This window comes from Piliocolobus tephrosceles, chromosome 17 (assembly GCF_002776525.5).
Source record: "Piliocolobus tephrosceles isolate RC106 chromosome 17, ASM277652v3, whole genome shotgun sequence".
Lineage (NCBI taxonomy): Eukaryota > Metazoa > Chordata > Mammalia > Primates > Cercopithecidae > Piliocolobus > Piliocolobus tephrosceles.
Genome location: NC_045450.1, coordinates 41244524 through 41316365, shown reverse-complemented (window position 1 = coordinate 41316365; position 71842 = coordinate 41244524). Strand labels below are relative to the sequence as shown.

Below are 71842 nucleotides of genomic sequence, written 5' to 3'. Positions count from 1 at the left end.
TGGAGTTTCCTTTAGTCTTCCATGTCCCCTGAGGACATGATGTTCAGATTCACAAAGCTGCATATTGCTTTCAGCTATAGGAGTTTGTACCAAAGTAGAAAAACTCAAACCTTCCAGAGCAGTTGCTCCAGAGGTTGGCTTCCCGCTCAAATAGGTAGTTACTAAAGCTGAGTCAAGGCTGAGCCAGCGTCTGATGCTAGTCACACCCAGGAATGCAGGGGGCTATAAAGAGCACACTTCTTGGAAAATGGAACAGACTCCAGCTATCAGCTTTGATCTGAACCCGGGACAGGATGGTCCAGAAGCCGGTTCCTCTGCCCCTTGAGACCTGGGCTTACTGCATCCAGGTGTGGCCTCCTCTAATTTCAGAATCATTTGAAGACTTCTTAGCTCTTTGTTGCTCTGGCAAAGCAGGCTTGTCATTGTTAGCACATCTTGGGTCACACCTTCCCATCAATTTCATTTACTACTGTGGGTTTGGCAGGTGGAGATGAAAGTGGGAGGAGTTTTTCACAGATCCTAACAATGAAAAGATTAAGAAGAGTAGGTTGGTAGATTGAAAACAATCACAACTCATGTAAGTTATACAGTCATTTCAAAATCAGAAGCTTATGCCTGGCCAGGCATGGTGGTTCACGTCTGCAATCCTAGCACTTTGGGAGGCCGAGACAGGTGGATCACTTGAGGTCGGGAGTTCAAGACCAGCCTGGCCAACAGGGCGAAACCTGGTCTCTACTAAAAATACAAAAATTAGCCCAGTGTGGTGGTGCACACCTGTAATCCCAACTACTCGGGAGGCTGAGGCAGGAGAATTGCTTGAACCTGGGAGGTAGAGGTGTGGAGGTTGCAGTGAGCTGAGATTGTGCCACTGCACTCCAGTGTGGGTGACAGAGCGAGACTCTGTCTAAAAAGGAAAAAAAAGAAGCTTATGCAAAAGCCAGAGAATGTTAGAAAAGTAACAACCATATCAACAAAAATTAATCAAAATGCCTTGAGTGAATTGTCTGGTAAAGCTATTATGGTATTTGGATTCCGGTGGGTCAAATCTTTCTGATTTTCCAAAAGTAATTGACTGAATAAATCTTTGAATGACTGAGGATGCGATGCTTTATTGTTATTTATAAAAACATGAAGTCCTGATCCTCATATGTGTGCAAATGGTGATCACTCTCCCATAGCTTCCCTTCTTTGCTTCTGCAGTCTCCGGCTCACTCATGTTGCCTAGAATCTTAAGGATGCCTAGAATCTAAGGATACTTATAGTAATAATATGCTATAATATTATTAGCCAAACTACACTCTCCAGATTTCACCAATTTTCTCACTAATATCCTTTTTCTGTTCCAGGATCCAGTCCAGGATTGTACCCAGGATTGCATTTAGTGAATGTCAGATTATCTACATGATATAGAGGTGGCAAATGGTGCAAAACAAGAAAAAGAAACATCACTTCTCAATGCTTATTAGTGCAAAACCATATAATCTATTCTGTACTTTTCAATGGGGAGAAGTTATATAGGTGAATCCTACAGGCTGGGATAGATAGAGCAGGGTGATGTGAGAGACTAGGGGTGCAGGGCAGTCCTCTCTGAGGAAGGGAGTGTTGAACTGAGATCTCATTGTAAGAGCCAGGTTTGAAACAATCTAGGGGCAGAGCATTCCAGGAGGAGAGAATTGTAAGGTCGTCTAGTAGGTCCCGCCAAATGAGTTATTCAAGATGTGAATACTGATTTATTGGAATAGGCAATCATTCATTCACCAAATATTTAAAGAGCACCCGCTAGTGCCAGGAATTGTTGAGGATGCTTGGATGATGTTAGGCTAGAATGTTTCTTGTCGGGGAAGCCAGGCCAGGGAAGTGTGAGAGGAGGGATAGGCTGATGTTAAGCTAGGATGTAGAGCTGGGAGGGATGCTTAGTGAGACTTCTGAGTTCAGTCAAAGTTAGGAGGGCCTGCAGAGCCATCTGAGTTCCACTGGGGATGGGCAGGAGTCAGGGGTGGATGCCTGAGTCTTGATTCTCAGATGAGCCGAGAAGCCTAGGCTGGAGCTTGAGGACATCTGGAACCTGGAGTAGGAGGTGCTTAGTTTCAGGTTGAGATTGGTGCAGAAGGCTCAGACCCCAACCCTTCACAGCTAGACTTGAAAAGATTTGGGGTAAAACATTTCAGGCGGATTCCAGGTGGAGGGAACTGCAAGTGCCAAGGCCAGGAGGTAAGACCAAATTTGATGTGTTGGAATGATTTCCAGACACCAGAACTCTGTAGGCCAGGTTAGGAGTTTGGATTTTATTCCATGTGTAATGGGAAGCCACTGGAGAATTTCATATATGGGACTGACATGATTTTATTTTTAAAAATTAACTTATTTTCTTGAGATAGTCTCACTCTGTTGCCCAGAATGGAGTGCAATGGTGTGATCATGGCTTACTGCAGCCTTGACCCCCTGGGCCCAAGCCATCCTCCCACTTTAGCCTCACAAGTAGTTGGGGCTACAGGTGAGCACCACCCCACCCAGCTAATTGTTTTGTATTTTTTGTAGAGATAGGGTTTTACCCTGTTTTCCAGGCTGGTCTCGAACTCCTGGGTTCAAGCAATCCGCCCACCTTGGCCTCTTAAAGTGCTGGGATTACAGGTGTAAGCCATCACGCTTGGCCATTTTTTTATTTAAAAATATTTTAAATCACTTTTCTTGAGGCATAATTTACAAATAACAAAATACAGTCACTTTAAATGTACACTTTAAATGTACAGATGTAATATTTGACAAATATATCCAGCTACGTAACCACCACCACAATCAAAATACAGATAGAGCCTTCTTATCACCCTAAAAAGTTCTCCTTACAATTGATTCTCCTATTACTACCCCAATCTCCAGCCTTAGGCAAGAGATCCTGCAGTTCCTTTGCCCAGCTTCCTGGAGTTACCATCTTGCATAACCATGTATGTTTGTCAAAACCGAGAAATTAACATTGCTACAGTATCACGAACCAAACTATCAGCTCTAATCAGATTTCACCAATTTTCTCATTAATGTCCTTTTTTCTGCTCCAGGATCCATTCCAGGAGTGCACCCAGGATTGTATTTAGTAATCATGTCTCATTAATCTCTTCCGATCAGTGACAGTTTCTCAGACTTTCTTCATTTTTCACGAATGTGGCAGTTTTGGGGCAAACTGGTCAGGTGTTTTGTAGAATGTCCTTTGATTTGGGTTTAGCTGATGTTTTCTTATGATTAGAGTTTATAGATTTGGGGAAGAAAACCACAGAGATGACGTGCCCTTCTCATCCCAACATATCAGGGAGTATTTGATACCAAATTCTGTCGCTGGTGATGTTAACCTTGGTCACTTGGCTAAAATGGTGTCTGCCAGGGTCCCTCCTATGAAGTCACTATTTTTCCCTTTCCATAATCTACTTTTTGGAATCAAGTTGTGAAGTCCAGCCCATCTATAAATGGGAGGAGAGTTAAGCTTCACCTCCGGAGTGGGGGAAGTACACATATACTATTTGGAGTTATTTATTCATAGAGAAAGCTTCTTTTTTTTTTGAGAGGGGGTCTTATTCTGTCACTCAGGCTGGAGTGCAGTGGTGCGATCTCAGCTCACTGTAACCTATGCCTCCCAAGCTTGAGCAATCCTCCTGCCTCAGCCTCCTGAGTAGCTGAGACCACAGGCATGTGCCACCACACCCAGCTAATTTTTGTATTTTTGGTAGAGACAGAATCTTGCCATGTTACCAGGCTGGTCATGAACTCCTGAGCTCAAGCATCCGCCTGCCTCAGCCTCCCAAAGTGCTAGGATTACAGGCTTGGGCCACCGTGCTTGGCAGAGGAAGCTTTTCTTTTTTTTTTTTTTTTTAAATAGGGGAAATAACAGCATATTTGTATTTTGCTGGAAGTGATCCAAAAGGGAACAAAACACTTGTGAGAGTTTCTTTGGTTTATTCAGTAAGTGTTGAAAATATTTTCACACCAGGACTTTTCTCATCTATAAAAACCTTAATAATATACTTTATTTAGCACAATATATGCAAAATATTATGATTTCAAAATATGATCAATATAAAAATATCAGTCAGATATTTGAAATTCTTATTTTATGTGAATTCTTGCAGATCTGTCTTGTATTTTATGCTTACAGCTTATTTCAGTGAACTAGCCACATTTCAAGTTCTCAATGGCCATATGACTCAGGCTACCATATTGGAGAGCACAGCTCTAGACCTTTTTGAAACCAGTGCAGGGCAGGCCGGGATCTTGGTGAGTGTGCACTTCATTCTCCAGTCTCCAGTCTCTCAACTCTACCATCTTTGTTGTATTTCTGTGACCACAATTCCTGAAAGTTCATGTTGAAGAAGCATCTTGATAGTGACATTTTGTTTTTTTTGTTTTGTAGTTAAAACAATATTTTTACTTTATTTTTCTCTATTTTATTTTCTAATTTTTAAAAATTTTGTGAGTGCCTAGATGTATATATTTACGGCGTATGTGAGATGCTGAGATACTGGCATGCAATGTGAAATAAGCACATCCTGGAGAAAGGGGTATCCATCCCCTCAAGCATTTCTCCTTTGAATTACAAACAATCCACTTGCACTCTAAGTTATTTCAAAATGTGCAATTAAGTTATTATTGACTACAGTCACCTGCTGTGCTATCAAATACTAGGTCTTATTCATTCTTTCTATTTTTTTGGTACCCATTCACCATCCCCACCTCCCCCCCGATATCTAAATTCTGAAGTGCCATTTTTGGATACTGATAAAGCTGAGAGCTAGCTACCTAAGTACCTTAAATTGTGACAACAATTCGTCTCCCTTTCCCAGCACAGTGATTTCATAGTCATGTTTCCTTCCTGTGTTTTCTTCATAGTGCCTTTCACATTGCTCCCTGATCTTCTTCTATTCTTACCTTTGAACTTTTAAAAATTGAACTTCTCATTATGAGATAATTATAGATTCACAAGCAATTGTAAGAAATAATATAGAGAGACCTCAAGTCTCTTTACCCATTTTCCTCTAATGGTTACATCTTGCAAAATGTTATTTTCTCTCTTTTTAAAATAAAGATATTTGGCTGCTTTGTGAAGGCAAAGTGGGAGCAGAGAGACTGCTGGGAGGTGACTGTGACTGGGTAGAGATTTGGACCAGGAGAGAGCGAGAGAAGATGCTGGACCATGCTGCCTTTCTGGGGGAGAGGCGGAGGTGAGCTGTAGCCACATGACCCTCACAGGAAACACTGATGCTTAACTCCAAAAAGAACCTTCTTCACCAAGGCCAAGTCAAAAGCACAGTCTGTGTAACAGTCAGTTTCCAGCAGGAAAGAGGGGGTACAACGTGCTTACAGTTTAGGGGAGGAAAAACAATTTGCCCTTCACCTTTCTGAGTTCTTAGCTGGGACCCCTGCTAGTATTTGCAACAAAAGACAGATTAACAAGAGAAAAACAAGATTGTATTAACATGTATATATCACATGTGCATGGGAGACAGCCAGGGAATGAGTAATTCTCAAAGAGGTTATTTAGAATTCCAGCTTATATAGTATCTCTGACAAAAGACAATACATTTTTAGAGAAGTGATAAGACAAAAAGGACCTTGAGTCTCTAAGGGATCGCAAATTGTAGAAAGGCAAATATACAAGAAACTAATTGTAGATAAAGACTGGTTAGAAAAATTTGTTAGAAAGATTCCTCTGGTCTAATAAGGCCCTGCAGACATCTTCATTAATCGACCTTTGGGCCGGGCACGGTGGCTCAAGCCTGTAATCCCAGCACTTTGGGAGGCCGAGACGGGCGATCACAAGGTCAGGAGATCGAGACCATCCTGGCTAACACTGTGAAACCCCGTCTCTACTAAAAAATACAAAAAAAACTAGCCGGGCGAGGTGGCGGGCGCCTGTAATCCCAGCTACTCGGGAGGCTGAGGCAGGAGAATGGCGTAAACCCGGGAGGCGGAGCTTGTAGTGAGCTGAGATCCGGCCACTGCACTCCAGCCCGGGGACAGAGCGAGACTCCGTCTCAAAAAAAAAAAAAAAAAAAAATCGACCTTTGTCCTTCCCAGTATGAAGGGGAGGAGGGACACCTATGTCCTGCTTTAGGCAAATAGAGGCAAACAGAAAGCTTTTCTTATATCTACTTCTTCTCAGCTGCTTTCAGCTCAAAATAATCCTCATGCCAAATGGTATATTTGGTGTGGAAGAGCCTGCTACCTTTCAACAGAACCAAAGTTTAATGAAGGGACAATTTACAGAGGTGTGGGCAGGATTAGGGACATCCAGGAGAGATGATGAGGCACCTAGAGACTAGCACAGTGGGAACTGTCACTGTCCCTAACCCTGAAGGATGGAGAGAGAGAGGTGGCATTACAGGGCCGAGGGAAAGTTGGAGTAGAGGTTGAGGAACTACCCAGTAGAAGCAGTGGTGGTAGGTAGAGGAATATAACCACTGCCAAAATTACACCCAGCAGCGGGAGAGGAATCAATTTTCTGACCTTTCTCTTCTCCCATCATCTGATTACCTGATGGTGCAAGGAAACGGGCCATGAAATCTGCCACGGTTGGCCTTCTTAGCATAGACCAGGACAGAGGAGAGAGAGGATGGATCTGGAGAGGTGAATGGAGAATAACAGAATACAATTTCAAAAACTCTACAGTGGGGGAGCTTTAGAAACAGTTCCTTTATCTGTACAGGGCACATTCTTTTTTTTTGTTTTTTGAGATGGAGTCTCGCTCTATCTCCCAGGCTGGAGTGCAGTGGCACCTCCAACTGCAACCTCCAACTCCTAGGATCCAGTGATTCTCCTACTTCAGCCTCCCGAGTAGCTGGGATTACAGGTACGTGCCACAACACCCAGCTAATTTTTGTATTTTTAGTAGAGACTGGCTTTCACCATGTCGGCCAGGCTGGTCTTGAACTCCTGACCTTGTGATCCACCCGCCTTGGCCTCCCTGTACAGGACACATCTAGATGTGCAGTGATTCCATTTTAATGTAAGTGCTTCTCTCTTAGTCTCATTTTCAGCAACTTTTTCCAAGATTATTTACAGGCTTGATCTATAAGCATCTAGGAAACACTGTGGACCCTGACCTCACTTGGGGGTGGAGCAAGGGCCTGAGAGGAGGGCTGCACGATGCTTTGAGGGATAGGGGATCCTGGACACTGGGATGTGTGGCCTCTCCAGGGATTTTCGAGCCCATGAAAATGTCAGAGAATCCACCATAACAAGAGACCATTGGGAGCTTGGCCAAGGGTATCGTGTGATTGGATATCTCAAGGTTGCTTGTGACAAACATGAAACTAGAGGTCCAAGACCCTCTGCCCCTTTTCTGGCACCACTAGGTATCCAGGTTCTGATGGGTCTCTGAGGGTGGGGGTGGGAGGTAACTAACACTGATTTCGGTGGCTTTTCCTACCACTTCCGTAGGATATGTGTGTGTGTGCGGGGGTGGAATTTGGGCTTGAATTTGTTTCCGATCCATAAATTGGGGATAATAATATTACCTTCTTCACATGATTTTTGGGAAGATTGAGATGATCATACAAGTAAATAATTTAGCAGTCTGGCATGTAGGAAGTGCTCAACATATGTTAGCTATTAGTAGCAGTTGTAGCTTTTCCTCCTGTCTACTGACCGGAAGGTATTGTTTCTGTTTTTCATATGACACATTGCAAAGTGATTTTGAACATATGATTCTTAATTTCATTTCTTGCAAGTGTGAAATGAGCTGACAGAAGAGACCAACGTGGAGAGCTTCACCCCCACGGCCCACAGCAGACACATCACAGAGTTACCAGGAATTCCAGAAAGGAAGTCAAGTGATGAAAGACTAAAGGACGGGAAGCCTGGGAGGACTGCTCCCTAAGGGAAGCTGGGTGGAAAGTTCTCACGGAGTCCAGCCCTGTTCCGCCTGCTCTGTCCCGGGGGTCCCTCGGCCCCTGTCCCTCCGCGAATTGAGGAGCGGTCCTAATTGCCAGTTGCCTTAAAGAGTTTGGGGAAACTGAAGACTGGGGTCCTTTATAAGCAGGTTCTGGATCAAGAGGGGTGGGGAGAGGCCCTGGATTTGGATTCCTGAAATCCACAGACAACCCTACCCTTACACTACTTTATTTTAAAGGTTTTGTTTTGTTTTAAATTACAAAAGTAAAACAAGCATGCTGAAAAATAGCATAAACATATACAGTGCATAGGCCGGGCTCAGTGGCTCATGCCTGTAATCTCAGCACTTTGGGAGGCCGAGGCAGGTGGATCATGAGGTCAGGAATTCAAGACTAACCTGGCCAAGATGGTCAAACCCTGTCTCTACCAAAAATACAAAAATTAGCCAGACATGGTGGCAGGCACCTGTAATCCCAGCTACTCGGGAGGCTGAGGCAGGAGAATTGCTTGAACCCAGGGGGCGGAGGTTGCAGTGAGCAAAGATCGTGCCACTGCACTGCACTCCAGCCTGGGCGACAGAGTGATACTCCATCTCAGAAACAAAACGAAACAAACAAACAAACAAAAACATATACAGTGCATAAAGAAAAAGGCAGAAGTCCTTCTCCAGGTGGCCTCCCTGCCCAAGTCTGCTCTTCAAGGTGGGCCCTGCGGCTGCTGGAATCTCCTGTGCTAGGGAGCCCTCCATGCTGCCTCCCTCCAGGCCTTTAATCCAGTCTTGAGGTGCCTGAATCTCTGTTTTTAACACCTGCACACCCTCTAGTGGGGGTGCTTTGCAAACTCAATGTGAGGACAAGAAGACGGAGTGGCAGGTGGCAGGTGTTGCCTAAGGCACCCTCCCATCGGGCTCCCCCGCCCTTGGAAATTAGGATCTTCAATTTTGGTCCTGACCAAGTCCCACTAAAACTTGGCTACTAGTTTGGTTTTCCAATCCCAGGGCCAAAAGGAAACTGGGAGCAATGCTACCTACTGGCAAAAGAAAAAAGATCAAATTTGTTAGAACAGTGACCCTAACTAGTCAAAGGCAGTGCTTTCACCTAGAGGTAATGATAATAACCACTTCTGGGAGCCCTTACTGAAGGCTTTGCTTTAAGAATGAGGACTGCTAATATTTCTCTTTTCTAGATGAGGATGCTGGTGCTCAGGGAGGTTTACTGCAGGAGGCAGGAAAGTGCAGTGGTGAGGAGGTCAGGCTCTGTGGTCTGATCACCTGGTCAGCCATCCTGGTTCTGCCGCTTATCAGCTGTGTGACCTCAGGCTTACATCATGGAGTCTCCCATGACTTGGTTTCCCCTCTAGTAAAACAGGGATGATGACTTTAAGGGATGACATCTTTAAGGATGGGTTTAAAGAATTGAGATACTTGTTTTCTTATGTTAATATGTCAAGAAAGAAGTGTCTCCCTCCAAGGGTGGTGGTGATTAAATGAGTTAGTATGTGGCTGGGCATTGTGGTTCATACCTGTAATTGCAGCACTTTGGGAGGCTGCAGGAGGAGGATCACTTGAGCCAGGAGTTTGAGGTTACAGTGAGCTATGATCACACCACTGTGCTCCAGCCCGGATGACAGAGTGAGATGTTGTCTCAAAAAAAAAAAAAAAAAAAAAAAAAAAAAAAAAAAAAAAAAGTAGTCCTGGCACAGAGAAGATGTTCAATAAATATGAGAACTGGGATTAAATAATGGGCCTAAATCTCAGCTAGTGGCTGATGGAGGAGGCATCTGAACCCGGGTGTGATATGGTTAAGGGTCAAAGGCTTACCTGCTATGTAGTGCTGTCTCCCTAGAGTCCACCAGCTCTCAACTCCTCTCCCACCTTCAAGGCCTAGATCCTTGGAAGTCTCAGCTCTCACTGATGTGAGGATGACACGGGTCTCCACAGAAGAACCAATGATTCCTGGTGAGTCGTGGGAGGCAGAGAAAATTATTTGGCAGAAGAGGGTCAGCCCTGGGCCTTTCTCCTCGGAGGAAAGCCTGTAAGTCCCCTGCCCTGATCAGTGCTTGGCAGGGAGGATGGGGGATTCCCTATCTCTCTAGGGATATCCTAAACTCAATTACCCTCATTATGATACATGATCTGATGGAAGCACAGGGGAAGTGTGGCTGCCTCCTAAGGGTGGAAATAGCAGTGAGGGAGGCTGTCAAACATGATTTGCTGGAGTGGTGATGTCCAACCTGAGTCTTCAAGAATGGGGGGAAGTTATGAAGGCAGGGGAAGGACATTCTGGGCAGAGGGCACAATTTGAGCAGAGAGGCTAGACATGGCATCTGAGAAGGATCAAGTCTGAAGAAAGAAGAAGCATAAGATGAGGCTGCAGGAGTTAACAGCGGTCAGAATTTGGAAATCTTTGTGTAATCTGCTGAAGTGCTTGGACTCTTTTTGATTGAAAATAGGGAGGCAAGGAAGAGTTATAGAGGAAGTAACAATGGTAAAGTTTTGTCAGGCATACATAGGATTGTAGGATTATTGTATGGTTATCCCATTTTACAATCCTACGTAGGATTATAGGATTATTGTATAACATATATTATTATACATTATATATATAATCATACAATAACCCTATGTAGGGTTGTAGAATTGTTGTATGATTAAGTGAGATGATACATACAAAGTTCTTAGAATGGCACCTAAAAAATGCTCAGTAAGGCCAGGCACGGTGGCTCATGCCTGTAATCCCAGCTCTTTGGGAGGCTGAGGCGGGCGGATCATGAGGTTAGGAGATGGAGACCATCCTGGCTAATGCGGTGAAACTCCGTCTCTACTAAAAATACAAAAAAGTAGCCAGGCGAGGTGGCGGGCGCCTGTAGTCCCAGCTGCTCGGGAGGCTGAGACAGGAGAACGGCCTGAACCCGGGAGGCACAATCATGCCACTTCACTCCAGCCTGGGCGACAGAGCTAGACTCCGTCTCAACAACAATAACAAAAATGCTCAGTAAATGTTAATGATGTTGATGCTGATGACTGTAATGTCCTATTAGGAAGAGACACCACAAAGTTAGAGGCCACCAAGGCAGTCCATACAGTAAGTAAGGCGTGGCTGGGTAAACAGAGGCCGAGACCAGCCTTACATAGAAGTCCAGGACTTGTCTGCCTGCTGGAGTAAAACCCAAGCTTCTTGGTCTGGCTCAAAAGCACTAGGTGACCTGGCCCCTTCTCATACATTAGGCTCCAGCCACATTATTTTCTTTCTGGTCTTCAAACATGTCCAAACTGGTCCTGTGCCCTTGCTGTTCCCTCTGTCTAGACTGCCCGTCCCTCACATTTTTGAATGGCTGCCACTTACTTGTCACAAAGTTCTTGGTTCAAATGTTACTTCCTCTAAGAGACCTTCTTGAGCCCTAGAACATCAGCCTTCTCGCCAGATGAAATGATCTTACTTATTTTCATGTTTAGTGTCTGTTGCTTCCTATCCCCTAGAGCATGTAAACTCCATAAGGGTATGAATTATATCTTTCTTGTTCACTGCTGTATCCCTAGGTCCTTGAACACCATCTAGAACATGGATACCCTCCATAAATGTTTATCAGGAAAAAATAAAGGATCTGAAATGATGTCTATTAGAGAGTCATTCCTTTCAAGCTATTCCTGGGAGAGGTAGCTGATCAAGTTGTGATCAGCTAGTAACACAGCTGAGTGGATTCAGTGAAATGATGATTTTGTGTAGGTAGAATCTGGGGACTAAAGAGAAGGGACATCACAAAACAAAGTAAGTTCCAATGACCCAGGGTAATTTCCATGGCATGGCTGGTCAGGGAGCTGCTATAGGACTTGGGGTTTAGACAGGTGACAGAAGGGTGGGGGTGGAGATGGGGTAGAAAGAGGCTGGGTCTCAGAAGCATTGTCCATCAGAGGGGGACTGGAGGGCCACTGGCTCAGGTCTTACATTCCATCAAGATCTTTAAATTTAGGCTGGGAGTAGTGGCTTACACCTATAATTCTAGCACTTTGGGAGGCTGAAACTGGAGGATCACTTGAGGCCAGGAGTTCGAGGTTACAGTGAGCTGTGATAGCACCACTGCACTCCAGCCTGAGTGACGGTGTGAGACCTTGTCTCTAAATAAAATAAAATAAAAATCAATTTTAAAAAGTAAAGATTACCAATCTTAGTCTTTTAACATTAGTATTTTGATATTATTTGCAAAAGAGGTTACAAATAGTCACAGACACACCAATAGGCTTGAAAACAAAATGCTCATTCATATAACTGTAATTACAAAATGCAAGTATCAAGACTATTCCAGAACTCATCTTTCTTTTTTTTCTTTGAGATGGAGTCTCGCTCTGTCACCCAGGCTGGAGTGCAGTGGCATGATCTCGGCTCACTGCAACTTCCGCCTCCCGGGTTCAAGCGATTCTCCTGCCTCAGCCTCCGAAGTAGCTGGGACTACAGGTGCCCACGACCACAACCAGCAAATTTTTGTACCTTTAGTAGAGTCGGGGTTGCACCATGTTGGCCAGGCTGGTCTTGAACTCCTGACCTCAAGTGATCCACTCACCTTGGTCTCCCAAAGTGCTAGGATTACAGGCGTGAACCACCGCCCTCGGCCCAGAACTCATCTTTCAAGACCTGCCTGCAGCATCTGACACAGTTGTTTTCCTCCTCCTGGCCACCCTCTCTTTGAGCTTCCAGGACACTATACTCTCCTGATTGTACTTCCTTGCTAGCTAGCTACTCCAAGTCTCCTCTAGCGGTCCTTGCTCATCTCATCATCCACCCCAGATTGTCCATTTCCAGAAGGCAGCAGAGTGAGCCCCGGTCCTCACCTGAAGTTCCTCTGCAGGAACACCCTCCCTCGAGGCTGGCTTCCTCACTTCCTAATAGTCCTTGCCTGAATGTCACTTTCTCAGAGAGGTCTCTTTCCTACCACCCTACTTAACATTGCATTCCCTCCAACCCTCTCTCCCCTTTTCCTTCCCTTAATTTCCTCTCTAGTGCTCACTACCAAATTACATGCATTTCTTGTTTAGTGTTTGTCTCCCCTGACTAGTACGTCAGTTCCAGGAAAGCGGAGGTTTGTCTTTTGTTTGCTATTTATTACCTAGAGCAGTGTTTGACACACAATAGGCCCTCAAGGAAATTTTGTTGGTCACTTCTCAATTTTGCAGGTTTGCACTTAAAAATACATAGGGAGCCTTACCAGGAGCCCTAAACCTAACGTGAGTCTAAGGATTGCTATGGTTTTCCTCCACACAACGGCTAAAGCAAGGGACAGAGCCGACACTCAAGAAATAATTCTTGAATTAATGACTCTCTGGAGTTGGGTAGCACTGTGTGAAGTTTGCAGGGTGCAGTTTGGCTGTGGTGCTAGAAGGGGAAGCCTTGGGGCTGATCCTGTAGGCTCATCAGTGGAGTTCAACTCAGAGGGGTAAACCACCGCAGTGGGAATCAACTGCTTCCGCAGCCCAGCAGGGGTTCCACCGCGCAGCCGCAGAAGGCGCCGCAGTTCTACCGCGCAGCCGCAGAAGGAGCGGACTGGTCTGCGCAGCCGCAGGAGTAGCAGGCGTTACGTGGACGGATTCGTCCCGGGCTGTCTCGCGTCAGGCGTGAGGCGGCTGGGGCCGGGCAGGTAGTGTCCCTGCACTCCTCACCTGGCCGCGTGAAGCCGGCTGCGCTGCGCTGGCCTTGAGCCTCCAGCCCTCCTCCCCTAAGCCGCCGCCATCATGCTGCTGCCTGTGTTCACCCTGAAACTGCGCCACAAAATCAGCCCCCGCATGGTGGCCATAGGGCGCTACGACGGGACTCACCCGTGCCTGGCGGCCGCCACCCAAGCGGGCAAGGTAACCGCTCCCACCCGCAGGGAGCCCGGGCCCCGGTGAACCCCGGGACCTCCGCCGGCCGCGCCCCTGGGATCCCGCCCCTCTCTGGCTCCGCCCCCAGCCCGTGTTGCCCGGCAACTGGTCGGCTAGCGCCTTGTAGCTCCATCCTGCAGAGGACAGTGGGGTCTTAGAGGAAGAACTTTTCTGAGAAGTTGACGTTTTCTTGTCGTCAGGCGAGGTCGGGGTCCCTGGACATAGGGAGCTTAGAAAATAGACGTCTCCGGAGGGAAGGGGCTTGGTTCGGGTTCCAGTAATAACCGACACCAGATTCAAGCCAAGGGCCTCTGCTTGTCACTTGGAACTCAGAATTCCTCCCACTCTGTCACACTGCTTCTTCTTTTTCTTCTTCACTGCTTCTTTTTCTTCTTTTTTTTTTTTTTTTTGAGACGGAGTCTTGCCCTGTCGCCCAGGCTGGAGTGCAGTGGCGCGATCTCGGATCACTGCAGCCTCCGTCTCCCGGGTTTATGCAATTCTCCTGCCTCGGCCTCCTGACTATCTGAGATTACAGGCGCCCACCACCACGCCCGGCTATTTTTTGTATTTTCAGTAGAGACAGGATTTCACCATGTTGGCCAGGCTGGTCTCGAACTCTTGACCTCAAGTGATCTACCTGCCTCGGCCTCCCAAAGTGGTAGGATTGCAGGCGTGAACCACTGCACCCAACCTCTCACACTACTCCTTTACCGAACAACGACAAAAGAATGCAATACAAAACTTGACTTATTCAAATTGCACTTTGATCCTTGCCCATGTACATTCAGTTCTTTCCCTATAATTTATTCACTAAGTATTAGGTGCTTACTATGTGCGATTACTGGGCAAGGTGTGAGAGTCAAAGAGATAAAAGAGACATGATCATTTAACATTCAGCAGACTTCTACTGAACACCTGTATAGATTTTGGAGACTGATGTAAAAGGAGTCCCTACTTCCAGAAAGCTTATAGTCCAGAAGTTAACAGACAAGGCAAATCAGAGCCCTGTATATTTGACGGAGGCATGCCCAAAATACATGGAATGTAGTGACAAGGCTAATAACATAACAGGCACAGAACTTTATTACATGAGTCGTCTCAGCATCATTGCTACAAGGCCAAGGGCAGCAGCATGGCATAGGTATGGTGTTTCTTGGCTCCAGTATCTACTAATTTCATGACCTTGGGCAAGGCACTTAATAATAGTACCTAATACGTGGAATCATGAGCTTTAAAGTTAATACATGTAAAGCGCTTGGCATACAGGAAGTGGTCACTAATTGTTACCTGTTATTTTCTTTTTATGATTCTCACTTTATTGACTAGAAATTGCAGTTGAGAGAGGTTCAACACAGTGCTTGGGGCCACTCAACTAGAAAGTGTGGAATGTAGTCAGAGTGCATGTTGTCTGACCCAGTGTGGATGTAATAAGTTAGCATTTGTGTAACAATTTATAGTTTTTAGGACCCTTCCACGTATGTTGTATGTTATATGTCTTGGGATATGGAAGTAAAAAGGAAGGCTTCATTTTCATGAAGTAGTATAACAGAGTTACGCTATTAATATGGGATCTGGGACATCATGATGTTAGTTATTGTTACAGTTAGAAGCCACTGACAGGCTGGGTGCAGTGGCTCATGCCTGTAATACCAGCACTTTGGGAGGCTGAGGCGGGCAGATCACCTGAGGTCAGGAGTTCGAGACCAGCCTGGCCAGCATGGTGAAACCCTGTCTCTACTAAAAATACAAAAATTAGCCAGGTGTTGTGGGTGCCTATAATTCCAGCTACTTGAGGGTTGAGGCAGGAGAATCACTTGAACCTGGGAGGTGGAGGTTGCAGTGAGCCGAGATCGCACCATTGCACTTCAGCCTGGGCAACAGAATGAGACTCGGTCTCAAAAAAAAAAAAAAGCACTGACAAATGCCAAAAAGAACTTCATGTTGGTTGTGCTGTAGGTGCATAGCAGATACATAAATGGGCTGAAAATATGCCATTGATACTAACTCAGCCCCTAATTTAAGGGCTTACTATGTGCTGAGCAGTGTTCTTAGCCCTACAGGTGCATTGGAGAATGTGACAGACAAGTTTTGCCCCCTTGAAGCTTACATTTGAGAGGGGGAACCAGGCAGTTAACTGAATATGCAAGTGTTTTCGTAGAAGAATAAGGGATTCAGTGTGATGGGAGCTTGCTGTTTTAGACAGGTGGTCAGTTGGCCTCTAATAACATTTGATGAGAGGTTTGAAGGAACTAAGGAAACAAGCTCTGCAGATTTGTGGGATAAGTGCCTTGCAGGCAAAGGAATCTGCAGGTGCAAGGGCCTTGAGCTGGAGATACGCGTGGTGTGTTTCAGGAGCACAAGGAAGCCACAGGCTGGAAGGCAATGAGGGTTGCCATGAGGTAACCACAAGCCAGATCATATAGGAACCTGAATGCCATGGCAAAGACCTTGGTTTTTATGCTGAGTAAGTTGGGAAGTCCCTGAGGGTTTTGATAAAGTGGGTGTTGGAATTTGCTTTATGTTTTAGATAAAGGCTAACTGGCTGGTATGTGGAGAACAGATGTTCTGTGATGGGATGCAGGAAAGTAAGTATCGGAGTAGAAGCAGGGAGATGAGGCAGAGGTCCTTAGGGCAGCCGTTAGATAGGGTGTGACCTGGAGTGGAATGCAGGAATGCTTGATTCTAGGGCTGTTGTCGAAAATGGCCAATAACTAACTAAATAAATAAAATAAAATAAATGAGGTCCTGTGTCCTGTGTAATTGGGTAGATACTTTGTGTTCAGCCCTATAAACAAATCTAAAAAGTTCTGACCTGATCTTTTATCTTGAGACCTTAAAAATAATTAGTATTTTATGACTCAATACCATGAATATATTCTCTTAAAAGCAATTAAAACATTTCAGCTAGGGTTAAAGCCTGCATCTCTAGAAACAGGACTTTATCATTACATCTGGGACCCTGTTGTGAACATGGAGCTGACTCTGGGTCTTAGCAAGGATATATATATACACATATATATATATCCTTTTTTGAGACAGAGTCTTGCTCTGTCACCCAGGCTGGAGTGCAGTGGCGCGATCTCAGCTCACTGCAAGCTCTGCCTCCCAAATTCACACCATTCTCCTGCCTCAACCTCCCGAGTAGCTGGGACTACAGGTGCCCACCACCACGCCTGGCTGATTTTTTATATTTTTAGTAGTGATGGGGTTTCACCGTAGTAGCCAGGATGGTCTCGATCTCCTGACCTCGTGATCCGCCCGCCTCAGCTTCCCATAGTGCTGACGTTACAGGCGTGAGCCACCGCGCCCGGCAGCAAGGATATTTTTAAAAGGAGTCTCTGTACGTGCATGGTGGCTTAACGTCTGCAATCCCAGTACTTCGGGAGGCCGAGATGGGCAGATCATCTGAGGTCAGGAGGTCGAGACCAACCTGGCCAACTGAAACCCGTCTCTACTAAAAATACAAAAATTAGTTGGGCGTAGTGGTGCACCCCTGTAATCCCGGCTACTTGGGAGGCTGAGGCAGGAGAATTGCTGAGACCCGGGAGGCAGAGGTTGCAGTGAGCTAAGATTGTGCCACTGTACTCCAGCCTGGGCAACAGAGCAAGACTCCGTCTCAAAAAACATATAAATAAATAAAACGAATCTCTTGCAGAGTGAACATTAGAGTTTTCCTCTGGGGACATTTTTTCTCTCACGGTAATGCTTAGGCGTCAGTTGAATTTACATTGTTTGCAGCACCTCCTCAGCTAGAACAGATGTGTGAACTTCAGCCAGTCCTTTGGAAACCCTGGGAGTGGTCCTTTTGTTATGTGACTGAGGTTGGCTTTCTTTCCTTGCCTGAAGAGACAGACTTGTTTCCCTGTGGACTCTCTGGGTGCAGAGAACAGCAGGAGTGAACTGGGGGAAAGTCTGATTCCTGAGACCTTTGTTGCTCTTGATAAAAATTGCAAACTCTTTCCATTCCAGTAAGAATGAATGTGGAGCCTGTAAGCTATTTCCCCTCCTGTTCTTTCTCAGCATATTAGATTTCTGGAAAACTCTGTAAGAATTGGTTTGTTCAGAACTGTTATAAAAGGAAGTGTGGTGTGGTGGTGGCTGGAGCTCAGGGTCTGGAGCACACCAGGCTCTTGTCTTAGCCCTGTCACCAGTCTCAAGACTTTGGCAAAGGGCCTTAACTCTTCCGACCTCATCTGGAAATCAAGGGTTGGTGTCAGGTTCAAATGCAATTAACATTGACCAAAGCATGTTGTCAAGTATTACACAGACGGAACATGAAGGCAGTGTTCAGTGGCTGCACATCTTTTCCATGTTTTTAGTCAATTCTTTTGAAAATTATTTTTTGTTGAGTAGGCTGCCTTGGGTAGGTATTAATTTAAAATTCTGTTTGGATTTATGTGAAAGAGATAAAATGCTCATGTAAAATTTACACATTTTAGAAATAGAAGGGGCTAGAGGGACCCCCTACTCCAGTGTTTTTCATCCCCCCAACCCTTTTTTTTCATGTTTGCCCACCTTGGAACTTTTTTAGACCATGAAGATTTCCCCAGTGAAATTCTGATACCTCAGATATACTGTATATCTCTTTTTGTACTGTGGTCCTGCGAAGGGCTACACGATTCCTGTGTCGCAAACCCATTTACCTGTCCTGGGAGTGATTGCGCCCCTCTTGAGAATGCATTTTCTAGTCCAAACCTCCTTTTTACAGATGAAGTTTAGGAAGGTTGAACAATTTATGCAGACACTCAGATTATATTTATGATAGTTGAAACTGTTGAATTTATTATCTTTGGGCTAATTACGTAGTTCTGCGTCACTGGTATGAATTATGAAAGTCTTCAAGATACTTGATTTGCATGACTTGGTTTAAGTTTGTGAAACAGGTTTACTAACTAGCAGAGCATTTTAAGGTCTGGGAAGTGAATTCATTAGGTGCTTGGATGAAAGATAATAAAGGTAGTGTTTATTCTGTTTTCCATGATCTTCTTGGTGTGTGGCAATCGCATTGAAGGTGGTAGCAGCTTATTCTAGGTTGATCAGGAAAAGGCTAGCTTCTAAGAGTGCTTTGACATCCTGCTGGTGGGTAGCATGTAAGCTGGCCTGGTAAGCAGTGACTAGATCTTGTTCATTACCCTGTTCCTTACAAGGCTAAGAACCACTGGATTTCCATGATTCATAATGACTGAAAGTTGTCCATGCATTGACCTATGTACTAGTGTTTTAAGTTTCATAGGAGATTAAAGTGACTTCTTCTTAATGTGGATGTGTTAGTAACCGGTTCTTTTTTTGAAAAAATGTATAACAATAATTTTTTATATTTTAAGGGAATGTAATTAATTATTTTTGTTTCAGGTTTTTATTCATAATCCTCATACACGGAGCCAGCATGTCAGTGCATCCAGGGTCTTCCAGAGCCCCCTGGAATCTGATGTTTCTCTTCTCAACATTAACCAGGCAGTCAGCTGCCTGACTGCAGGTGTATTGAACCCTGAGCTTGGCTATGATGCCCTTTTAGTGGGGACACAGACTAATCTTCTGGCTTATGATGTCTACAATAATTCGGATTTGTTCTACAGAGAGGCAAGTATGACCTTTATAACCATAAAATTGTCATTACTCATTAATGTCCATTTTTTATGCTTAGAAGAGATCAGATCATTTATTTTGGTATGTTGATTATGTGACTGTTACAGTGTACATAAACAACATGGAGATTTTGCTATTAACATCTGCTTTATGTATTTGGAACTTATTTATTTGGTTATGGTTGCTAATCACTTGGTGACACTTGAGCTTATCTCTATGAGGTGTATCTGTGATACTACCATCTGTCAAGATCTCCTGTTGAGAATTCAATGAAGAGCTGGGAAACCAGTAGACAGGTCTCCTGGTGGACTCACATTCAAGTTTAGTGCAATAGTTTGTAGGAGAAGCCCTTACTGTAGCCTACCACCTACAGGCTGCTGCAACTTTAATACCCAAGCAATTCATGTTTATTACAGAAAAGATAAGGAAGTAAAAAGTAAAAGAAATTACACCTCTTTTTTCATCTAAAAATAACACTTCACACTTGAATTTTTGAACTGAGATTTTTTTACCAAGCGTATATGAATACATTTTGTAGTAAAATTGGATCATATATACATGTAGCCTTTTACTTGTTTTTACCCTATAGCAGTTTTATTAAGATATAATTCACATGTACAACTAACCTACTTAAAGTATACAATTTGGTGGTTTTTAGTATATCCAGAGAGCTGTACAACCATCACCATCATCAATTTTCAACATTCTTATTACCCCCAAAAGAAAACCCATACGCTTTAGTATCACCCCCCATTTTTCTTTAACCTCCTAACCTTAGGCAACCAGTTGTCTACTTTCTGTCTCTAGAAGTTTGCATATTCTAGACATTTCATAAATAATGGAATTATATAATATGTAATCATTTGCGAGTGGCTTTTTTCTTAGCATAATATTTTCAAGGTTGATCCACGTTGTAGCATGTGTCAGTAATTCATTTTTATGGCTGAATAATATTCCATTGTATGTATATACCACATTTTATTTATCCATTTATCAGTTAATGTACATTCCACTCCCTGGCTATTATGTGTGGCTCTTTCATTCAATAATATGTTGTGAACATCTTTATATGAAGTTACTATATACCCGTTATGTCATTCTTATTGGTTCTATAGTATTTCATTGTGTTAATATAATTTGTTTAACCATTCCATGTTGTTGAACATTTATGTTATTTCCATTGTTTCTCTATTATAGTTCATAGTGTAATAACTGTATATCTTTGACCACTTCCCTAATTATTTCCTGAGGATAAGTTCCTGAAAATGCAGATGGTTTTCTTTCTTTTTGTTTTTGTTTTTTGAGACGGAGTCTTGCTCTGTCACCCAGGCTGGAGTGCAGTGTCATGATCATGGCTTACTGCAGCCTTGACCTCATGGGCTCAAGCAATTCTCCCACCTCAGCCTTCTGAGTAGCTGGGACTACCACGCCCAGCTAATTATTTATTTTTTAGAGAAATGGGGTCTCACTGTGTTGGCCAGGCTGGTCTCAAACTCCTGGGCTAAAGCAGTCTTCCTGCCTCAGTTTCCCAAAGTGTTATAATTATAGATGTGAGCCACTGCATTTGACTGGTTTTCTTCTTTTTTTTGTTGATGTAAAATGTACATACATGAAAATTGCACAGACCTTATGTGTACAGTTCAATGAGTTTGGATCCCTGTAACCAATACCCCAATAAAAATATAGAACATTTTCATCACCTTAGAAAATGTTGTTGTGCCCCATTCCAGTCAGTTTCTATCTCCGATAGACATTCACCATTCTGACTTCTATCGGCTTAGATTAGCTTTTCCTGTTGTTGAACTCCATACAAATGGAATCATATAGAACGTATTCCATGGTGTCTGGCTTCTTTCACTTAACATAATGCTTGTAAGAATTATCCATGTTGTTACATATAAAAGTAGTCTTTTGTTGTTGTTGCTAAGTAACAAAAATAGTATATTCCATTGTGTGAACATACTATGGTTTGTTTATCCACTCTCTCGGTGATAGACAAGTGGATGGACATTTGGGTTGTTTCAGTTTTTAACAACCATTTTCATATAAGACTTTTGTTTTTAATAAGACTTTTTGTATAATATATGTATACTTTTTGTGGATATATGTTTTAATTTATCTTGGGTAAATACCCAGGAGTGGAATTGCTGGACTGTATGGTTTATAAGAACTTTATGACACTGCCCAACTGTTTTTGCAAAGTGATTGTATCACTTTACACTCCTATCTGCAGTGTAGGAGAGTTCCAGTTGCTCCACATCCTTTGTCAACATTTGTTGTTGCCAGTCTTTAATTTTAGCCATTTTGGAAGGTGTGAAGTGATATCTTACTGTGATTTCATTTTGCATTTCCCTGATAATCATTGATGTGGAGTGCCTTTTCTTGTGCTTATTGCCCATTTATGTGTCTTCTGTGAAGTGTCTTAAGTCTTTTGCCTATTTTTTATTGGTAGTTTGTCTCTGTATTATTGATTTGTAGACATTTCTTGGATATATTGGATACAAGCTCTTTATCAGATTTATATATACTAAATATTTTCTCCCAGTCTGTGGCTTGTTCCAGTAGGCATGTGTCTTTTGATGAGCAAAAGTTTTTTATTTTTATGAAGTCCAGCTGATCACATTTTTTCTTTAGTGGTTAGGACTTTTTCTGCCCTTTGCCTATTTCAAGGTCACATTGTTTTTGTTCAGAAGTGAAATTGACTTTAGGACTGTGTTAGTCAGGGTTCTCCAGAGAAACAGAACCAATAGGATATGTACATATTAGAGGGGGAGATATTTATTTTCAGGAATTGGCTTATATAGTTGTGGAGACTGGCAAGTCAAAAATCTGCGTAGTGGGCCAGCAGGCTGGAGACCTAGGAGAGAATTGATGTTGAAGCTCAAGTACAAAGGTGTCTGCTGGTAGAATCCCTTCTTCCTTGGGGGAGGTCAGTCTCTTTTCTATTAAGTCCTTCAATACTTGATAGAAAGCACTTACTGGAGAGTATTGAAGGATTTACTAGTAAAGTAGATTATTATCCATAATGTGTGTGGGCCAGTTAATGTGTGAGGCCCACCCACATTATGGATAATAATCTGCTTTACTCAAAATCTACTCAATTTACTCAAAATTTGGCCCAATTAATGTGTGCAGCTCTAGAATAATGTTTGACCAGATAGCTGAGTACCATGGCCTAGCCAAGTTGACACATAAATTAACATTACAAGGACTCAGCTTTACAATTGCCTAGTCAAAGACTTTTTTAAAAATGAGATTTTTGATAGATATTGGTAAATTCCTCCCTAGAAAGATTACCATTTTCCACACCCCCCTCAATGATGATCATGCCTGTTTCATTACACCCTAACTGGTAGGGAATATTATTGTTCTTTTTCATTGCTGATCCAAAAAGTGAAAAATGATATACTGTGAGAAAGAACATTTTTCATGTTTGTTGAGTGTATTTCATCTCTAATATTTCCTATTTATTTTGTTGGTTGAGGTGTTTACCATTTTTGTATTTATTTGCCTTTTATTAACCTTTTTCTTATATTAACTTTTTGTCTTATATATTGCAAAGGTTTTTTCCCACCTCATTGTTTACCTTTTAACTTTATTATTTGGCCATTTAACCATTTTAATTTCTTATGAAATCTTTTCTTTCTTATATAGCCAATCTTTATAGTTTTCCTACTTAAAGATTATATAAGTAACAGTTATTTTCCTGTACCATAAACAGTGTTTACAAAGATGTCCTTGAGTCTTTCAAAAATAAATTAACTTACGTAATTTATTCAAGAAGTCTAAAATATTTATTTTGGATGGTGGGACCATGGGTGTTTTATTATTCTTTGTACTTTTTAGTAGAAAGAATAGTAAAGTTAAAAAGAGTAGTAAAGAACTGGATTACAAGTATTAAAAAGGTTTCCATCCAAAACGGTTAAAATAAATTACCAAGTTTGGGTGCTTAAAGGCGTAAGTCTTGATTCTCTGGAGAATTTGCCCTCTGAAACCTGTGGTCCCAGAGGGCCCACAGAGTACTGTAGCTGTGTTTTGTAGCGGCTTAGTGTGAAAGCCAAGGCTCTGATTTACCCTATATCTGTGCTCATCCTTGCAAAAGCCACAGGGTTAGGTCTCAGTGGACAGCCCTGGCTGCCCTCTCAGGAGACCATCTGGCTTCTCACAAATGATGACAGAGGAATTTGGGTGTCCAAATAAAAATACGGATATACATTACCTTCAGTGTGCCTGCAGATTATTGTGTCTAAGATAATGTGTCCTTTTACTTTTCTTAGGTAGCAGATGGGGCAAATGCAATTGTGCTGGGAACGTTGGGAGACATTTCTTCCCCTCTTGCGATTATTGGTGGCAATTGTGCTCTGCAGGGTTTTAATCATGAAGGAAGAGATCTCTTTTGGACGGTATGAAGAAGAAAACATTCTTTTTGGTACCCTTAAGCATTTTTACTTTTAAGGTTCTTCTTTTTTTAACCACCAACTCCACTGAGTAATTAAAATATAGAACAATATTTATAATTCTGTGCATTAAAAAAGGATATGAATAATTTGAATAGCATTCATTCGTGTTTTGTGTAATCCTCTCCTTCATGTAGCTAATATATTTGGAGTAAATGGAAAAATGATGGCATGCTAATGGTTTGGGGTTTTATTTTCAGGTTACTGGAGACAATGTTAATTCCTTGGCCTTGTGTGACTTTGATGGTGATGGAAAGAAAGAGGTATGTGGGGGAGGAGATACCTCTGTTGTGTGTTCAGCCAAGTAAATTTTGCCATGACAGTGACATTGGTGCTCTGTTGCCTAAATGATCAGAAGTTGGCTTCATTCATCTTTCTCTTCTCTTTTGAACAATAAATCACTTGTGCTTGTGTCATAAGTACAAAGATCAAAGCCACGGTGTTTCAGAGACACAGGGGAGAGAGGGTAGAAGAGTTGGGATTTCAGTTATATTCACAGTCTTTTTTTTTTTTTTTTTTTTTTTTTTTAATATTCACAGTCTTATAAATTGCTCCTGATGCTTTGAAACCATATTGTATGTAGTTTTCAATTTTGGCCAACTTTTTTGAGGAATCTGAATGTTTTAGAGTTTGGCTTTTAGCCTTTGAAATTATGGTTACCCTAGAAATTAGCTTCTTGAGCAGTCAGTTGGTGTGAAGTGCTGTGTTGGGCACTGATTTGCCCCTCTCTTGTCCATGGACACTGGGCTCTGGTGTTTGAACAGGGCTTCCATCTGTAGGCAGAGAAAGTTGCTAATCCAGGGAACATTTTCAGGTACTCCAGGAAATAACGTATTCTGGCAAGATGTGCAGCTCCCATGGCAGGATAAAAGCTGCTGTAGCCCCTGTTTCTTCACTGACTGAATCTGCTGATCCTCCCATTAGAGGGAGCATTTCTGAGCATCAGACTATTAGGAGGTTGTCAATCTTGGGTGGCAGAAACAGCATGCAAAGTATTGTGCAATTTTTTTGTTTTGTTTATGGAAATTTTGTTGTTTTCGCTTACTCACCTAAACACGTATGGTATTTCCCCTTCAGCTTCTTGTTGGATCTGAGGATTTTGATATCCGAGTTTTTAAGGAAGATGAGATTGTGGCAGAAATGACAGAAACAGAGGTAAGAAGCGCCACCTTGAACTGTGGTAACCTTGGGCAAGCTAGATCAGCACCGTCAGATGAAACACCAAGTGAGAGTGCTGGGGCAGCTCCCAACCCAGGTGGTTTTAGGATGAAAACTGGGGAGGTCAGACAGAGCTGTATGTTATGGAAAGAAAAGCAACAAAAATCCTAATTAAGATATATTTTGAAAAGACTGATTAAATAGAGAAAAATTATTGAGTATAGTTAAATACATAAAGGCATTTCTTTTAATGAGTTAATACATGCAAATAATAATAATGGCAACCATTTATTATGTACCTGTCATATGCCAGGTTGTGCTGTAAGTACTTTATATGAAGTAACATATTGAATCCTTACAACAACCCTAATAGGAAGATAAATTATTATTATTTCCATAGATGAGGAAAATTATGTTCTGGTTTTTTGTTTGTTTGTTTGTTTTGAGACAGAGTTTTACTCCATCTCCCAGACTGGAGTGCAGTGGTGCGATCTTGGCTCACTGCAAGCTCCACCTCCCAAGTTCAAGCTATTCTCATGCCTCAGCCTCCTGAGTAGCTGGGACTACAGGCACGCACCACCACGCCTGGCTAATTTTTGTATTTTTAGTAGAGATGGGGTTTCGCCATGTTGGCCAGGCTGCTGTTGAACTCCTGACCTCAAGTGATCCGCCCGTCTTGGCCTCCCAAAGTGCTGGGATTACAGGGGTGACCCACTGGGCCTGGCCTGGTGTTACATTTTTTGTTAAGTTACTTGTACATGGTCTTATCTATGAAGTGGTGTGGTCAGCATTTGAACCTTTATGCCTCTTCCTCCTCATTATGTGTATTGAATAGGGCTGAAGTGCACAAATGAGATGTTTGTATTTTTTTCTTCATGCAAATTCAGTACTTCTTTGGCACATTTCTGTAGGTAAACTTAAAAATTAGGTGTTAGAGAACTTGTGATTAGAATCACTCATGTAACTGAACCTGAGATATTTCTTAAAGAGTTTAAACTTTATTTTTAAAAAGTGATGTTTAGGTCTGGTGCAGTGGCTGATGCTTGTAATCCCAGTGCTTTGGGAGGCCAAGGTGGGAGGATCACTTGAGGCCGGAGTTTGAGACCCGCCTGGGCAACATAACAAAACTCCATCTCTACAAAAAATATAAAAAATTAGCCAGAAGGTGATGGCACATGTCTGTAGTCCCAGCTGCTTGGGAGACTGAGGCAGGAGGATCCCTTGAGCCCAGGAGCTTGATTGAGGCTACAGTGAGCTATGATCGCGCCACTGCATTCCACCCAGGGCAACAGAATAAGACTCTGTCTCAAAAATAAAATAAAATTTAAAAAAAGTAACAGTATTAAGAGTTGGGAAAATAAAGACAAAAATAAAGTAAAAAGCAGTGTCTAAAGATTACCTGTATCCTTTATGGTTTTGACATTCTTAGGATATTTATTTGCTGCTAGTTTTCTAGGATTGGGCAAGACTGAAACAGAAAAAAAAGTGTTAAGATATTCTTAATTAAGGAATAAGAAGAGGATAAAGGAGCAATAGCTTGTGAACGTTGTAAATGGACAGAAAGAAACCAGTGAAAGAGAGTCTTAGAGATCAGAATGGTGAGATTCTGCAAAATTTAGTTATGTGGTATTTAGGAGTCTGTAGCAGAAAAGCTCGAGGGTGCTGGTCTCAAAACTGATCTTGGCGACTTGCCCTTAAATTACTTGCTTCATGTCACTCATAAAAGCTGTCTAAGAAGGTCAGACTTCTTTCCCCCTAACTATAAAAGAAGACCAAAAGCAAAACCTACATATTGATGTACAGTGTTATCAATGATTTTAACTAATTTATCCTATGGCAAGAGTCATCAGTTTTTATTTAGTCCTACTATACTTTTTATATATTCACAGTTATTATGATGTAAGATGATAGTTGTGGACAGAGAAGAAACGAAGAGGAGAAATGGATGCCAAAAGGAGCAGTCTGAGGATGTGTGTCTATACAGGGAGTCTGTTTTTTTTTTTCTTTCTTTTTTTTAAATTAAATTAAATTAAATTTTATTTTATTTGAGATGGAGTTTCACTCTTGTCGCCCAGGCTGGAGTGCAGTGGTGATCTTGGCTCACTGCAACCTCTGCCTCCCAGGTTCAGGTGATTCTCCTGCCTCAGCCTCCCGAGTAGCTGGGATTACAGGCGCCTGCCACCACGCCCAGCTAATTTTTGCATTTTTAGTAGAGATGGAGTTTTGCCATGTTGGCCAGACTGGTCTTGAACTCCTGACCTCAGGTGATCCATCCGCCTCTGCCTCCCAAAGTGTTGGGATTACAGGCATGAGCCACCATGCCTGGCCCAGGAGTCTGTTTTGTGTGTATGTGTTTAGGTGTGCTTTCTCCTTCATTAGATTCTTAAAGGGGTTTGCAACCTTCCCTGCCACTAAAAAAAAAAACAACTTGAGAATCCCTGTCTGATAGATGCTGTGTCCCACATTCTCATATCCCTTTCATTCTAATTTGTGGTAAATCTTTCCTCCTTTGGTGGGACTCATTCAGATTTTGTTGGATTTTTACTGCTTGTTAATACTAGATGTCAGGCGACTGAATTCTTGAAACGCCTCTTTCCTAAGTCCTAGAAAAGAGGACAAGAACCTGGAATAGGGTTAGGGATTTGAGGAGACTTGTTGATCTTCTAGTTCACAAAAGGAAGAAACTGGTGAACTAAGGAAGCAGTAAAGGAGCTCAGGAATCTGGGGCTACATTTATGAAAATGGACTTCATAACATTGTTCATTTGCAGGGTCATTTTTCTGTTCTCTTTGTTAGGTTTTGCTCCTAGTTCAGATATCTTTTCCCAGATCAGCAAAATCATGATTCATTTGGCAGTTGAACAGTACGAAGTATTGTCAGAAGAATGCCTTGAGCTAAATAATTCTGGAATCCTACACAGCACTTTGTATTCATAGTTAAGTGCAGTGGGTGGTTTTGTAGAAAAGCTGTAGGTGTAAAGGAAATTATATAACTATTCTCTGCTTTATACAATTTATTTCTTAATATCTCTTGTATTAGGAGCAGAATTAGAAAGTAGATCTGCAGGATCATGGATATCATTAAGCTTTGGTTTTAACTTTAAAGGAAAGTTTTGTTCAGTACCTAAAAGTTTATCCTTTTAAGGATGTCACATCCTCGAACAGTCCTATACATATTTCTGTATCATATATGCATTCTATATATTGTTACATACTACACACATCCAGGTGCCTATGTTTTTACTTTTCAAAGGATTATGTGTTCTTTCTTTTACCTCTAGCAAACAAGTTATGTCATAGAAAGAAAAGTATATACATGAAGTAAGATATTCAATTGTGAATTGTTACAAGTCTTTTAAAAATTGAGACTGTAGAATGTTAAGTAATAATCATTAAAGCCTCTTGGGTGAACATATATAATATCTATTGCATATGCATATTCTCTATCTTGTGTAGTTAGCTTATTTCTTCCTTAGTCCTTCAGTTTTCATGTGTTTTTTAAAAATAATTTTCTGAAACTTGCCACATAAGGTTGCTCTAAAACACCAAACTCCGTGAGTTTATTTAAATCTGATTATACAACTGTGAAGTAGATGACATGTATCGTAGAGAAGAGGAATACATTCCCCACTAATGGATTGGAAGCGCTTTTAAATCTAATTTTAACATAGTTGTAATAAGGAGTGTGAAGTCTTATAAAGCTGTACTTGACAGTAAACTGAGCCTTGATGAAAAGATGTTGTGTTTTTATGGATTGTTTTGCAGGTAGTCACCTCTCTTTGTCCCATGTATGGCAGTCGATTTGGTTATGCCCTTTCCAATGGCATAGTTGGAGTTTATGATAAAACAGCCCGATACTGGAGAATTAAAGTTAGTATAATTCAGCCTTTGATATTCAGGCACTTGATACTTACTGTGAGACTTCTGTGCTAATTATTGAAATTCTTTTTCAGTCGAAAAATCATGCTATGAGCATTCATGCTTTTGACCTTAATTCTGATGGAGTGAATGAACTGATAACTGGTTGGTCCAATGGGAAGGTAAGTTTGAATAGCAAAGTTCAGGTATAATTCAGAGTAATAATTGTCCAAGGTGTATTGGCTGTAGGACTTAGAACAGTAACATTGGGAGGTAAACTTCAATTCGTTCCTTGGTGGTGTTTTCACATTTAGCTTAATAATCTCAACACATTATTCCTGCTATCATTGTCAAGAGCAGCAGAGTGAGAGACGGTTAAGTCTCATAAGCGGTGTTTGGGGGAAATCTTTGGGGAGATTCTTTCTAAATCTTTTATTTGAAGTACTGAGAATCCATCAGCCAGATTGATTCTAGGTAGTAGAACAGGAAAAAAGAGTTTTAAGGAATTGTTTGAATAGCTCTTTTCTAATAAATCTTCAAAACTGCCTGACAACTTAGCACTAATGGGAAGAATCATGTTAGCATATTGTTTTCTGAGCTATAACTTTAAAATAAAATCTTTTTGCTTTCTTTCCTTTTTTAACTTCAAATCAGAATTTTTTACAGTCTTTTGGCAAGTCAGGATTGTCTTCTTTGAAGCTGCCTAGGTAGCTGCCAGATCTCCATGGATACCATTTGCCCTCGCTTTCTTGTCTGTCAGTGTTGGATTGCCTGAAGGGGATCAGCAAATTCTTACCTTTTCTTCTTTGATTTATCTTTACTTTTCTCTAGCACCTTTGTAAACATTCCTTTGGTGTTATGTGGAGAACAGATTCTAAAAAGCTATTCTGTTGATTTCTGCTTCTCCACTTAGTTTTGTCATTAGTAGGGGTACTAAAAAATTATAAGACTGTATAGTTGCTTATTAAGAAATATGAAAGTCTGTGAAATGGATGTCTGAGTTGGTTTGGGCTGCTGTAACAAAATACCATAGGGTGGATGGCTTATAAACAACAGAAATTCATTTCTTATAGTTCTGGAGGCGGGAAGCCCGCTGTCAAGGTGTTGATAGATTCAGTGTCTGTTGAGGGACCACTTCCTCATAGACAGGAGCCTTACAGGGTGGAAGGGGCAAGGGATCTCTCTGGGCCTTCTTTTATAGGGCACTAATCCTGTTCATGGGGGCTCTGCCCTTATGACCTAATCACCTCCCACAGGCTCCACTTGCCAATACCATTCAGTACCTTGGCTAATAGGATTCAACATAGGAATTTTGTGGGGGCACAAACATTCATATCATAGCAGTGGATCATATTTTGAGGGAATATAAATTATTATGACTGACTTAAGAATTAGAAAACTACTAGACTTGAAAACTTATCAGGTTACCTTGAAATATAATTCTTGACCTAGATGTTTTTATAGTTAAATGCTTTTGAAATTTTAAGGACTTTCTATTATGCAATCTGTTCCCAAGCATGAAAAAGATAAGAAAATTATATAAGTGGAAAAACTGATTATCTACATTTAACAGAAATATGCAGAAAGGAAATATACAGATCCAACTTGTGAATACGGGTGTGAAAATACTAAATAAATGCTGCCAGCCAATTAACTTTGTCTTTTGTATGTCATTTGATGAATTGGAGGGCCATTCTTTCCTTTCAGGGTAAAACCTCCCTGTTGGATTAAGCAAAAGATCAGAATAACCACAGAAATATTAATTTATAGTCCTGCTTCTTAGTTAGTAAATGAGCCTTCTTATTTGCTAAATATTGTGGAAATGCTGTGGTAGAAGCCATTAGGTAGCTAGGCTTTAGCTACTAGAAAGATGCAAGTTCAGGTTAGTCTGAGTTAGAGGGCTACATTAATGTGCTTTGGTAAAAATACAGGTCATTCGTTCTTTCACAGGCTTTAGCCTCCACCTCCTGGGTTCGAGCAATTCCCCTGCCTCAGCCTCCCAAGTAGCTGGGACTACAAGTGTGTACCACCACACCCAGCTAATTTTTTGTATTTTTAGTACAGACGGGGTTTCACCGTGTTAGCCAGAATGGTCTCGATCTCCTTGACCTCGTGATCTGCCTCTCTTGGCTTCACAAAGTGCTGGGATTACAGGTGTGTGCCACCGTGCCCGGCCTCATAATCATCAATCATTTTAAGTGATGGTCATTTATGACCACTTTTGAGATGCATTTGGTTCTGATCAGTCATTTCTTTATTTGTTCTCTCTCTTGGGAATGGGAGACTTAGAGGATAGGAGAGCTCTCTAAAGATCTGAATGGTTTTTGTGTGGAAGAGGGACTCTTAACACGGTTGTTGTAAAAGGTTGTGTGTTGGAAGATTGGGCTAACTGTAGTTTTTGAACTTCAGATTCAACATACTTTACACACTTATATATAATAAAGATGCAATTTTTATATAGAGCTAACATTTATTACGTACTTCTGTGTGTCTGGCCCTGTTGCTATACGTTAACTTCATTGGGCCTCATTATAACCCAATGAGGTATAGTACTGTTAATTTCTCCATGTTCTGGTTGTTGATTGCCAGATGAAAAGACCAAGCACAGAATGGTTAAGAAGCTTGCAAGATGCCTTGGATAGTATGTGGCAGAGCTAGATTCTGAACCTGAGCAGTTTGGCCATTAAGCGCATGCCGTTTTGCACTGTGCTGTGTGTACTATATGTTCTGGCTCTTAGCAGACCCATTTCTTCAAATGAAGCATTGTGTGAAGGCCAATATGAAAAACAGCTTTTATTTAAAAAGAAGAAAACACAGCTGGTTGAGGCTCTTTAGGGTCCCTCTTGGCCCCAGCAGTCATATGTATCTCCTGAGAAGTCGTAGGGCTTCATAGAATATTCTTGAAAACTGCTAGACTAAATGACCTTTAAAGCTGATTTTTATTTTTAAATTGTGGTTTTTAAATGTGTAGCATAAGCAACTTTTAAATTTGTATTTTATTTGTAGGTTGATGCTCGAAGTGACCGAACTGGGGACGTCATCTTTAAGGACAATTTTTCTTCTGCAATTGCCAGTGTGGTAGAGGGAGATTACCGGATGGATGGCCACATACAGTTAATCTGCTGCTCAGTGGATGGGGAAAGTAAATTGGGATGAGAAAAATGCTTAAAAAGTCACATTTTACATTTGATTGGGTCAGAATGTCAGGAAATTTCACTAGAAGTACTCAGATCCTGTAGTTCTAATAAATTCACCAAAGTTGGGGAGAACTTAGGTTTTTGTTTTTAAGAGCAGGTAATTGATGACCTAAAAGTATACCTGGTTATACTTGGAGTTTCTTCCTTCTGTTCAGTCCGGGGCTATCTTCCTGGCACGGCTGAGATGAAGGGGAACCTCATGGACACCAGCATAGAGCAGGACCGGATCCGAGAGCTGAGTCAGAAGAAGCAGAATCTGTTGCTGGAGCTCCGTAACTATGAGGAAAATGCCAAGGTAGGTCTTAATGTGACCAGGTAATGGAGGCTGAAATGTTGAGACTGACCGGGAGGATCAGCAAATGCGGAAGAATGACAGTGTCATTGCCAGGGTGTGGCCTTTTTTGCCATTGTCACAATTGAGAGGGGATATATCCTTTGATCTTGAAATTTCACTTCCAGGTAGTTAAACTGTAGAAATGTTTTCCTGATTGTTCAAGGACATTTCCTGCAGCACTATTTATTTATAGCAGTGAAAGCAGCTGAAAGCAACTTAGGTGTTCGTCAGCAGTAGGGAGTATGTGCTGGGGAATATTAAGCGGCTCAAAGAGTGAATACTTGGACTGATATGGAAGGATATCTGTCGTTTTACTAAGTGACAAAAGGCAAGAACAATATGTATAGAATGTCTTTTATCTTTTTCAAAAACAAATAATTTACAAATTGGCAATTGTAAAAACTGTGTGTGTGTACAGCAAACTGGCTGAAATTTTCCTTTAATTTGTCCTGTTGTGCATTACTATATTTGAATTTGGGGTACCAATGGAATTTCTGTGCTTACTTTAAAAGAACAATACTTAAAAATGTAAAAGGCGCCGGGCGCGGTGGCTCAATCCTGTAATCCCAGCACTTTGGGAGGCCGAGACGGGCAGATCATGAGGTCAGGAGATCGAGACCATCCTGGCTAACACAGTGAAACCCCGTCTCTACTAAAAAATACAAAAAACGAGCTGGGCAAGGTGGCGGGTGCCTGTAGTCCCAGCTACTCGGGAGGCTGAGGCAGGAGAATGGCATAAACCCTGGAGGCGGAGCTTGCACTGAGCTGAGATCCGGCCACTGCACTCCAGCCTGGGTGACAGAGCAAGACTCCGTCTCAAAAAAAAAAAAAAAAAAATGTAAAAGGCATGATGGGATACAGTAGACCATAGCCATAGAAAGAGGCAAGGGTATTTTCCCACAGGGCCAGATAGAGCAAGGGAGCACTAATGAGGTGAGTTCTCTGAATTCTAAAGAATCAGATTACTATAATAATAAGGTTCTGGAGGCTCTGTCTTTTGAAGCTGAATAGCAATATTATTTAAAATTGATATTAGTTCAGTGTTTTGTTGACTGACTAGGAAATGGTTGGGGTGTTTTGCAGGCTGAATTGGCCAGTCCACTGAACGAGGCCGATGGGCATCGGGGCATAATCCCAGCCAATACCAGGCTCCACACCATGCTGTCAGTCAGCCTGGGGAGTGAAACCCAAACTGCTCATACAGAATTATGCATTTCTACGTCTAATGGTAAGACAGTACTCACAGCTGGTGTTTAGAGGCACCTGCGCCATCTTGGAGTCGGTGCTAAACTATTTTTCCTCTTCCCTGCAGACACCATCATCCGAGCAGTATTGATTTTTGCAGAGGGAATTTTTACAGGTGAAAGCCACGTGGTACATCCCAGCATTCACAACCTCTCCAGTTCCATCTGCATCCCTATTGTGGCTCCCAAAGACGTCCCTGTGGATCTGCACTTGAAAGCGTTCGTGGGTTACAGAAGCAGGTGACCCTTTGCAAGTCACAGTTCATTTCAATACAGCACTTAAAGGAGGGCAAGATATGTACATTTTCCATATACCCAGTGGATTCTGGGGGGCCTGAGAAACCATTTCATGGTTCTATCTACCCAGAGTTTCCCGTGACCTTTTATTTCCTCAATCTGAAACCTGTAAAAAGAAAAAGAAGAAACTGATATGTAAGTTTAAGATGGTTCTTGGCTGGGTGCAGTGGCTCATGACTGTAATCCCAGCGCTTTGGGAGGCTGAGACGTGTGGATCACAAGGTCAGGAGATCAAGACCATCCTGACTAACATGGTGATACCCCATCTCTACTAAAAATACAAAAAAAAAAAAAAAAAATTAGCCAGGCATGATGGTGCACACCTGTAGTCCCAGCTGCTTGGGAGGCTGAGGCTGGAGAATGGTGTGAACCGGGGAGGTGGAGCTTGCAGTGAGCCGAGTTCATGCCACTGCACTCCAGCCTGGGCAACAGAGCGAGACTCCATCTCTTTTTTTTCTTTTTTTGAGACTATTTTTTTTGAGACCGAGTCTCGCTCTGTCACCCAGGCTGGAGTGCAGTGGGGTGATCTCAGTTCACTGCAACCTCCACCTCCTGGGTTCAAGCCATTTTCCTGCCTCAGCCTCCCGAGTGCTGGGACCACAGGCGCCCACCACCACCCCCTGCTAATTTTTGTATTTTTAGTAGAGACAGGGTTTCCACCTTGTTGGCCAGGCTGGTCTTGAACTCCTGACCTCAGGTGATCCGCCTGCCTTGGCTTCTGAAAGTGCTGGAATTACAGGCATAAGCCACCACGCCTGGCTAAGATCGTTGTTTTCTGTTTTTAGTCAGGTGATCTCATAATCACAAAATGTTTAATTGATGATTTGTCAATTTGTAGTATTGGCCACTAAAACTACAAGACTTAGGATGCAACTTTATATTACAGTCATACATAATCTCAGCTAGTGAAGAAAACCTGCTATATTTGTGGAAGATAAGAGACTTTTTACATCTCCTTTATGGTGTTTTAAACCCTTAGTGCATGCAGGTATATATGTAGACTCATGCTGTCTTTAAATCCCAAACCTTATATATTACTGTAGTACTTTAAGCCTCAAGTGTTTTGAGGGTTCCTTCTTAAGTGAAACCCTTAAATATCATTTGATGACCCAGAAGTGACTTTATTTTCTGGGCCTTGCATTTTGAAGCAACATTCTATACAAAACAGTTATCTTGTGTTTCATTGATTGACCATAGCACCCAGTTTCATGTATTTGAATCGACAAGACAGCTCCCTCGATTCTCCATGTATGCGCTGACCAGCCTGGACCCTGCCAGTGAGCCAATCAGTTATGTTAACTTTACCATTGCAGAACGGGCACAGAGGGTGAGCATCTCGCTTTTCTCTTTCAATGCTTTTACACAGTAGAACCCTTTAGATGTTATTTATAGAAGGGAAAATTACATGAATGTGTTATATTGGTGGCAGTAAATAGGATATGAAATAATTCTCTAACTTGGGGGTGGCTTATAACCTGTAATAAAAATATTGCTAACATATCTTCTCTCACTTTGAAAAAGCACCTGAGCAATCCTGTTACTGGTGAATTCTTACCAGTGTTTAATTCCTCTCTTTCTGTTGTGGTCTTACTGTGGTTGTCCTGGTGTAGTATTTCAAGAGGAACCTGCAGCAATATGCAAAGATAGTGGGACTTGGAGCTAAGAACGTTTTTGGCTTTAAGCGCTACGTTAACTCATTAAATTCTTAGTGATCTTGGGGAATTCCCCTCACCAGTGTGAGCCTCAGTTTTCTTATCTGTAGGTGAGGATAATCTTACCCACCTTTTTGGGGGGGGTGCCCAAGGATTACATGATTGGTGTAATAGTACCACCTTGTACATTTGAAAGGACTGATACCGGCGGACTTTAACCTTGGCTGGGCTTTGGAATTCCTGGTGGGACTTTTTAATCATGTGGATTCTCAGGCCTCTGCCTGGCCTGTAGAACCACAAACTCTATAGGTGGGCCCTTCCAGAAGGTCTCACGGGTGGTTCTCTTGTGGAACCAGTGTTGCAAGCCACTGCATGGTGTTATTGCTATTAACATTAAAACTTATATTTTCCTTATTGTGTGGATATATCTGTGGTATGTGCCCATGTATACTTCATTTTACACTTCTTAAAGAATAGAAGGGAATGGTTTTAAGCACACTACATTGTCCAGGTTATACCTACAGAAGAGCTGTTGTGTAACAGAATCAGCATCATACCTGAATCATTTGTACATTGCATATTAGACTATGCCTAAGTAGAAGACGCTATGAAATCATGTCTTCTGTGGGGCCAGGCATAATTATGAATGTTACTTAAGAGCATGGGTGGGGTGAGAAAAGGGAGTGTGAATAGTGTTTTAGTATTTTCTTGGTGTAAGATGAAGTATAATTCTTTTTTTTTTTATCCTCAACAAAGCAGTAAAACTAGAAAGGAGAACTCTTCCCTTAAGAATGGCTGTACCTTCATATTTAGAGGCATATTAAAAAAAAGAATGTCTGTACCTTAAAAGTAGAGGCTCATTTCATTGTGTTCATTTTTAAGGTTGTTGTATGGCTCAGTCAGAACTTTCTGTTACCAGAAGACACTCACATTCAGAATGCTCCATTTCAAGTGTGTTTCACATCTTTACGGAATGGTGGCCACCTGTATATAAAAATAAAACTTAATGGAGAGGTAATGATTAATATAATGGGGCATAGATTTCTTTTTTAAATTTATTTATTGAAACACTTAGACCATGGAGTGAGAGGGGCAGAGATTTCTCATGTGGTGTTTACCATTCAGTCCGAAGTGAGGTGGGGGACATCAATGTCAAGGTCATAAAACCACGTGTTTTGTTTTATTTTTTTCACATAGTTTAACTTAGTCTGTTAGTGTTACCATCTTAGACACTGGGGTATAATCTGGAATAGATGTTTTCTACCTCCTTCCCTTCATCTCTTCCTTGTCTAATTTGGAAAGAATTGGGAATACAGAGGTCAACAAAAACATTTTCATTGTTTGGATGATGATGTCATTTCATTTCTAAGGCTAGAGGATTTACCTTTTAGCTAGCTGCTGGAAATAATGCAGTTTGTAGTTTCTTTGAGAGATAAACTTACCTTTTTCAACACTGCCTATAAATATTATAGTAGTATAATATTTATAATATTATATATCATATATATTATAGTAGTATAATATAATGAGTATGGGGAAATTCAGGTACTATTTTAGCTAAGTTTGTCTAATGTCTGAGGATGCTAAACTTGTCTGTTTTTTCTCTGGGTAGATCACTATAAATACTGATGATATTGATTTGGCTGGTGATATCATTCAGTCAATGGCATCATTTTTTGCTATTGAAGACCTTCAGGTAGAAGCGGATTTTCCTGTCTACTTTGAGGAATTACGAAAGGTGCTAGTGAAGGTGAGGGCATGCGGTAGATGCATTTGTGAGAATGTGGTAGTCTAATATCTGAGGAGATTAATGATACTACAGATATACTTGTAGTGATGTTTTCAAGAATTTTTGCAATTCTTGAAGTAAAAATTGAACTAGTATTGGAGAGTTTACTACCTAAGGATTTCTTTTATAAAAGGAAGTGTTTAGCTCTTGAGCACCATGCTTGCTTTCTTTGGTTTAAAGTGATGCATTTAAATATTAACATTTTCCTTTGTTAGCTCTTCATCTTATTTGTAGTATGTGCTTTGGTCTTCAGTTTAGGTCTTTCCAAAAACCCAAATTCAAGATAAAAGAGCAAAATAAAGAGGATTGTGATTGGCCCCAAAGTATACAATATTCCCACTGCAAATCCCTGAAATATTAATATGTGTGTTATGGGGGCTCCTGGTACTAAAGCATGGGGAGGATTCACATGGAGTGTCCTGTTGAAATTGGAGGCAGCACAGATGAGTTAACTTGTTGAGAAAGAGATGAAATAACGGGAAGTAGCTTAATTGGTATAAGTGAATAGAGGAAAGAAGGGGTCTCTGTATGTGGTAAATAATGTCTTTTCATTTGTCTGGGTTCAATAAGTTTGTGAGGCCTTTTTCATTCATGAGTGTTCATGGTCTCCAGGTGGATGAATATCATTCAGTGCATCAGAAGCTCAGTGCTGACATGGCTGATCATTCTAATCTGATCCGAAGTTTGCTGGTCAGAGCTGAGGATGCTCGTCTGATGAGGGACATGTGAGTATTTGTCATGGTTAGTACAGGTGCAAGGTTAAAAATGTGAGCAGTATGGAATAGCAACTCTCAGATGTTACCAGTAGAAGTATAAATTGTTACAGTGACTTTGGAAAATAACTTGCCATTATCAGTAAAGTTGAAAATGCATGTCCTCTGTGACCCAGCAATTCTGTTCCTGGTTTATAGCTTAGAGAAGGTTACAGCTTAGTTATATGTATGCTTATAGACCAGGATATTTGTATAAGAATATTTGTAAAGCCATTGTTTATAAAAATCTCAAAGTGGAAACAATCCAAATTAGCATGAACAGTGTAGCAACAGTGGATGAATTGTGATATATTCATACAATGGAATACTACACAGCAGTGAGAGCATATGAATCTCCATGACACATAAGAGCAAGGAAAAATCTGATAAGCGTAGTACACACTGAAAGAAGACAGACTTAAAAGACTATAAAATGTATCCATGTGTATAGTTAGAGAAAAGAGTAAACTATAGTTTGGGAAATATGCAATAAATAAAAATATAAATAAATTCAGGGAAGAGATTATCATATAAGATAGTATTTTCTCCCAGAGAAGGAGAGACTATGTTCAGAAAAAACACATTGGGAAACTTCCTGTCTGATGTCTTGTTTGACTTCGTTAAGTATTCTGTGAATTTTTCTGAATATGTAACATTTTACAATAAAAAAGTTAAGTATGTGCAGGTCTTCCTTGGTGCTTGCTAGGATGCCAAATTTACCTTGCCAATAAAATGTACTGAAAAAAATTCAGTAAAATAGCTAACAAATCATAGATGAAATTTATATGTATATATTAGGGGCAAGAGTTCACCCAGAGTGCTGCTTGTGTTTTTTCTGAGAGGCCTTAATTATTGGCAAATAATTATAATGGTTTTGCTCAGAGGTAAATGGTTTTTAAGATAATTGTATTATTGAAAATTTCAAACACATACAAAAGTACTTGAATATAATGATTTCATATATACCACCCACCCAGCTTCAACAGTTATCAGCTAAAGACTGATCTTTTTTCATCTCTACACTCACCTTCTTTCCCTCCCAGGCACTAGATAATTTTGAGGCAAATTTTGGACATTGTGTAATTCTAGCCACAACTATTTCAGACAAAAGGCCTTTCAATATTATATATATACACACACACACACATATATATATGTATATATACACACGTATGTATAAAAACCACAATGCCATATCACACTTAGAAAAATGTACAATAATTGTTTAATATTACAAATATCTCATCTGTTTAGATGTTCCCAGTTGTCTTATAAATGTGGACATGTGTGTTTTAAGTTGGCTTGTTCAAATCAAGATCCAGATCAAAGACCATACATTGGATTTGGTTGGAAATCTTTCAATCCACACTTTTGCTTGCCCACTCAGTCTCTTCTCTCCCTTTCCTGTGGGGTCCCATTTTGGATTTTGCTGGTTGTATCCTTGTGGTAATGTTAAGTATTATTCTTCTGTCCCCTGTGTAGAAGGGATAGTGGTGGATCTGGAGGCCTGATTAGATTCAATTTCAAATTTTGGCAAGAATATTTCCTGAGTAGTGTTGTTTACTTCCATGAGGAAGCATGCAAATTTCTGATTGTTTCTTTTTATGATATTATCAGCCATTGATGATCATTGTCTAGATTCATTATTTCTTTTGGGGTTTGCAAAATAGTGATAGTCTAATTCTGTTATTTTCTTCATATGTTAGTTGAACTACTTCTATGAAAAATAATGTTCCCTCATGAATTAATGAATTACTTGGTTCCCTGAGGTACAGTTTGTACAGGAAAGACAGGTTCTTTATCAGCTTTATTTAATGGCTTTAAAATAATGCGTTGGTCTCCAGCATGCACTAAGTGACCAGTGAGATTTTTAAGTCCTTATATACCCATGTATTTGAACATATTTAATGTGTTTCAGTTTATATCAGTTACTATTTTTTTTTTTTTTTTGTGGCTAGATTTTCCAGTCTGGGTCTATGGAAGTCTCTTTAGTTTGGATACAGTTGCCTTTGGACATGGTCCCATTGATTTGGTTGGTTCTTTGTTTTCTTGTATGATGAAATGTTTTAGGCTTATCTGGTACATGCCGAGTCTAAATATGGAACCAGCCATTTCTCTCCAGTCCTGGTCCTTTTACATGAGAAATGGTATTTAGAGATCATGGTCTGACCACTAAAGGTGTTCATTGCTACTGGGTTGATTATTGTTTTTAGGCCTTTTCAGTGAATAGAGCTAGGAAATTTTTTTTTTTTCAATGAGAAAATATGAGTTCATACTATTTACCGTTCAAATTTATGAATATAGGCTCTTAACTTTGATTTTATTATTGCATCTCTTCTCTCTCACATTGAAAATCATGGCTTCAGGCTGGGCACAGTAGTTTACACTTGTAATCCCAGCACTTTGCAAGGCCAAGGTGAGGGGATCACTTGAGCCCAGGGATTCAAGACCAGCTTGGGCAACATAGCAAGACCCAGTCTCTGAGGAAAAAAAAAAAAATTAGCTGGGCATGGTGGTACATGCCTGTAGTCCTGGTTACTCAGGAGGCAGAGGTAAGAAGATCTCTGGAACCTAGGAGTTTGGAGCTGCAGTGAGCTATGATCATGACACTGCACTCCAGCCTGGGATGACAGAGCAAGATCTCTTCTAAAAAAGTGGGGGAATATCATGGCTTCAATCAGTATCAACATAACTATTTATTTGCTTCATTTTACAGCACAGACACAACATTTAAGAATATTAGCCAAGTTGTTATCAACAGTATGATTGCTGAGTGTTAGTTTTTTGTGCCTTTAGGGCATATCCCAGCAGGGAGTTTCAGTCAAATTACTGTATCTTAAAATCATTTGAGATTTTTTCTCTTTTGGTTATGCCACAGATTTGATACAGAGTTAGGTTCCTTGTTTTATTTTGCTCTCAGTTTTGGAGGATTGGCATTTTTACCTTTTAGGTTTAATTTTATTACATATTTACTAAAACCTTTTTGTGATTCTAAAGTTAGATCTATAAGACAGGCATGCACAGAAAAGTCTAACTTTCCATTCCTGTGACCTTCTTTCTGTTCTCTCCCTTTTACTATAAATAACCAGTTGAATATTTAAGTATATACACACAGATATATACACACACACCTCTTCATATCTTAGATTAAGTCATAGTATGTATACATCTTTTTCTCCACCTTGGTTTTTTTTTTTTTTTTTTTTTTTCAGACAAGAGTCTTGCTCTGTCACCTGGGCTGGAATGTGGTGATGCAGTCACAGCTCACTGCAGCCTTGACTGCCTGGGCTCAAGGGATTGTCCCACCTCAGCCTAGTGAGTAGCTGGGACTATAGGCATGAGCCACCAGCCCGGCTAATTTTTTATTTTTTTTGTAGAGACAGGGTCTCACTATGTTGCCTGGGCTGGTCTTGAACTCATGGGATCTACTGACCCTCCCACCTTGGCCTCCCAAAATGCTGGGATTACAGATGTGAGCCACTGCGTCCGGCCTCCACCTTGCTTTTTTTTTTTTTTTTTTTTTTTTCCCACCTTGCTTTTTACATTTAAAATACATCTTGGAGATTTTTCCACCATGGTATAGAGAAATACATCTCATTTGTCTTTACAGCTACTCCATTTTCTGACTGTTTTTCAGCCAGTTTCCTCTATTTGGATTTGTTCTTTTGCTACTGTAGATAATGCTTTAATGAATAATTTTGTTATGTAAATCTTTTTTTATTTTTGCCAGGATACCTTTGAGAAAAAGGCTTATTAACAAATGGGATTACTGCAGTAAATGATACATGCATACAGAATTTTGCAAGATCTTGTCAAATTCTCCGTAGGTGTTACATCATTTTGTATTCCCATACAATGTATGAGAATTGCCTGTTTCTCTTCAGCCTCGCCAGGGGAGTGTGTTGGCATACTCCAGTGGATGAGAAATGGTCTCTTAGTTTTAATTTTTATTTTTTAAATTTTATTTTATTGTGGTAAGACCACAGCATGAGATCTACCTGCTTAACACATTTTTAAGTGTATAATACATTATCGTTGACTATAGGTGCAGCGTTGTACAGCACATCTTTAGAGCTGATTCTTCTTGCTTAATTGAAACTATTGGTAAGCAAATTCCCATTTCTTCTTCCCCTTTTTCAGCTATCGTTCTACTCTTTGATTTTATGAATTTGACTATTTTAGATACTCTGTGCAAATATATAATATGTCCTACTGTGACTGGCTTATTTCACTTAGCGTAACATCTTCAGAGTTCATCCATGTTGTCACATATTGCAGAATTTCCCTCTCTTTTAAGACTGAATAGTGTTCCATTGTTTATATGTACTAAATTTTCTTTATCCATTCACCTGTTGATGAACATTTACGTTTTTTGCACATCTTGGTTATTGTAAATAGTGTGGTGATGAACGTGGGAGTGCTAATAGGTCTTCAGGGTCTTGACTTCAGTTTGTTTGGATACATACCCAGAAGTGAGATTGCTGGATCATATGGTAGTTCTATTTTTAATTTTTTGAGGAACTTCTAAATTGTTTTCTGTAGTGGCTGCACCATTTTGAATTCTAGTCAGCAGTGTACAAGGGTTCCAATTTCTCTACATCCTTGGTAACACTTGTTGTCTTTTTTTTGGATAATTGTCATCCTGACAGAGGTGAAATGATACTTCATTGAGGTTTTGATTTGCATTTCCCTGATGACTAGTGGTATTGAGCATCTTTTTATATACCTGTTGGTCATTTGTTTTTCTTGTTTGGATAAATTTCTATTCAAGTCCCTAGCTCATTTTTTAATTGGATTACTAGTGGTTTATTTATTTATTTATTTTCTTTCGCTGTTGAGTTGTAGGAGCCATTTATTATGTTCAGCACTGGGCATTTTTCATTGTTTTAATTAAGGGCCATTTGCATTTCTTTTTTGTGTGAACTATTTGTCTGTTTACATATCAGGTACTGTCTTGGTCCATTTTGTGCCTCTGTAACAGAATACTTGAGAATGGGTAATTTATAAAGAAAAGAAGTTGATTTAGCTTATGGGTCTGTAGGCTGGGAATTACAAGAAACATGGCACTGGCATCCACTTGACTTCTGTTGAGGGCCATGCGTGAGGTCAAAACATGGCAGAAAAGGTCAAAGGAGAAGGGGACATGTGTGAAGAGGCAAAGCCTGAGGGTGCCCTCACTTTATAACAACCTGCTCTTTTGAGAATTACTTCATTCCTGCATGAGCAAGAGCTCACTCCTGAGAGGTGGCATTAATCTATTCATGAGAGATCTGCCCGCATGACCCAAACACCCCCTACTAGGCCCACCTCCCAACACTGCTGCGCTGGCATTTAAACTTCAACATGAGTTTTGGCGGGGATGAACCACATCCAAACCATAGTGGGTATATTAATCTCTTATGTGTGGTGTGAGTTGCAAATATGTTTTCCTGAGTTTGTCATTTGGGTTTTCCAAACTTTGCTTAGATTTTTAAAAAAAATTTTGCTTTAATATTGATTTTGCCTTGTAAGAGCTTTAAAAATTTTGTATATAGTCAAATTGATCACTCATTTTCTTAATACTTTATTTATTTTTTTTGAGATGGAGTCTTACTCTGTTGCCCAGCCTGGAGTGCAGTGGCATGATCTCAGCTCACTGCCACCTCTGCCTCCCAGGTTCAAGTAATTCTCCTGCCTCAGCCTCCCAAGTAGCGCTACCACACCTGGCTAATTTTTGCATTTTTAGTAGAGACGGGGTTTCACCACATTGGCCAGACTGGTCTCAAACTCTTCACCTCAGGTGATCTGCCTGCCTTGGCCTCCCAAAGTGCCGGGATTATGGGTATGAGCCACCGTGCCCAGCCACATTTTCTTAATACTTTTACATTTTAAGTTACTGTTAGAAAAAGTTTCCTTTAACACCGGGGAATAGAGTAGTAATTCACCTGTTTTCCTTTAGTACTTGTACATTTTCCTTTTTTACATTAAGTCTCTGTTCCGGTTGGAGTTTATCCTGGTGTTCATATAAATAATAAACTCAGTTTTATCATTTTCCATATGACTATCACATTATTATTATATTATTATTATTGTGTTTGTGTGTGTGTTTGTGTGTGTGGATAGGGTCTCACTATGTCACCCAGGCTGGAGTGCAGAGAGATCACAGCTCACAGTAGCCTCAATCTCCTGGGCTCAAGTTATCTTCCCACCTCAGCCCCTGGAATAGCTGGGACTACAGGCGTGTGCCACCATAGCCAGCTAATTTTTGTGTAGAGCCAGGGTCTTGCTATGTTGCCCAGACTGGTCTTGATCTCCTGGGTTCAAGCGATCTGCCTTCCTTGGCCTGTCAAAGTGCTGGGATTACAGGTGTGAGCCACTGTGCCTGGCCACATTGCATTATTTTAATACTACTTTTTTTTTCTTTGAGATGGAATTTTGCTCTTTTTGCCCAAGCTGGAGTGCAGTGGCGCTATCTCAGCTCACTGCAACCTCTACCTTCCTGGTTCAAGCGATTCTCCTGCCTCAGCCTCCCAAGTAGCTGGGATTACAGGCATGCGCCACTATGCCCAGCTAATTTTTTTTTTTGTATTTTTAGTAGAGATGGAGTTTCACCATGTTGGCCAGGCTGGTCTCAAACTCCTGACCTCAGGTGATCCGCCTACCTCAGCCTCCCAGAGTGCTGGGATTACAGGCGTGAGCCATGGTGCCCGGCCTGATACTACTTTTAAAGTTCATCATGCTCACGGTGATTTCAGATACTGCCCTTATCATATATCATATTTCTGTTCACAGTTGAATCTATTTCTGGATTTTCTGCACTATTCCATTGATCTGACTTGTCACTTCATTTGACAATATCATTCTTTTTTTAGAAAAAAAAATTATTTTGAGACGGAATCTCACTCTTTTGCCCAGGCTGGAGTGCAGTGGTGTGATCACAGCTCACTGCAGCTCTCGGCCTCCCAAGTACAAGGGATCCTCCTACCTCAGCCTCCTGAGTAGCTGGGACTAGAGGCACATACCAACACATCCTGCTAATTTTTTTTTTGTTTTTGGTAGAGACAGGGTCTCACTATATTGTCCAGGCTGGTCTCGAACTCCTGGGCTTAAGCCATCATCCTGCCTCAGCCATTCTTTTTTATTTAAAAGATTTTTGGCTGGGTACAGTAGCTTATGTCTGTAATCCCAGTGCTTTGGGAGGTTGAGGCATGAGGATGCCTTGAGGCCAGGAGCTCAAGACCAGCCTGGGCAACATAGCAAGACCCCATCTCTAAAAAAGAAAATAGAAATTTCATTGTGATATGTGATACTGTAAAATATATATTTGATCTTCACTCTGTTTCCTGACATAATAACTCCTAAAATCCTTAGAATCTCTGAAGTGATGTCTTTTTGTATGCTATTGATTGGCTTATGGCTTATGGCTGGCATCTCCTAGGTAGCTTCAGGATAGGGGTTAGTCACCAGAACGACCAAGGCAGGATTAGAGGATTGGGACTTTCTGCCCATCTCTCTCCCAACCGCCAGGGAGCGGAGAGGGGCGGAGAGTTAAGTTGATCACCTATGGCCAGTGGTTTAGTCAGTCATGCCTAAATAATGAAGATTCCATCAAAATCCAAAGGGACAGCATTCAGAGATTTTCTAGACATCCGAACACACGGAGGTTCCTGAAGGTTGATGCATTTAGGGAGGGCGTGGGAGCTCCAAGCGCCTTCCCTAATACTTCATTCTGTGCATCTCTTCATCCGTATCCTTTGTAATATCCTTTATAATAAACTGGCAAATGCCATTAAGTTTCCCTGAGTTCTGTGAACTGCTCTAGCAAACTAATCAAACCCAGAGAGGGGGTCCTGGGAACCCTAACTTGAAGCAGATGAGTCAGAAATTCTGTCAGCCTGAACTTGTGCTGTGTGTCTAAAGTCGGGGCAGTCTTGTGGGACTGAGCCCTCAGTCTGTGAGATCGGACACTGTCTCCAGATGAGTAGTGTCAGAAGGGAATTGGAGGACACCCAGCTGGTGTCTGCTACAGAACTGATTGTTTCCTGGTGTGTGGGAAAAACCTCCACACAGTTGAGGACAGCAGTCTTCTGTGTTGATTGTTGTGGTGTGGGAGCAGAGGGGGAACAGTTTGTTTTCTTTTTCCCACTCATGGTAAAGTACACATAATGTGAAATTTACCATCTTAACTACTGTACACTACTTTTCGTGTACAGTTCAGTGGCATTAAATACATTCATAATGTGTACAACCATCACCACCAGCAGCATCTCCATAATTCTTTATCTTTTAAACCTGAAACTCTGTACCCATTAAACAGTAACCATTCTCCCTTCCCTTTAGCTCTGGCAACTACCATTGATGGTGCCATTCTTTCATGTATGGATGTTTTGTATGTTTCATACCTGGTGTGGGTAGGTGCCCCGTCCCCACTGTTGCTTTTCTTTTTCATGGTTTTTCCTAGCTGCTTGTGCTTGTTTGTTCTTCCAATGAATTTCATCAGCAATTTTTGTAGCTCCATAACAAAAATAGGCATTTTAATTGAGATGACGTTAAATGTATTAACTTAGGGAGAACTGACGCCGCTACAGTGACGTTTGGTCTTGCTAAGTAAGAACATGCTATGTCTTTATATTTGCTCAAGCCATGTTTTGTGTCTTTCTGGAGTGCTTTAATAGTTTCCTCTTGTAGATACTGGATGTTACCAGTGTTGAGTTTATGCTTAGATATTTTCTGTATTTTTAGACAATCACGAAATATTTTATAATTATAAATATTGTTTACATTATATATCTTATTCTATAATTATGGTTTTGTGTTTGTACATATGAACACTGATTTTTATCTGATTTTATAATGTGCCCTTTACTAATTATCTTATAGTTTTTCCAGATGTATTCTTGTATCATCTGTAAATTGAGGTAGATATTTGCTTTTTTTGGCCAACTATCTGTAGGGTCCCTAGTTTCTCTGTCTCTCTCTCTCTCTCTCTCTTATGTCAAAAAGGCTTTAGGCATTTGACTGCAAAATGTCAATATTTGTTTTTATTTTTAAAATCAAACTAATTGATATATAACTCATACATGCAGAAAATTTACACTTTTTAGGTTTACAGTTTAATCAATTTTGAGAAACTTATGTAATCATGTTGCTGCTACCACAATCGAGATATAGGATATTTCTATCACTGGCTGGGTGGCTCACATTTGTAATCCCAGCTACTTTGGGAGGCCAAGGCAGGTTGATCACTTGAAGCCAGGAGTTTGAGACCAGGCTGGCCAACATGGTAAACCCCATCTCTACTAAAAATACAAAACATTAGCCAGGTGTGGTGGTGGGTACCTGTAATCCTACCTATTCAGGAGGCTGAGGCAGGAGAATCGCTTGAACCTGGGAGGCGGAGGTTGCAGTGATCTGAGATTGTGCCATTGCACTCCAGCCTGGGCAACAAGAGCAAAACTCCACCTCAAAAAAAAAAAAAAAACTTTCTGTCATTCTTGTGACTGTTTGTATCAATACCTTTCCTAACCTCCAGTTCCTGGAAACCACTCATCTTATTCCTTTTCCTATAGTTTTTTTTTTTTTTTGAGACGAAGTTTTGCTCTTGTTGCCCAGGCTGGAGTGCAATGGCATGATCTTGGCTCACTGCAACCTCCGCCTCCCAGGTTGAAGCGATTCTCCTGCCTCAGCCTCTCGAATAGCTGGGATTACAGGCATGCGCCACCACGCCCAGCTAATTTTGTATTTTTAGTAGAGACGGGGTTTCTCCACGTTGGTCAGGCTGGTCTCGAACTCCTGACCTCAGGTGATCCACTCGCCTCGGCCTCCCAAAGTGCTGGGATTACAGGTGTAAGCCACTGCGCCCAGCCTCTTTTCCTATAGTTTTACCCTTTTCAAAATACCATATAAATGGAATCATACGATCTCTATATCTATATATCCTTTTGAGTCTGGCTTCATTCACTTACATAATGTCTTAGAGATTCATCCCTGTTGCTGCATGTATCTGTAGTTTGTTCCTTTTTATTGCTGAATAGTATTCTATTGTGTGGATATATGGTATTCATCCATTCACCAATTGAGGGTAACTGGGTTGTTTCCAGACTTTGGTGAGTAGAATAAAGCTGCTATAAATACTTGCATACAAGTTTTTTGTAGACATATGTTTTCATTTCTCTTGGGTAAAATACCTTACAATGAGATTGCTGGGTCGTACAGTGTGTTTTTAACTTTATAAGAAACTGCCAAATCACCTTTCAAAGTAGTTGCAGCTTTTTGTATTTCTGTCCACAATGCATGAGAATTCCACTTATCCCACTTCTTTGCTAGCATTTGGTATCTTCAGCTATATTTTTCTTTAGTCATTTTCATTGTTGTGTAGTATAGATCTCATTTCTGTTTTAATTTTATGACTTTGTTTTTAAAACTTTGATAAAATACAAGGCTGAGTTGTCAGCCAGGCCAAATTAGTTGAATGAATATTCATCTGAAACTTCGAAGGTGGGCTGTCACCTTGCTCACTTGTCCGTACTCCCAGCACAGTGGGCTTGAGAATTCTTAACCACCTAAATCAAAACCAACCATTGACCAGTAACCAAGGAAGGCCACTTGTCTTTTGTTTATTTGGAAAGAAAAGAACGTTTTTGTGGAACTTATCCATATTTTCAAAGCAAACTAGCAGTTACTCCATTTTAATGAAAATATAGCTTAAAAATGGTGTCTTTTCTTTGTATGTCTAAGAAGTTTGCAAGTGTTTCTTAAGCTTGCCGTATCAACATGAAATGATGTCAAATTTCTACTGATTTGCACAGGAAAACAATGAAGAGTCGTTATATGGAACTCTATGACCTTAATAGAGACTTGCTAAATGGATATAAAATTCGCTGTAACAATCACACAGAGCTGTTGGGAAACCTCAAAGCAGTAAATCAAGCAATTCAAAGAGCAGGTCGTCTACGGGGTAAGTCTCTTTTCTTAACACTGCACTTTCATCTGTAATGTTTTTGGTGGAACTCATTGAAGATGGTGGTAACATCCAATAATTCATATTGGGGCTGAAAGGAGCATACCTTTCACACTCCAGAGCTGGCACCAGTCACTTGTGTTTCAGTCAGTCAGCCTGGTGTTTGGCTTTTGTCTCCGGACTTCAGAGGGAAAGAAAACCTTCAGAGGGAAAGAAAACCTTCAGCTCTTTTTCTTACATCTTCCTGCATCCTCTAAAGAAAAACCTACTATATATAACCCAAAGGAAATACATAAGCATATATAAAACCATCAAGGCCCAATTAGCAAAAAAGAGACTGAAAACTAATGCTGTGTCTAACTTAAAAATTTAGAAAAAGAACAATAGGGCAAACCCAAGGAAACAGAAATATAGCCAGAGATTTATACCTGAATTCTGCTGTTTTGGGTCGATGTTTTGACCTCTTTAGAAATAATCTTTGCCAGGTGACTATGAGCTTTGATCCTTTTCTGTAAAACCGACTGTTGGTTTCTAGGTTTGAGACAGTCTTTAAGTCAGTTTTTTCAATAAATTCCCTCACCAAGTTATCTTTTTTAGGGAATGGTAAGATAAATTAGTTATATTTCACATATAACTATTTTCCCTCCTGGTTTTATGTTGTTTTAAAACTGGCCTCTAATTTTATAATTTCACATCTAACAATCTTTTGGTTCCTGATGTTTCTTCTCATGCAGTTGGAAAACCAAAGAATCAGGTGATCACTGCTTGTCGGGATGCAATTCGAAGCAATAACATCAACACACTGTTCAGAATCATGCGAGTGGGGACAGCTTCTTCATAGGAGAGGAAAATACAGGTCATGAAGTTCTTGGCAAAGATTTTCTGTTAAAAACCTATGCTGGTTTGCTTTGGATCATACCCTGGTGAACCCCAGGTGCTAAGAATGAAAATAACCTTGGTGAGTTGTACAAATTAAAGACAGAGAACTACTTGTGAAGATAGGTTCACTTTCTATTTTAAAATCAGTAGTACTGTTGCTGAATAATACTAGGTTTGTATGGAATAGGATGAATGCTTTTGAAGTATTAGGGCTTCAGAGTCCAATTTTTGCTTATTTATGGTATATAAATACATATTTTTTCTTGAAATTGTAACTGAATTTGTACTTTTCAAATCGATTATCTACTTTTTAATTAAAAGGTAAAGATGTTAAACTTTGTGTTGATTGATTATAAAATCACCACCAAATCAGAATTGCCCATTTGTATTTTGTAGAGAAAAACAAAAATGTGCACTGGGTGCAGGGCTCATGCCTGTAATCTAGCACTTTGGGAGGCCAGGGCGGGTGGATCATAAGGTCAGGCGATGAGACCATTCTGGCTAACACGGTGAAACCCCGTCTCCACTAAAAATACAAAAACTTAGCCGGGTGTGGTGGCACTAACCTGTATGTAGTCCAAGCTGCCTGGGAGTCTGAGGCAGGAGAATTGCTTGAACCCGGGTGGCGGAGGTTGCAGTGAGCCGAGATCGTACCACTGCACTCCAGTCTGGGTGACCGAGCAAGACTCCTGTCTCAAAAAAAAAAAAAAGGGATATTTGGGCTGAGCGCAGTGGCTCACACCTGTAATCCTAGCACTTTGGGAGGCCAAGGCGGGTGGATCCCCTGAGATCACGAGTTTGAGACCAGCCTGGCCAACATGATGAAACCTGGTCTCTACTCAAAATACAAAAAATTAGCCAGGTTTGATGGTGGACACCTATAATCCCAGGTATGCGGGAGGCTGAGGTAGGAGAATTGCTTGAACCTGGCAGGCAGAGGTTGCAGTGAGCAAGATTGCACCACTCACTGCACTCCAGCCTGGGTGACAAGAGCGAAACTGTCTCAAAAAAAAAAAAAAAAAGTGGATATTTGGATTTGTGTGCTTGTTAATCACCGAAAGGTGGGTGCAAACAACAAATTTACATTAAGGAAGAGTCAATTTAGAGTGATCACTTTGTTGGGGTAATGTTTGCTGCTGTAACAAATAGACCTCAAAATCATAATGACTCATTTTTCATTTGTTCTGTAAGGGTATCTCCATAGTTATGCAGGGACCCAGGTTCCTTTAATCATGTGGCTCTGTCATCCCCTAGGACAAACTTTTCTACCTGAGTTCCCTAAAGGAATAAGCCTAAGGAAAAAGGTTTGGGTGACTAGTTTCACATTCAGTACATACAGTGGAGGGAGGTCTTAGGACAGTGGGGCTTTATTATCTCACTTGGAACCCTATTTGACAAGGGCTGTCATAGGGCCTTGTGGTTGTTTACAGCCATGTGCCAGATAATGAAGTTTAGGTCACCATAAGATTAGAATACTGTATTTTTACTGTACCTTGGTGTTTAGCTATGTGTAATGACACAAATACTTAGCATTATGTTACAGTTGCCTACAGTATTCATTATAGTACCATGCTGTACAGATTTGTAGCCTAGGAACAACAGGCTATCCCATATAGCCTAGGTGTGGAGTAGGCTATACCATCTAGGTGTGTTTAAGTGCACACTGTACAGTGTCCGCATGATGACAAAATAGTCTAACGATGCATTTCTCAGACTGTATCCCTCATGTTAAGTGGAGCATGACCGTATAGCTAAGCTGGTAGAAGAGAGAGGAAAACATGGCTTTTTTTAAAAGTGTGGTCTGAAAGTAGCACACTATCATTTCCACTCAGAATTCCATTGAATCACATGACCACATCTCAGGGGAGGCCGGGAGATGGAATCTAGCTGTGTGCCTGTGAGAACGCTGGTATTGGTGCCAACAGCTAGCAGTCTCTTCTCTAGGAAAAATTTTGCCCTAACGTAGATTTCAGGACTGGTTTAATGAGTGAAACTTCAGTTAGTTTTAATATCTTAATAGCATTCATAAGCAGTTTAGGGGAAGTGGCCCATTTCTCTGAGGTTAGTATACATTAATTTTACTGATTTTGATGTGGCCACTTTAGGATCGCCCCTCCTATATCTGACATGTAAGCCTTATGGAGTCCTAATTATGAGAATATGCTAATACTTCTGTTTTCCATTTTCAACCTATAAACTCAAGAGATAATCCACATATACTGTATTATTTTCAATCTCCAAAATAGTAAAGTATCATCGTAAATCTGCCTCACATGGAGGTTGCAGTAAGCCAAGATCGTGCCACTGCACTCTAGCCTGGGTGACAGAGGGAGACTCCGTCTCCAAAAAATAAATAAATAAATAAATAAATCTGCCTCACAGAGGAGGAAACTGAGGCATAGATAACCTCCTTTTCAGGTCACAGAGTTAGTGACCTGTGTGACCTGTCTAGTGACTCAAGACGAAACTTGAGTCCTACTGTTGAGTCTTTGTTTTAACCATAGTCTAATTTATACCATTTGAGATTAAAATCTCTAGTTGGTGCTAGTTTTAAATTATATAATGCCATTCATTTTTAGGGAGTCTAATAACATAATCTCATCAAAGGTCACTCTGTTGTTCTTTAGCCAAAAAACTTCCTTCTTAGACCTAAAAATACTCATGGCCAGGCTAGAAGGCATTGACCTGCAGCAAGACATCTTAAGTTGTTCTGATTTATAGGTTATTTTCACAGTAATTTGATCCTGTTGATGGCAGTGTCTGTTTCACAGATGAGGCTCTGAGCTCCAAGACAGAGTGTCCTGTACAGGGTCCCACAGCTGGGTAAGCCCTGGTGTGAAGGAGGTGTTGGAACCAAGTAGTCACAGCCTCTTCTACTCCAAACTTCCCAAGCAAGTCAAGACTGGCTGAAGTGAAAACATTCATAAAACATACAACTACCCTTTTTTCCCCCACTTAGAACACATCCTGTTCAGCTTAGGAATGAGGAAAAACTGGACAAGGAGAAATGAGTTTATCAGTAACTTCTCTATTTTGTTGCCATATGTTTCTATCCTGATAGAATCTGAATACTTCTAGAAGCTACGGTGAAGCTGTATTTCACTGCTGAATTATATTGAAGCTTTAAGTGAGCACTGAGCTGTCATTTAAAACTGACTTTGAGGATTTTGATATCTGAGAGAAAGCTTTCAGTACCATAATTCAGGTTCTGAGGATTTTTAAGAGTATAATTTGTATTATTTCCCACCATGACTGCCTATCCAGTACCTCAAGGCCCCACTCAAATGCTCTCTCCTTAGGTGACCTTTTCTCTCCCACGTCTACTCCTTAACCCTTATTAAATTCTTTACCTAAATCTTAATCCCCTGTTAAGCAAGAATGGTGTCTGCATCTTAACCAGCATCACCCTCGCCCCAGTGCTGAGCCAATGCCTTGAGCATAGAATAGCATCTGCCGCTCTGCTTGGGATTGTCTGTCCTCAATACGCCTGTCAGCAGCTTTAGAAATCAAAGAACTAGGAACTTTAAAACTATTATGCAACCCTAGAAGTGTTTTACAGGAATGATTTTCAACATTGTTATTAATGTTTCAAATTTTATAATTAGCAGTTACAGATCTGCCAATGCACAGTCCTGTCATTATAGAACTAAATTACCTCCAATTTCATTTGGAAACTCAAGTACAGTAAGACACCCATTACAGCCTGGTGTTTCGCATTTTGCCTCTTTTCCATCTGGCCCCTGCCCACACTCTATGCTCTAGCTCTGGAGTCATCTTGTAATCTGTACAGTACAGAATCTGCTTTTCCTAAAAGTGATGTCACATGGACAGTTCCCAAGTTGTTTTAAATTGTCTTTGTGGACTGATTTTACATCAGAGAGAGAATCATCAGGACACCCAGTTCCATGCAGGCTGGAGAGCTCTCCTCTGGCATCATTTCACTAGATCTCCTCGACCCAGGACCTTTTCAACAGGGTTTGCACTTCCTCATTGTTTAGTCATGGTGTTGACGAGATAATGCACCCCAAAACTTCTTATTCAATAAATAACTGCCAGAACTTTGGGAGGCTGAGGCGGGTGGGTCACTTGAGGTCAGGGGTTTGAGACCAGCCTGGCCAACATAGTGAAATTCTATCTCTACTAAAAATACAAAAATTAGTCAGTGTGGTGTTAGGCACCTGTAATCCGAGAATTGCTTGAACCTGGGAGGCAGAGGTTGCAGTGAGTTCAGATCACACCACTGCACTCCAGCCTGGGTGACAGGGAGACTCCATCTCAAAATAATAATAATCATAATAATAAAGAAAAAAAAATACTAGTCTAGGAGAGGTAACCCAAGGTTTGATTTTTTTTTTTTTTTTGGGTGGGGGGTGTTCTGTGGGGAAGAAACCCACACTTTGGTGGAATTTTGAGAGGCAATCTTTAAACAGTAGACAAGCCTAGTTCAAAACTAACAGATTATTTCTCTTGGAACCTTCATTTTCCACATCCTTAAAATGAAGGACTAATGTTATTTGTAGGGTACTTCCTTAGACGTTTTATTTTTCTTCTTATTCAAAGATGCAAATATGTTCACAAGTTTAGTGAAAATGTTCCTCATTTCCAGTATGGTTAACATAAAAAGAAGTAGTAGTGAAGTGGTCTCTGTAAGGCTGTTCTCTTCCTGTCCAGTGCTGGAGCTTGAAGCCCATAGGGCAGGTAGTCAGAAAAGGTGTGGAGTTGGGGAGAACAAACTGCAACCCGTAGGCATGGGCTAGAGCACATGAGGATGCTAAAATCTGTCCATTTTTGTTGCTTCTGACCTTGATGGTGTGGGCATTCTGCTGAAGCAGACCGTTTGCAGAGGAACTGAAGGAAGATCCATCCAGGGGAAGGTGGAGTGGTTGCAGGCCCAGGCACAGGTGTGGTTCACACAAGCAAGGTGTGCCAGCTACTCAACGGCTGCTGCTGCATTGGACCCTGCAGATCTGGCATGGGAATTTGTGGCTCATCCTAACCTGAGACATAGGGAAGACAGTTGGGAAATGTAGTTCAGTCTAGTCAAGTTGAAAAATGACAAAGCTACCAGTGGCTGTCATAGGATGGTGGGATTTCAGGTGATCTTTAGATTATTACATGTTACTACCTTACAATGAGCATGTATTCTTTATGTAGTCTGAAAAAACAGAAAGCTATTTTTTTTGAGACGGATTTTCGTTCTGTTGCCCAGGCTGGAGGGCAGTGATGCGATCTCGGCTCACTGCAACCTCTGCCTACTTGGTTCAAGCGATTCTCCTGCCTCAGCCTCGCAAGTACCTAGGATTACAGGCATGCACCAGCATGCCCAGCTAATTTTTGTATTTTTAGTAGAGATAGGGTTTCACCATGTTGGCCAGGCTGGTCTCCCAACTCCTGACTTCAGGTAATCTGCCAGCCTTGGGGCCCCCCAAAGTGCTGTGATTACAGGTGTGAGCCATTGTGCCGGGCCCATAGAGCTGTTTTCTTTGGGGATAAAAATGGGAGTTATAAGAATTGGAGACTCATTATTAAGAATAAAGAGAGAAACCATATATTTTATAGGTGAATATCATAACTTTTATCTGAAAGAGGTATAAACAAAGATGCCCATGTTCTAATTCTTCTTTTGCTACCTAACAGTTGTTGACATTGGCCCCAGGCCCTAAAAAGTAATCAAGATGCAAAATGAAGTACTATAAGGAAAACAAGCTTCACTGTCACTGCAGAAACACAATCTGTAAGTTACACCATCCTTCACAGTCTAAGAGGTGCTGCTATAGATGATGTAACTGACAGCAACATCAGAGTTGGGCTCTTAGGGATTCTCTCCCCTCAGACACCCGAGTCCCTTTTTGTAGTGTATAAAAGATTGTGTGTTGACAGATTATAAACACACTGAGATAAAGGAGACACTAACAAGCACATTTTTAACATTTGTGAGGTATTCTAAGATTTAGATTTGGCTTTCCAGAATTGGAAAATTGGCCTTGGATGGTACCTACAGCCATGAGTCTCAAACTATTTTCCAAGGTTGGCATACATGACAGTGTCACCTACCTAAGCACTTTTCCCTGGCTCTTCCTGGAGTTATGCCACTGACACCCCTTCCCCTCAACTCATGAAAACACAACAGAAGGCAAGTGAGATGACCTTCAGTCAGCTGGAACATAGAAAAGGCAAGCTGTGACATAAACCATTAGTAACAAAAGTATTCGCAATCCTACTCCAGTGCTGCTGCACTGTGGTTAAAAAAATTGTGGTCTCCAGCCTGGCCAACACAGTGAAACCCAGTCTCTATTAAAAATTTTTAAAAATTAGCTGGGTGTGGAGGCGGGTGTCTGTAATCCCAGCTACTCAGGAGGCTGAGGCAGAATTGCTTGAACCCAGGAGGCAGAGGTTACAGTGAGCCGAGATCATGCCACTGTACTCCAGCCTGGGCCACAGAGTGAGACTCCATCTCACACATGCACACACAAAATTGTGGTCTCCAAAATAGTATGGTGTAAAATGGTTCATTACCATATGCATAAGGGAAGACTGTTAGAACTAGTTCTAGATATTTATTTTTATCTCATCATTTAAAAATTAGTGTTTTATAACTACTAATATTAGTACTAATAGAACTAATATTACTACATGCGTAAAATATATAAATAAATATAAATATTTAAATATTAAAAAATATAAATAAATAAATAAATATCCATATCAAGGGCATACCTGCTAAAACATTTCTTAACTGGGTGGGGTGCAGAATTAAACCTTTTTGAAACTAAACCTAAAAGACAAAGTGAAACTCATTTTCATTTAAATGCAAACTTCAGGAAAGAATGAATATTCAAAGTTTTAGGAGATGAAAGAGAAGAGTGGTTAAGAAGTTTAAAGGCCCAGTGCTTTTTCTATTAATTAGTAAAACCCACACTAAATGCTACTGCAAAAGCTAAAAATAAATGTAAAAAAGAGAAAGGAAGAAGGAGACTCTGTTGGGATGGAATGAGAACAGCATCTTTCATCCCCCCATGCATACCCACACATAGGTAATTATGATATAACTCCCTGGAACAGTTCAAGAAAAAAATTAACAAGATGCACAGCCTCTTGGCATTCTGATGTGGCTTTTTAGCATTCCATCTCTTAAAATAAAAAGCAGGCTGGGCGCGGTGGCTCACGCCTGTAATCCCAGCACTTTGGGAGGCCCAGGCGGGCGGATCACGAGGTCAGGAGATGGAGACCATCCTGGCGAACATGGTGAAACCCCGTCTCTACTAAAAATACAAAAAAATTAGCCGGGCATTGTGGCGGGCGCCTGTAGTCTCAGCTTCTAGGGAGGCTGAGGCAGGAGAATGGCGTGAACCTGGGAGGCGGCGGAGCTTGCAGTGAGCGGAGATCGCGCCACTGCACTCCAGCCTGGGCGACACAGCGAAACCGTCTCAAAAAAAAAAAAAAAAAGCAATTAGTTATATAGTTGACCCTACAGTATTTAGGAAAACAGAAGCAACATGTGAGGCTAGAATCATTTAATTATACAAAGGCCACAACTCCAGGATGGAAAGGCAGTGGGCACTTGGAAGTGACTACACATGGCAATAAGCAGCCTATCTTCTTTACCAACCAGAAGTTTCTTGGGGCATGTGATGGTAGGCCAGACCCTTTCCGAAGGAGTAATACTACACATTGTCTAAGCCTACACTGTCCTGTGAGAGTCATGGTGGAACAAGGCCACAGGCAGTGGGAGGAAATGTGATGACTCACTGTGTCAGAATTCTAAGGCCCAGCATGATCAGGAATGTAAGGCTCTGTAATTTTCTAAACCAGCATGATTGAGAAGAACAAAATCTGCAATCATTTTTTTTTCCCCTTCTTTTTTTGAGACAGAGTTTCACTCTTGTTGCCCAGGCTGGAGTGCAATGGCACAATCTTGGCTCACTGCAACCTCCGCCTCCTGGGTTCAAGCAATTCTCCTGCCCCAGTCTTCTGAGTCGCTGGGATTACAGGAATGTGCCACCACGCCCAGCTAATTTTGTATTTTTAGTAGAGACGGGGTTTCTCCATGTTGGTCAGGCTGGTCTTGAACTCCCAACCTCAGGTGATCCGCCTGCCTTGGCCTCCCAAAGTGCTGGGATTACAGGCATGAGCCACCATGGCTGGCTGCAACAACTTACGAGTTTTTCTAAAAAAACCGAAACGCTGGAAACATGGATGAATCTTAAAGACTTTATGCTAAGTGAAACCAGTTACAAAAGGACAAATACTGAATGATTCCACTTATATGAGAAATATGAGTAGTGAAGTTGATGACAGAGACAAAAAGTATGGCTGTTGCTAGGGGAAGCGGGGTGGGGAGTTATTGTTCAACGGGCACAGAATTTGGGAAGATGGAAAAGTTCTGGTGATGGATGATGGTGACGGCTGGACAAGGGGAATGTACTTAATCCACTGAATTGCATATTTAAAAATGGGTAAGCTGGTCAATTTTATGTTATAAATATTTTACCTCAATAAAAAAAAAATTGAAGTTAAAAATTCACTAAAGAAGCCAATATGGAAAAAGAAGGACTCAATGTTTAAAAAAAGTCAACTTTTTTTTTAATCAAGAGATAAGTACATAGCTCCTAGCTCAAGGTCTTGGTTGAGGACAATCATTATGAGTCCTAGTAAAAGACAACCAGTTTTAAGAACACTGTCAGGCAAGCTACCATGTAGCTCTCCTTGACTCCATGCTTAGCTCTTCCAGACTTCCCAGTACTGACGAAGGGTCACGTTTTTGTTCAGCTTTGTCCAGTGCTGTCATTCATAATATATGAATGAAAAGTCCCAGAAACCTGTTCTGTTTGGGAAGGTTTTCTTTTGTTCCAGGCTTCGGTGGTTAATATGCTTGACAAATTTCAGAGTCTCTCTATCTCTGTAGACCAATGCCAAAGAATTGTTTTCTGGATTCACTGTTAGCAGCTGAAAAAGAGAAACTTATTCTCAACTCTTGCATGATTAACCATGGAACAGATGGTTTCCATACCAAGCACTTAATCTGGGGATAGAGGGGTCCTCTAAATGAACCTTTACTAGGGGTGGCTGTCAAGCCATTTTCCAACAAGCCCTATTCCAGCATATACCTAGAAAGGTACTTACCTATTACATTTATTTCTTATACATTGTAAGATTTGTGGCAATGCACCACAAGGCTCTTAATTTGGAATTTCTCAGGAGGGTAAAATAAATGCTTACTCAGTATCCTTTAGCATCTTTATTCCATGTTGAGTATTTTCTACTAGAAATTAGAACCATTGCCTGGCAGACCAACAGATTTATTAGCTAAAGACATTGGTAAAAGGTCATAAAAATTGGGTCTTTGAAAAATGAAAGCATTCTCAATAACTAAAAAGGATAGTTTGCTATCAGAAGAAACTTACCTCTTCATCTTCACCTTTGGCAATGTAAGAAGTAAAACCACCATATTCTGGTTCCCAGCCTTACAAGAGAAAAACAAATAGCATTCAGAAAGCCCTCATTGCAAGAGTTGCATCATCTGTTTAAATCACTGATCCCATGCTGCAGTGGGCGATCTGGGAGTTCAGCAGTAACTGGTTCTATGACTTATGAGCTTGAACTTATTATCATCTAGTTTGTCATGGATTCCCTTCCCCTAAATGCCTAATTTCCTGAGACAGTTGAACTGAAATGCAGACTTATTTCAAAAAACTTTGAATAAGAAAATTAAGATAGAATTAAATGCTAAATATTTTCCCAGAAAGGCAATTACATAAAATCTATAGATCTGGGAGCACACTTAGGCGAAAATTATGGCATGGTCCATCTCCCCATTCCCTAGTCACAGATATACATCCTATTTTGAACTGGGAGACTGGAACTCATGACCTCTAAAATCCCTTCGACTTTGAGATCCTGTGATCTGAGATTCTGAACTAGGCAAATTACTTACGAATTGGTTCAGCTGGAAAGGGTCCCTCAGAAGAGATTGCCCCTCCTATGGGGAATAATTCACTGCTTTCCACTCTCTTACCTTCACAGCCACAGTAGAGAATTAAGTCTAGGGCAAATTCAGCCTTGCTATGGTCATGAATTAAAGTGTAGTGACCGGTCTTCCAACGCCTCAGTTCCCCTTGGCATGTGGGGACACTTGATCCTAAGAAGGAAAAAAAAGAAGGATGAGCAACTTTAAAAAATAACCTTGATAGAACTGTTAGATTGTAAGGGAATGATAATTAGGAATGATACAGCAATACAGGGAAACCATTCCTTTCAAACCTTTGATTGAAGTGCTATTCTACCAATCCAGCCTTATAAAAGATTGTCAGAAATTACCAGCTCTATTTTGGGGTAAAAAAGTTGAATTTTTGCGCTGGGCACGGTGGCTCATGCCTGTAATCCCAGCACTTTGGGAGGCCAAGGCAGGCGGATCACCTGAGGTCAGAAGTTCGAGACCAGCCTGACCAACATGGAGAAAACCCATCTCTACTACAAATATAAAATTAGCCAGGCGTGGTGGTGCATGCCTGTAATCCCAGCTACCTAGGAGGCTAAGGCAGGAGGATTGCTTGAACCCAGAAGGCGGAGGTTGTGGTGAGCTGAAATTGTGCCATTGCACTCCAGCCTGGGCAACAAGAGCAGAACTCCATCTCACACACACACAAAAAAGTTGAATTTTGATTTCTCTCTATAATAATAAATTTCAGATGGAAAAGAAATCTAGTTGCAAAATATATATATATATTAAAAAATTATTATTTTATCTAACCTTAGAGATTTCTCAGCATGTTACTACCTAAAGTAGAAACCAGGAAAGGCAAAGATAGACCTGATTACTAAAATGTTTTATAAAATTTAAACCATGCTGAACAAAATTAAAAAATCAACTATTAGAACCTGTTTAACAGAAAGTTAATACCCCTCTGAGGCAGGCAGATCACCTGTGGTCAGGAGTTCAAGACCAGCCTGGCCAATATGGCAAAACCCCGTTTCTACTAAAAAATACGAAAATAGTAGCTGGGCATGGTGGCGTGTGCCTGTAATCCCAGCTACTTAGGAGGCTGAGGCATAAGAATCGCTTGAACCTGGGAAGCAGAGGTTGCAGTGAGCTGAGATCATGCCACTGTACTCCAGCCTGGGTGACAGAGCAAGATTCTGCCTCAGAAAAAAAAAAAAGGTTAATACTCCTATATGTAACTTTTTTAAAATAACTGATAAAATGACAAAAAGCCCAAAGGAAAATATACACTGAGGTAATGACAGTCAACTCATGAAAAAAAAATCAAGTAACCAATAGGGAAAAATATACAACCATGCACCATTAGTCAATGATAGGCAAATGCCATTTTCACCTAAAGAATAAGTAAGTTGGAAAAGAAAATACAAGTTTGCTAGGAAGAATGAAAATATCATCATGTACAATGCTGGTGAGAGTACAGACTGACACAAGTTTTGGGGAGGGCAATTTGGCAACTGCCTTAAAATTTTGAGCAGTCTTTGATGTATCACCATACTTCTGAGAAGCATTCTGAAGACACAATGGTTGCATCGTTTGTTATGACAGTGAAGAACTGGAAAAAATCTAAATGCTCAACATAGGACTGGTTAAGGTCATCTGATCCGATAGATTGCAGGCATTAAAAATTATACTAGAGAACAGTGTTTTTCAAAACTTTTAGTTGCGGCATACATTCTTGAAATAAAATCTTCTAGAAATGCTATGTTGGAAAGCAGATATATGTAAAACTGCTTTGGTGGGCAGGGCGTGGTGGCTCACTCCTGTAATTCCAGCACTTTAGGAGGCCAGGGTGGGCGGATCATGAGGTCAGGAGACTGAGACCATTCTGGCTAACATGGTGAAACCCCATCTCTACTAAAAAATACAAAAAAACTAGCCGGGCGAGGTGACGGGCGCCTGTAGTCCCAGCTACTCGGGAGGCTGAGGCAGGAGAATGGCGTAAGTCCGGGAGGTGGAGCTTGCAGTGAGCTGAGATCCGGCCACTGCACTCCAGCCTGGGCGACAGAGCGAGACTCCATCTCAAAAAAAAAAAAAAAAAAAAAAATACATGTGTGCATACATGTATATGTCTACATAGCAAAAAACAAAAAACAAAAAACAGTGGAAGGATATATTCCAAATGCTAATATGGCCACTTATAGATGATTATTTTCCTTTTGCTTGTTTTCTAAACATTCTGAAATTGATGTGTTAGTCTTTTAAAAACATCTTAAAGTTATCAGGTCTGTAATGTTATCTCACTAGATGTGTCCCATGTATGCCAATGTTTAGCACTGCTATCATATGCCCAGCAATTTGATAGTTTTTGCCAAGATTTATAGCTTCTATTCAAGATGGTAAACTTTGTAATCAGTGACGTTTCTCATTCACTTTTGTATTCCCTACTCTGCTTTGGCCCAGAGCCTCTTGTATACAGTAGATGCTCAACAATGGAATAAAGCATCTTTTGGCTGCCCATATAGATTTTATCCTAAGTTGCAGGTTCCCATAAAAATGAAACCAAAAAAGGAATAGAGCTGGACAAATTTTGGCCAGGTGTGATGGCTCATGCTCGTAATCCCTGCACTTTGGCAGGACAAGATGGGAGGATTACTTGAGCCTAGGGGTTCGAGACCAGTCTGGGCAACATGGCAAGATCCCGTCTTTACAAAAAAAAAAAAAAAAAAAAAAATCAAGAAAATTAGCTGGGTGTGGTGGCACATGCCTGTGATCCCAGCTACTTGGGATACTGAGGCAGGAGGATCGCTTGAGCCCAGGTCAAGGTTGCAGTGAGCTGTGACTGTGCCACTGCACTCCAGCCTGGGTGACAGTGCAAGACCCTGTCTCAAAAAACAAAACAAAAAAAAAATCAAACAGAAGTGGATAAGGTTTTTAAAAAATCCCTTTGAAACTGAGACTCCATGGATACTGACTCTGGTTCCTCTTAGGGTCTGGGCATAAATGCCAGTATCAATTAACACGGAAAACTAATCTTTCAAAGAAAGGCTACCCTGTGTATTAAAATAGCACAGAAAAAGCTACCCAGGTCTGGTTTTTCTAAATATCTGCAGTGGCCAAAGTGACTGGTTAGTCGGTTTTGGAAGGCCACAGAATGAGTTATGTTGCTTTCAGTTAGCATCTCAAACCAATGATTTTGTTTCCACAAGTATCCACCCCTTGTCTTTGCTCTCCTAACTGCACAGGGTTTTCAAGAAATCTGAGTGGAAGCAGGGAATGGTAAACTGGGTGACAGATATTCTCATCTGACATAGTAATAAATGCTGAAACATCTAAGCTGAATTTGTCGCTATTTGGTTAATGGTGCCAGTATTTTCACAGGAGTGTTACCTCTTAAATTTCTTGTATTTCTCTCTTCTCCATATTGGTTGCAGATGATTAAACTTCTACTTGTAATAATTTTCTTCTGCTTGTTTGTCCAAATTCAAGCAAGTTTTCTTAGGCTGTTACATTCAGATCTGAGCTTAAATGGCACTCCTCAGAGAGGCTTTTCTAGATCACCTATTCAAGAGGCTACTCAGTCATTTCCTTTTCCCCCTTACCCTTCCCCTTTCCCTTCCCTTTCCTTTCCTTTCCTTTCTTTTTTGAGTTGTAGTCTCTCTCTCTTGCTCAGGCTGGAGTGCAATGGTGCAATCTCGACTCACTGCAATCTCCTCCTCCTCCCAGGTTCAAGTGATTCTTCCACCTCAGCCTCCCGAGTAGCTTGGATTACAGGCGTTCACCACCATGCCTGGCTAATTTTTTTTTTTTTTTGTATTTTTAGTAGAGACGGGGTTTCGCCATGTTGGTCAGGCTTGTCTCGAACTCCTGGCCTCAGGTGGTCCGCCTGCCTCGGCCTCCCAAAGTGCTGGGATTATAGGCGCGAGCCACGGTGCTTGGCCTACTCAAGTCATTTCTTGTCATATAACCCTATTACAATGTTTTGCATAGCACTTATCATTACTTGATGTTTTCTTGTTGTTTGTATATATATTTAATCTCTGTCTTCTTCTACTAGAATGTAAGCTCCCAAAGACCACAGACCTTGTCTGTTTTGTTCTTCAGCTCCCGAAATAGGGCTTAGTGTACAGTAGATGCTCAGTAAATGTTTGCTGAATGAATACATTTGAATGGTGAATGGTTAATGGTAAGTGAGGACAAATCCTAACAACAGCTTACCTTTCTTTGTTTCATTTTCCTCTGGTTCTGGGTCTGTCTGGTCATTGTTCTGTTGGCTGCTGTTGCTGATGGCTGTCTGATTATTCTCTGGCTCAGGAGGACTATGGCTAGTCCCTTCTTCAGTGCTATCAGCGGCTTCTTCCTCTTTTTTGTCATTCATCTCTTCTTCTTCTTCCGAAGGGGCCAAGAAATGAAGCTTCAGGCCTGTGAAGTTGGAGAGCAGCAAGAATAGTGCCTCAGAGCGAAATAACTTCATGCACTCCTTCAATATCTCAGGAAGCTTACTCTCCTCAGCTTTCTCATAAAACCTGAAAAACAGCAATGTCAGGTTGTTCAGCAAAGCCACAGATGTAAAATGACTCATGGGATAAAAGCTGATCATTAGTTTTGTACCTCTCTTCCTAAATCTTGGCACAGCTTACTAAAGCACAAGTTATTACAACAGTGAGATTTTCTTAGGATTTGGTTAGGACATCCTGCTACTGGATGTGCCTGAGAACAAAACATCATTAGGGCAAGTGTCCTATTATTGGGTGTGAGCCTTGGTGCATGATTGTATATTTTTTCCTGTTGGTTATTTGATTTTCTTTCATGAATTGCCTGTCATCACCTCAGTGTATTTTTCCTTTAGGCTTTTTGTCATTTTACTAGTTATAAAAAAAAGTTATAGGTGCTGAATGTAGAAGCAAATATCTCAGATGACGGGTTCTACCTTTTGTTAGGGGGACCTCGGCTACTCCATTCCACATCTCCACGCTCCAAGGCCTCACAGACTTTCGCGAATTTCTCAGGCTAGAAAATGAGCAGATAAAGCAGCAGTCAGCAGATCTCCCTATTACCCCACACTGGTTTGGCAGGTACAGCAGCTCTGCCAAACATCAATCTGGCTAATTCCTAAAAGGTGCAGTTGATTGTCATTCCTATCTTTTCTTTCTTTCTTTCTTTTTTTCTTTGAGACAGAGTTTCGCTCTTGTTGCCCAGGCTGGAGTGCAATGCCATGATCTTGGCCCACCACAACCTCCACCTCCTGGATTCAAGTGATTCTCCTGCCTCAGCCTCCCAAGTAGCTGGATTTACAGGCATGCACCACCATGCCTGGCTAATTTTATATTTTTAGTAGAGATGGGTTTCTCCATGTTGGTCAGGCTGGTCTCGAACTCCCGACCCTCAGGTGATCCATCTGCCTCTGGATTCCCAAAGTGTTGGGAGTTGGCCAGAGCCACCGCGCCTGGCCGACTCTCACTCCTTTCATACAAGATCCCCTACTCCTGCTATGGTAAAGCCAGGGTGAAGACTGGATACATCATCGGCTTGCTTTAGTCACGAGATCTGAGTGCCACTGTGGCTCATCCTCTTAAGTAGTTATATACCTTACGTCAATCTGCTCAACCTCCCAAACTGCTGCATTTATAAAATGAGGATCATAATACAGACCATAATACAATTCACAAGATGTTGTGAGGATAAAAAATTAAACTGCATTACAATCAAGGTCATTACCAAGACAATCTCTGTATAACAATTCAGATTCTCTAGGCCCCTAATTTAATAACCATTTTAAATTCAAAAAGTTAAGTACGACACAGGGAAGCTGGTTAATCTATTAAAATATTCCCCACAAGAGGCTTTCCATTTATTTGTTTAATGCAGTTTCCCAAGCAGTCCTGTCAGTTATAAATGTGTGAAAAAGGAAAGATCCCATAGCATGGTTTAGGTAAACTCAATTGAATAGGGTATTCAGTTTATTTACTATAATACTTCTCAAAATCTTAATATGCTAGTGTCAGCTATAAAATTCCTAGAGAGAGACAGGATGTAGAGTCTCCCAACCTTTTTTCATGGAGGAATAGCTCTTGGGACCATGGTTCCATGGGACCCACAGTCAACTGTAAAGTGCCATGCCAGCATAAGTTATCTTATTGGCCCTCACAACAACTCTGAGAAAGACAAGGCACGTATGAGTCCCAGTTTAACTGAAGACAAAATAAATACCCAGAGTGATTTAGTGATCTGCCCAGGTTAGTAAAACCAGAGCCAGGGCATGAGAATAGGTCTTCTGATTTCTTTTTTTTTTTTTTTTTTTCTTTTGAGATGGAGTCTCGCTCCATCACCCAGACTGGAGTGCAATGGCACAATCTCAGCTCACTGCAACCTCTGCCTCCTAGGTTCAAGTGATTCTCCTGTCTCGGAGTAGCTGGCATTACAGGTGCATGCCACCATGCCTGGCTAATTTTTGTATTATTATTTTTTTTTAGTAGAGATGGGGTATCACAATGTTGGCCAGGCTGGTCTTGAACTCCTGACCTCAGATGATCTGCCCACCTCGGTCTCCCAAAGGGCTGGGATTACAGCGTGAGCCACTGCGCCCAGCCAGTCTTCTGATTTCTAATCTCTTTCTACTATAAGAAGCTGCCTCATCACTGTCAAACGTTCATCAACAGATATTGCTCTATTAGTAATCTATTTTTAAACGTAATAAGAAGTACCATATTAGATGAATAGAAAGGTAACTACACACAACTCCTTCTCAGGGTGGAAGCTTATTTGTGTGTGTGTGTGTTTAAGACTCTAGAGAGGCCGGGCGCGGTGGCTCAAGCCTGTAATCCCAGCACTTTGGGAGGCCGAGACGGGCGGATCACGAGGTCAGGAGATCGAGACCATCCTGGCTAACACGGTGAAACCCCGTCTCTACTAAAAAATACAAAAATCTAGCCGGGCGAGATGGCGGGCGCCTGTAGTCCCAGCTACTCAGGAGGCTGAGGCAGGAGAATGGCGTGAACCCGGGAGGCGGAGCTTGCAGTGAGCTGAGATCCAGCCACTGCACTCCAGCCCGGGCAACACAGCGAGACTCCGTCTCAAAAAAAAAAAAAAAAAAAAGACTCTAGAGAACTGAGGAGTACCCAAGGGATTCTTAACCCACTAAGCACACCGCTGATACTGTTAGTGTTATCATCACTTCTGTATTTCATTTGAAGAAGGGAATGACATAAACATTCTAATCAGGAACAAAACAAAAACTCCCCAGTGATGCCTATTCACCCATTCAGGAAGCAAAACTGCATGCCAAACAAAATATTCAGAACAACATACGCTAAGCCTACCTACCTTAAGAAACTCCTTCAGGAGAATTTCAGAACTTTCTTCAAACTCTTCTTGAATTTGAACTTGGTAATCCATGTCCAGATAAGTAGGGTTGATCCAATCATACAAAATCTCATGCTTATGAAGAGGCAGCAGATGCAAAATGTGAGTTAATAATTCCTATTGCTTTTGCTCTTACATCATTTCACAGTAATAAAATACATGCAAATCCTCACTTCATAAGTTTCTCCTATTAAAGTACTGGAAAACTCTGCTTGAGAAAGACACTATCAAAATTTACTTAAGAAAAGTGGAGGCCCGGTGCTGTGGGTCACACCTGTAATCCCAGCACTTTGGGAGGCCAAGATGGGTGGATCATTTGAGGTCAGGAGTTTGAGATCAGCCCGGCCAACATGGTGAAACCCTGTTTCTACTAAAAATACGAAAATTAGCCAGGCATGGTGGTGGGCGCCTGTAATCCCAGCTACTCAGGAGGTTGAGGCAGGAGAATCGCTTGAATCCAGGAGGTGGAGGTTATAGTGAGCCAAGATCGTACCACTGTACTCCAGCCTGGGCAATGGAGCAAGACTCTGTCTCAAAAAAAAAAAAAAAAGGAAGAAAAAAAGAGAAGTGGAAAGGGGCGGGGCCAAGCTCAAGGTACAGTTTCATTAAAAGGAACAGCTAATTTTAAAATCAGAGAAACAAATGATATGCTATAACTCCTAAGATAAGGATATCAGCAATTCTTCTTACATCTTGTGGGATATGAGGGCTCCGAGGTATGGGGGGTTCAAAGTAGTTAGGAGGCCTAGTCAACGATGGACCATGAAACCAGCCACTTATAGACAAACGTGACTTTTCTTCAGACAGGACTTCAGACACCTGAAAGGACAAGCCCAGGAGCACATCACCACGAAGAATAAGGGGGATTACCGCCAATGCACATTAATTTCAGGGTCCTCCATGCTAAGCATTAAAACAACATCGGATAACAAGTCTAACAGGAAGCTGTCATGTTTGGATAATGGGTGATTAAAAAGCATAATCCTTGGTACTCTATTTGTGGCTTACAATCTTTACCTGGTGAAAGGACACAGGAGATACTTCAAAGAAAACCAGTTTGTTCCACGAAGGGATAAGAGACTTGACAATCTGCTTCGGCTGAAAGTGTTCTGCACCAGGAGAGAACACATCCATAAATGTGGTTCATTATCATTAACCATTTCCAGGCTGCCTCATTTTACTCTTGACAATTTCCAAACTTCTGAGGGCATCTAGATGTGCCCTTCAGACCCTGAAATACTGCCCTTTCCATCTGTTTCACTCATACTTGCAAGTCTGACTACATGGCATCTGTTCATACTACACCATCCATCTATTATTGAGAAGGGCTGGAATAAGTTCTCAAAGTTTCCTGGAGTCAACTTCTGGTGCTAGACATTCAAAAAAACCTTGACTTTCTGTCAAATGGACTGGTCCTGGCAGATTCTTAGTCACAGGCAGCTTTATATATACTCTACCCTTCCCCAATCAGTATTCAGAAGCTCGGTCTGACTGTTTCTCATCTTAAATGGATTCTAATTGATCTCTGGAGTCATTTTCAAGTCTAACTTAAAGAGGTGGTTGTCAGGGCTGGCATTTATTCCTCTTGAGGTAGTCACTATAATAAATAGCTTCCACTTCCTTTGAGGAGTACAGACATTGTATATAAGAACATGATACTGAATCAACTCAGCTTTAACTCAGAAGTGGCCACCGTTGGTGAAGTGCATGCACTTATACTTATCTTACCATCAATGCTGTACAGGTCCAGGGTGCCACCCAGGCTCCTGTCCCAGGGAGGAACCAGGTATAGGATGAAGGCGATCCGGCGCCCTTCCAGCTCATCATCATGGCACAGCAGGGCATCTGCAATAGTTTAATGCACACCTTAGATCCCTGCAGACAGTGACCAGCTGACACCTGACTCTGCATTTAATATCAGTCCATCTGACATTCAACTGTAATGTCAGCTCCAGCTTTAAATGTCTTCTAGCTTTAAAATGACACTTACTTCTCCTCTTTTATAAGTAAACAAATAAATCAATACAGAAAACTCTAAAAATTCTAAAGAACACATAATTAGACAGATCCAGATACAACCACGAACAATATTTTTACATATAATCTTCCAGTATTTTTCCTGCATATATGTATTTACTTTTTTAAAAGAGTAGCATCCAGCAGTGGCTATTTGTGGCCTGCTTTTTAAATTACATGGCAAGTATCTTTCCCTATCAATATACACACTTGGCATCACTTTTAATGGCTGTAGTTATTCCACTGTATGGATTACGAACTTACCTCTTTCCCCCCTTTAATAGATTTCCTATTTGTTAATTAAGTTGTTTCTATTTCTTAGCTATTATAAAGACTAATTTAATGAACATTATTGTACATGGATCTTTTGCACTTGTTCCCATTAATTTCATGAGGGAAACTTCTAAAAGCCATGTGGTGGGGCTAGCAAGATAGGCATCTGTGCAGGCTGAGAGGGAGGGAAGGCTATGGTGAACTGCAACCAATTACACGTGGAGGGAGTGTTGCAATAAATAAATAAATATATTGACGATAATGGGAGTCAGGTTTCTCACTGTTCAAGAAGGGAGTTACAAATACAGAAATGCAGAAATCTAGAATGAACCCTGTGGTGTTCAATTGGAACTCAAGGAATCAATGTGAATTCAGTTTCCTATATCTATAGTTTTATATATCTATATATAGAAATAGAGGCCGGGCATGCCGGTGGCTCACGCCTGTGATCCCAGCACTTTGGGAGGCCAAGGCAGGCGGATCATCTGAGGTCAGGAGTTGGAGACCAGCCTGGCCAACATGGCAAAACCCCATCTCTACTAAAAATACAAAAATTAGCAGGTCATGGTGGTGCACGCCTGTAATCCCAGCTACTCAGGAGGCTGAGGTAGGAGAATCGCTTGAACCCAGGAGGCAGAGGTTGCAGTGAGCCAAGATCACGCCACTGTATTCCAGCCTGGGCAACAGAGCGAGACCCAGTCTAAAAAAAGAAATACACTCCAAATGTAAATGTATGTGTGTGCATCCATGTGTGTATGTACATGCATACAGATATTTACCACCTCTTCACACTGAAAGGGTCTGGGAGCAGTGACACCCTAATAGCAAAGACACTTAAGAGTCCAGATCTTGATTGTTAAGTATCATTCTTCACTAAAAAGAACCAGGATTCTTTGGAAGAATGGCCAACTCCAGGTCATTCTAGGACCTTGGCATGGAAAATCTTGTTTTGCAGAAAGTAAAAAAAAAAAAAAAAAAAGAATGATGGGGACATAGCAAAAGGACACAGAAGTCAGTTTGAAGGGGTTCTCCTTGATAAATCAGGGACAGTATGAGCATCAATATAATGACAGTAACTGATAACATGCTCATTACACAAATAGCAATCCATAAATCCATACCAATATAAACGAATGAATAAATATATCGGGCGAAATGTCTTCTCTAGAGTGGAATGACAATAAATGTAGAGAAATTATTGTTATAAAATCACCATCTGGCAACCTTCATGGTAATAATTTAGCAAGAAACATCAGAGAATGCTAAAATAAGCAAATCAAAATTTGATGAGAAATGGGATATTTACATAATCTTAAAGTATCTCCCCACAAAATATATACCGAGAAAAAGAACAGTAGAAAAACCTGATGTCAGCCACCACGTTAATCAAGTGATCACAGTTAATATCACTAATAATGTGACACACTGAAACCATGCACCACCTGATACAGTGAGAAGAACACAGTATCAATTCTGTAATCCTGCCAAAAATACATGGCCTGAATCTAATCATGAGAAAACATCAGACAATCCGAAACCGAGGAAAGTTTTCCAAAACAACTCATCTGTAAGTCTTCTAAAGCATAAAGATCATGAAAGTCCAGGAAAGATGTAAGGGCTGTTCTAGATTGAGGGACGCTGAAGAGACAATATTATAACTAAATGCAACATGCAACCCTGGACTGGGTCCTTTTGCTATAAAGGACCAAATAATGAAGCCTGGATGGAGCCTGGGGATTAGATAATCCATTGATGTCGAATAAGCCATCAACATTAATTTCCTGATTCTGATGGTTTATGATTATCATGTAGGAGAATGTCCTTGTAGAAATTATTGAAGTATTCAGAGGTCATAGAACATCATGCCAACAACTTACTCTCAAATAGGAAAAAATAAATTATTTGTACTATGCTTGCCACTTTTCTGCAAGTTTGAAATTACTTCAAAGAAAAAAAAAAAAAGATACTGGCTGGGTATGGTGGCTCACACATGTAATCCCAGTACTTTGGGAGGGCAAGGCAGGTGGATCACTTGAGGTCAGGAGTTCGAGACCAGCCTTGCCAACTGGTAAAACTCCATCTCTACTAAAAATACAAAAATTAGCCAGGCGTTGTGGCATATGCCTGTAATCCCAGCTACGCAGGAGGCTGAGGCAAGAGAATCCCTTGAACCCGGGAGGTGGAGGATGCAGTGGGCCAAGATTGTGCCACTGCACTTCAGCCTGGGTGACAGAGGGAGACTCCGTCTCAAAACAAACCAACAAACGAAAAAAACAAAAAATAAAAAAACAAAACAAAAAAAAGAAAACATGGCAGTAAATGAAGATATCCTATGATCCTATGTATCACCAAGTCATCCTCTAAAAGTTGTGAGCCATCTATACTTC

At 41.1% G+C, this 71842-nt stretch overlaps 2 protein-coding genes across 3 annotated transcripts in view; one reads left to right on the top strand and one right to left on the bottom strand.

The window, feature by feature from the left end:
- The first annotated feature begins 13365 nt into the window (after nt 1-13365).
- On the top strand, nt 13366-50202 carry BBS2 (Bardet-Biedl syndrome 2). The gene is made up of 17 exons (XM_023209974.1): nt 13366-13714; nt 19079-19306; nt 23590-23715; nt 23970-24032; nt 24847-24924; nt 28692-28796; nt 28880-28966; nt 31791-31926; nt 32137-32276; nt 33399-33543; nt 33628-33799; nt 35054-35183; nt 36391-36522; nt 37121-37258; nt 37910-38022; nt 48837-48985; nt 49723-50202. The coding sequence occupies exons 1-17, from the start codon at nt 13598-13600 to the stop codon at nt 49827-49829; spliced, it is 2166 nt and encodes a 721-aa protein (XP_023065742.1). The 5' UTR covers nt 13366-13597; the 3' UTR covers nt 49830-50202.
- A 4031-nt stretch (nt 50203-54233) lies between these two features.
- OGFOD1 (2-oxoglutarate and iron dependent oxygenase domain containing 1) overlaps nt 54234-71842 on the bottom strand; it is a 30037-nt gene continuing 12428 nt past the window's right edge. Inside the window, exons 5-13 of one of the 2 annotated variants that reach the window (XM_023209973.2) lie at nt 68895-69011; nt 68184-68275; nt 67857-67985; nt 67128-67241; nt 64735-64814; nt 64023-64330; nt 59883-60005; nt 59272-59330; nt 54234-54864 (exon numbers count right to left, since the gene is read on the bottom strand). In XM_023209973.2, coding sequence (XP_023065741.1) covers nt 54802-54864; nt 59272-59330; nt 59883-60005; nt 64023-64330; nt 64735-64814; nt 67128-67241; nt 67857-67985; nt 68184-68275; nt 68895-69011 — 1085 coding nt within the window. In that variant the 3' untranslated portion in view covers nt 54234-54801. Of the gene's footprint in view, nt 54865-58067; nt 58814-59271; nt 59331-59882; nt 60006-64022; nt 64331-64734; nt 64815-67127; nt 67242-67856; nt 67986-68183; nt 68276-68894; nt 69012-71842 lie in introns of those variants that run through there. The other variant, XM_023209972.1, reaches the window with a different exon arrangement.

Excerpts from the sequence above, each read along its gene's own strand:
- BBS2 (XM_023209974.1), top strand. The coding sequence starts at position 13,598 with ATGCTGCTGCCTGTGTTCACCCTGAAACTGCGCCACAAAATCAGCCCC. Across the intron at positions 24,033-24,846 it reads ATGGTGATGGAAAGAAAGAG|CTTCTTGTTGGATCTGAGGA; the intron begins GTATGTGGGGGA and ends TTTCCCCTTCAG. Across the intron at positions 38,023-48,836 it reads GCTCGTCTGATGAGGGACAT|GAAAACAATGAAGAGTCGTT; the intron begins GTGAGTATTTGT and ends TGATTTGCACAG.